Raw genomic sequence first — 70,680 nt, 5'->3', positions numbered from 1 at the left:
GTAAGGCTGCGAGGGAAACTTTATTTTCCTCATCGGGATTTACAGAGCTGCGGGCTCAGTTCTCCCCAAGAGACACAGTGGCTGCACAGCTTCTCTCCGTAACACAATTGCCAACGTGACGACGTGCGTTTCTAGGAAAGAAACTGGGAGGCTGCCGTTCCTTGGTAGGTGGTCATCCTTCAGTCTTCGTCGTCAGGGAATGGGCCCGCCACAGGGGGCCTCTAGCCTCAAGCTAACGTCCAGGTCTCCTCATGACAGAGTTAGGGAAGCAACGGATTGCACAGAGCCTTAGTCCCTGTGGTTCTTGAACTCTAGGAAACACATCAGCTCTCTTTTCGACTCGCGGGTCTGCACTAGGTTCCGAAACGTACTGCAAAAGGGGCTGCCTGTGTCTTCGGGGAGCCGTGAGCCATCCAGCGTCGGGAACAGCTAGACGCCGACCGATGGGCACTGAAAGGGCTTCGTTGTTTAGACACCAACTAGGTTTCAACAAGCTACTTGCGGTAGCTTGAAAGCAACCCAGTCATCACCGTTCCATGCCCTCCTTCGTGCCAAGGGTGTCTGCACTCTGGAGGAACCCTGAGCTGCACTGGAAAATACAGTTAGCCTACCACTGCTCCTGGGAACTACTCCGTGACGTCTGTGTACCTCAAGCGGCCACTACACTTTAAGTCCCGCTTCAAAACCTACAGGGTTTTCCTGAACTGGTGGAGCGTCTAGAGAAGTATTGTCACCTAGGCCTACCTAAGCCATCACCTTGATATCCTTACACCACAGTCAGGACTCCCAGCATGGCAATGGTTACTAGTGTCACGATCCACTGTGTCCACTGGATGTACAAGAGAGAGTCAGATACGACTTGGTAATATGCTGCTTTGTCCTGCTGGAAACGGAGGCTTCCTGGGAAAGGTGATTTTCCTCATTGGAAAGTGGAGATCGTCTGCGGCCCCAGGGTTACCTGGTAAACACTGTTGTTGCCCACCTTCTCTTTGCTGCACAAGCGTCTTTGGGAGGCCAAGTTACCTTCCACGAAAGAACACTTGGCTTTCAATTCCTGCCGCGTCCTCATCCCTCAAACATGGTTCGTGAGTACGCCCACAGCCCTGGACGACTGGCCTCAAGCCCACCTTCTACTTCTCTCGGCACAGACGTAGGCGGGCCGCAGGCTCACGGCAGCGTTTTTTCAAAGCGGTGCTTTAAACCTAGGAAGCGTTTCTGGCGTCTTAGGACGCGGGGGTCTGCACTAGGATCCAAGATGTAAACGACGGACTGCCCGTCCTTTCTGGGCCTTGTGGGCAACGCTCAGTTGAGGGCAACTATAGGCCGAAAGGAGGGCTGTGAAGGGCGTCCTTTGTCAAAGGGCTAGCATGCGGCAAGTTGAAACAAGTGTAGTAGCTCCGTCCTATGCGCGCCTTGGACGCGCAACGGAGAGACGGAAACAGCAGGGTAACGGCTCTGCGGTCCATTTGGAAACGGAGGCTTGAAGCGGAACTTGATTTTCCTCGTTGGGAGTTAGAGAGCTGCGGGCTCAGTTCTCCCTGGGAAACAGTGTTGTCGCACAGTTGCCGTTGGGATGACAAGTGAGTTTCCTGGAAGGGAGTTGGATGTTGCCGTTCCTCGGTGAGTGCTCATGCTGCGGTGGTCCTCGGGGAAGGGGAGAACCGCACGGGGCCTCTAGCCTTAAGCTAATGTTCAGGTTCTCTCATGAAAGAGGTAGGCATGCAACAGACTCCATGCAGCCTTGGTCCCTGGCTTTCTTGAACTCTAGGAAGCATATCAGGTCTCTCTTGAGTCGCGGGTCTGCACTAGGATCCGAAACGGACGGAAAGGGCCTCCTGTTGTCTTCAGGGAGTTGTGAGCAAGGCACCGCCGGGAGCAGCTAGATGCCGAGTCATGGGCAGTGAAGGGCTTCGTCGGAGAAACACCTAGGTTGGGATAGCTTGGAAACAGCCAGCTCTCAGCGTTCTGTTCATTCCTTCGTGCCAAACGTGTCTGCTTTTCTGCCAAACCCAGAGCGCACGAAACGTACGATGAGTCGACCCCGCCTTCAGGGAACTCGCACGTGACGGAATTTACCCCAGGCGGCCCCTGGATTTTAAGTAAGTGTAGCCTGAAAATTTTTCAGGGTCTCCCTTGAAAGCCAGGTATTCCAGAGATACATCGCACACCCAGGCCTCACTCACCCAGGACTTGCTAATCCTTTCACCACAATCACGACCACCCCCCCCCGCCCCGTATCACAGAGTTCTTTACTCACTAAACTGCAGCGTGAGACGCTGTGCCCTCGCCTTGGAAACTGAAGCGTGATGGGAAGTTTATTCGGCACCCTGGAATGTCGACACGCGGCCTCAAGGTTACCGGATGAACAGTGTAGCGTAGGCCTATCTTTTCTTCATTGCAGAACTGCCCTTGTGAGGACTAGCGATGTTTGGTTTTTTGTTTTTTTTTTTTTTTCTTTCCGTGAGGCAAACGTTGCCTTTCAGTCCCTGCTATGTGCTCATCCCTCAGCAATCGTCGGTGAGTAAGCCAAACATACAGGAGGACTGGCCCCAAGCTAAGGTACTGTTTTGTTCGTCACACAGATAGGCAGGCAGCAGGTTCCAGGCAGCGTTCGTCACAGCGGTGCTTTAAGTGTGGGAAGCATTTCTGGTGCCTTAGGGCAAAGAGGTCTGCACTGGGATCCAAGATGTACAGGGCGGACCGCCCGTCGCTTCTGGGACCTGAGAGCAGTGTTCGGCTGAGGACAACCGCATGCCGAAAGAAGGGCAGTAAAGGCCTTCTTTTGCTAAGCATCCAGCATGCGGCAAGTGAAACAACTCAAGTATCTCCCTTCTAACGCACCTTGGAAGTGCAAACTAGAGAAAGACACACAGCAGGGTGAATGCTCTGTGTGGTCCCTTTTGAAAGTAAGGCTGCGAGGGAAACTTTATTTTCCTCATCGGGATTTACAGAGCTGCGGGCTCAGTTCTCCCCAAGAGACACAGTGGCTGCACAGCTTCTCTCCGTAACACAATTGCCAACGTGACGACGTGCGTTTCTAGGAAAGAAACTGGGAGGCTGCCGTTCCTTGGTAGGTGGTCATCCTTCAGTCTTCGTCGTCAGGGAATGGGCCCGCCACAGGGGGCCTCTAGCCTCAAGCTAACGTCCAGGTCTCCTCATGACAGAGTTAGGGAAGCAACGGATTGCACAGAGCCTTAGTCCCTGTGGTTCTTGAACTCTAGGAAACACATCAGCTCTCTTTTCGACTCGCGGGTCTGCACTAGGTTCCGAAACGTACTGCAAAAGGGGCTGCCTGTGTCTTCGGGGAGCCGTGAGCCATCCAGCGTCGGGAACAGCTAGACGCCGACCGATGGGCACTGAAAGGGCTTCGTTGTTTAGACACCAACTAGGTTTCAACAAGCTACTTGCGGTAGCTTGAAAGCAACCCAGTCATCACCGTTCCATGCCCTCCTTCACGCCAAGGGTGTCTGCACTCTGGAGGAACCCTGAGCTGCACTGGAAAATACAGTTAGCCTACCACTGCTCCTGGGAACTACTCCGTGACGTCTGTGTACCTCAAGCGGCCACTACACTTTAAGTCCCGCTTCAAAACCTACAGGGTTTTCCTGAACTGGTGGAGCGTCTAGAGAAGTATTGTCACCTAGGCCTACCTAAGCCATCACCTTGATATCCTTACACCACAGTCAGGACTCCCAGCATGGCAATGGTTACTAGTGTCACGATCCACTGTGTCCACTGGATGTACAAGAGAGAGTCAGATACGACTTGGTAATATGCTGCTTTGTCCTGCTGGAAACGGAGGCTTCCTGGGAAAGGTGATTTTCCTCATTGGAAAGTGGAGATCGTCTGCGGCCCCAGGGTTACCTGGTAAACACTGTTGTTGCCCACATTCTCTTTGCTGCACAAGCGTCTTTGGGAGGCCAAGTTACCTTCCACGAAAGAACACTTGGCTTTCAATTCCTGCCGCGTCCTCATCCCTCAAACATGGTTCGTGAGTACGCCCACAGCCCTGGACGACTGGCCTCAAGCCCACCTTCTACTTCTCTCGGCACAGACGTAGGCGGGCCGCAGGCTCACGGCAGCGTTTTTTCAAAGCGGTGCTTTAAACCTAGGAAGCGTTTCTGGCGTCTTAGGACGCGGGGGTCTGCACTAGGATCCAAGATGTAAACGACGGACTGCCCGTCCTTTCTGGGCCTTGTGGGCAACGCTCAGTTGAGGGCAACTATAGGCCGAAAGGAGGGCTGTGAAGGGCGTCCTTTGTCAAAGGGCTAGCATGCGGCAAGTTGAAACAAGTGTAGTAGCTCCGTCCTATGCGCGCCTTGGACGCGCAACGGAGAGACGGAAACAGCAGGGTAACGGCTCTGCGGTCCATTTGGAAACGGAGGCTTGAAGCGGAACTTGATTTTCCTCGTTGGGAGTTAGAGAGCTGCGGGCTCAGTTCTCCCTGGGAAACAGTGTTGTCGCACAGTTGCCGTTGGGATGACAAGTGAGTTTCCTGGAAGGGAGTTGGATGTTGCCGTTCCTCGGTGAGTGCTCATGCTGCGGTGGTCCTCGGGGAAGGGGAGAACCGCACGGGGCCTCTAGCCTTAAGCTAATGTTCAGGTTCTCTCATGAAAGAGGTAGGCATGCAACAGACTCCATGCAGCCTTGGTCCCTGGCTTTCTTGAACTCTAGGAAGCATATCAGGTCTCTCTTGAGTCGCGGGTCTGCACTAGGATCCGAAACGGACGGAAAGGGCCTCCTGTTGTCTTCAGGGAGTTGTGAGCAAGGCACCGCCGGGAGCAGCTAGATGCCGAGTCATGGGCAGTGAAGGGCTTCGTCGGAGAAACACCTAGGTTGGGATAGCTTGGAAACAGCCAGCTCTCAGCGTTCTGTTCATTCCTTCGTGCCAAACGTGTCTGCTTTTCTGCCAAACCCAGAGCGCACGAAACGTACGATGAGTCGACCCCGCCTTCAGGGAACTCGCACGTGACGGAATTTACCCCAGGCGGCCCCTGGAATTTAAGTAAGTGTAGCCTGAAAAATTTTCAGGATCTCCCTTGAAAGCCAGGTATTCCGGAGATACATCGCACACCCAGGCCTCACTCACCCAGGACTTGCTAATCCTTTCACCACAATCACGACCCCCCCCCCCGTATCACAGAGTTGTTTACTCACTAAACTGCAGCGTGAGACGCTGTGCCCTCGCCTTGGAAACTGAAGCGTGATGGGAAGTTTATTCGGCACCCTGGAATGTCGACACGCGGCCTCAAGGTTACCGGATGAACAGTGTAGCGTAGGCCTATCTTTTCTTCATTGCAGAACTGCCCTTGTGAGGACTAGCGATGTTTGGTTTTTTGTTTTTTTCTTTCCGTGAGGCAAACGTTGCCTTTCAGTCCCTGCTATGTGCTCATCCCTCAGCAATCGTCGGTGAGTAAGCCAAACATACTGGAGGACTGGCCCCAAGCTAAGGTACTGTTTTGTTCGTCACACAGATAGGCAGGCAGCAGGTTCCAGGCAGCGTTCGTCACAGCGGTGCTTTAAGTGTGGGAAGCATTTCTGGTGCCTTAGGGCAAAGAGGTCTGCACTGGGATCCAAGAAGTACAGGGCGGACCGCCCGTCGCTTCTGGGACCTGAGAGCAGTGTTCGGCTGAGGACAACCGCATGCTGAAAGAAGGGCAGTAAAGGCCTTCTTTTGCTAAGCATCCAGCATGCGGCAAGTGAAACAACTCAAGTATCTCCCTTCTAACGCACCTTGGAAGTGCAAACTAGAGAAAGACACACAGCAGGGTGAATGCTCTGTGTGGTCCCTTTTGAAAATAAGGCTGCGAGGGAAACTTTATTTTCCTCATCGGGATTTACAGAGCTGCGGGCTCAGTTCTCCCCAAGAGACACAGTGGCTGCACAGCTTCTCTCCGTAACACAATTGCCAACGTGAAGACGTGCGTTTCTAGGAAAGAAACTGGGAGGCTGCCGTTCCTTGGTAGGTGGTCATCCTTCAGTCTTCGTCGTCAGGGAATGGGCCCGCCACAGGGGGCCTCTAGCCTCAAGCTAACGTCCAGGTCTCCTCATGACAGAGTTAGGGAAGCAACGGATTGCACAGAGCCTTAGTCCCTGTGGTTCTTGAACTCTAGGAAACACATCAGCTCTCTTTTCGACTCGCGGGTCTGCACTAGGTTCCGAAACGTACTGCAAAAGGGGCTGCCTGTGTCTTCGGGGAGCCGTGAGCCATCCAGCGTCGGGAACAGCTAGACGCCGACCGATGGGCACTGAAAGGGCTTCGTTGTTTAGACACCAACTAGGTTTCAACAAGCTACTTGCGGTAGCTTGAAAGCAACCCAGTCATCACCGTTCCATGCCCTCCTTCGTGCCAAGGGTGTCTGCACTCTGGAGGAACCCTGAGCTGCACTGGAAAATACAGTTAGCCTACCACTGCTCCTGGGAACTACTCCGTGACGTCTGTGTACCTCAAGCGGCCACTACACTTTAAGTCCCGCTTCAAAACCTACAGGGTTTTCCTGAACTGGTGGAGCGTCTAGAGAAGTATTGTCACCTAGGCCTACCTAAGCCATCACCTTGATATCCTTACACCACAGTCAGGACTCCCAGCATGGCAATGGTTACTAGTGTCACGATCCACTGTGTCCACTGGATGTACAAGAGAGAGTCAGATACGACTTGGTAATATGCTGCTTTGTCCTGCTGGAAACGGAGGCTTCCTGGGAAAGGTGATTTTCCTCATTGGAAAGTGGAGATCGTCTGCGGCCCCAGGGTTACCTGGTAAACACTGTTGTTGCCCACATTCTCTTTGCTGCACAAGCGTCTTTGGGAGGCCAAGTTACCTTCCACGAAAGAACACTTGGCTTTCAATTCCTGCCGCGTCCTCATCCCTCAAACATGGTTCGTGAGTACGCCCACAGCCCTGGACGACTGGCCTCAAGCCCACCTTCTACTTCTCTCGGCACAGACGTAGGCGGGCCGCAGGCTCACGGCAGCGTTTTTTCAAAGCGGTGCTTTAAACCTAGGAAGCGTTTCTGGCGTCTTAGGACGCGGGGGTCTGCACTAGGATCCAAGATGTAAACGACGGACTGCCCGTCCTTTCTGGGCCTTGTGGGCAACGCTCAGTTGAGGGCAACTATAGGCCGAAAGGAGGGCTGTGAAGGGCGTCCTTTGTCAAAGGGCTAGCATGCGGCAAGTTGAAACAAGTGTAGTAGCTCCGTCCTATGCGCGCCTTGGACGCGCAACGGAGAGACGGAAACAGCAGGGTAACGGCTCTGCGGTCCATTTGGAAACGGAGGCTTGAAGCGGAACTTGATTTTCCTCGTTGGGAGTTAGAGAGCTGCGGGCTCAGTTCTCCCTGGGAAACAGTGTTGTCGCACAGTTGCCGTTGGGATGACAAGTGAGTTTCCTGGAAGGGAGTTGGATGTTGCCGTTCCTCGGTGAGTGCTCATGCTGCGGTGGTCCTCGGGGAAGGGGAGAACCGCACGGGGCCTCTAGCCTTAAGCTAATGTTCAGGTTCTCTCATGAAAGAGGTAGGCATGCAACAGACTCCATGCAGCCTTGGTCCCTGGCTTTCTTGAACTCTAGGAAGCATATCAGGTCTCTCTTGAGTCGCGGGTCTGCACTAGGATCCGAAACGGACGGAAAGGGCCTCCTGTTGTCTTCAGGGAGTTGTGAGCAAGGCACCGCCGGGAGCAGCTAGATGCCGAGTCATGGGCAGTGAAGGGCTTCGTCGGAGAAACACCTAGGTTGGGATAGCTTGGAAACAGCCAGCTCTCAGCGTTCTGTTCATTCCTTCGTGCCAAACGTGTCTGCTTTTCTGCCAAACCCAGAGCGCACGAAACGTACGATGAGTCGACCCCGCCTTCAGGGAACTCGCACGTGACGGAATTTACCCCAGGCGGCCCCTGGATTTTAAGTAAGTGTAGCCTGAAAATTTTTCAGGGTCTCCCTTGAAAGCCAGGTATTCCAGAGATACATCGCACACCCAGGCCTCACTCACCCAGGACTTGCTAATCCTTTCACCACAATCACGACCACCCCCCCCCGCCCCGTATCACAGAGTTCTTTACTCACTAAACTGCAGCGTGAGACGCTGTGCCCTCGCCTTGGAAACTGAAGCGTGATGGGAAGTTTATTCGGCACCCTGGAATGTCGACACGCGGCCTCAAGGTTACCGGATGAACAGTGTAGCGTAGGCCTATCTTTTCTTCATTGCAGAACTGCCCTTGTGAGGACTAGCGATGTTTGGTTTTTTGTTTTTTTTTTTTTTTCTTTCCGTGAGGCAAACGTTGCCTTTCAGTCCCTGCTATGTGCTCATCCCTCAGCAATCGTCGGTGAGTAAGCCAAACATACAGGAGGACTGGCCCCAAGCTAAGGTACTGTTTTGTTCGTCACACAGATAGGCAGGCAGCAGGTTCCAGGCAGCGTTCGTCACAGCGGTGCTTTAAGTGTGGGAAGCATTTCTGGTGCCTTAGGGCAAAGAGGTCTGCACTGGGATCCAAGATGTACAGGGCGGACCGCCCGTCGCTTCTGGGACCTGAGAGCAGTGTTCGGCTGAGGACAACCGCATGCCGAAAGAAGGGCAGTAAAGGCCTTCTTTTGCTAAGCATCCAGCATGCGGCAAGTGAAACAACTCAAGTATCTCCCTTCTAACGCACCTTGGAAGTGCAAACTAGAGAAAGACACACAGCAGGGTGAATGCTCTGTGTGGTCCCTTTTGAAAGTAAGGCTGCGAGGGAAACTTTATTTTCCTCATCGGGATTTACAGAGCTGCGGGCTCAGTTCTCCCCAAGAGACACAGTGGCTGCACAGCTTCTCTCCGTAACACAATTGCCAACGTGACGACGTGCGTTTCTAGGAAAGAAACTGGGAGGCTGCCGTTCCTTGGTAGGTGGTCATCCTTCAGTCTTCGTCGTCAGGGAATGGGCCCGCCACAGGGGGCCTCTAGCCTCAAGCTAACGTCCAGGTCTCCTCATGACAGAGTTAGGGAAGCAACGGATTGCACAGAGCCTTAGTCCCTGTGGTTCTTGAACTCTAGGAAACACATCAGCTCTCTTTTCGACTCGCGGGTCTGCACTAGGTTCCGAAACGTACTGCAAAAGGGGCTGCCTGTGTCTTCGGGGAGCCGTGAGCCATCCAGCGTCGGGAACAGCTAGACGCCGACCGATGGGCACTGAAAGGGCTTCGTTGTTTAGACACCAACTAGGTTTCAACAAGCTACTTGCGGTAGCTTGAAAGCAACCCAGTCATCACCGTTCCATGCCCTCCTTCGCGCCAAGGGTGTCTGCACTCTGGAGGAACCCTGAGCTGCACTGGAAAATACAGTTAGCCTACCACTGCTCTTGGGAACTACTCCGTGACGTCTGTGTACCTCAAGCGGCCACTACACTTTAAGTCCCGCTTCAAAACCTACAGGGTTTTCCTGAACTGGTGGAGCGTCTAGAGAAGTATTGTCACCTAGGCCTACCTAAGCCATCACCTTGATATCCTTACACCACAGTCAGGACTCCCAGCATGGCAATGGTTACTAGTGTCACGATCCACTGTGTCCACTGGATGTACAAGAGAGAGTCAGATACGACTTGGTAATATGCTGCTTTGTCCTGCTGGAAACGGAGGCTTCCTGGGAAAGGTGATTTTCCTCATTGGAAAGTGGAGATCGTCTGCGGCCCCAGGGTTACCTGGTAAACACTGTTGTTGCCCACATTCTCTTTGCTGCACAAGCGTCTTTGGGAGGCCAAGTTACCTTCCACGAAAGAACACTTGGCTTTCAATTCCTGCCGCGTCCTCATCCCTCAAACATGGTTCGTGAGTACGCCCACAGCCCTGGACGACTGGCCTCAAGCCCACCTTCTACTTCTCTCGGCACAGACGTAGGCGGGCCGCAGGCTCACGGCAGCGTTTTTTCAAAGCGGTGCTTTAAACCTAGGAAGCGTTTCTGGCGTCTTAGGACGCGGGGGTCTGCACTAGGATCCAAGATGTAAACGACGGACTGCCCGTCCTTTCTGGGCCTTGTGGGCAACGCTCAGTTGAGGGCAACTATAGGCCGAAAGGAGGGCTGTGAAGGGCGTCCTTTGTCAAAGGGCTAGCATGCGGCAAGTTGAAACAAGTGTAGTAGCTCCGTCCTATGCGCGCCTTGGACGCGCAACGGAGAGACGGAAACAGCAGGGTAACGGCTCTGCGGTCCATTTGGAAACGGAGGCTTGAAGCGGAACTTGATTTTCCTCGTTGGGAGTTAGAGAGCTGCGGGCTCAGTTCTCCCTGGGAAACAGTGTTGTCGCACAGTTGCCGTTGGGATGACAAGTGAGTTTCCTGGAAGGGAGTTGGATGTTGCCGTTCCTCGGTGAGTGCTCATGCTGCGGTGGTCCTCGGGGAAGGGGAGAACCGCACGGGGCCTCTAGCCTTAAGCTAATGTTCAGGTTCTCTCATGAAAGAGGTAGGCATGCAACAGACTCCATGCAGCCTTGGTCCCTGGCTTTCTTGAACTCTAGGAAGCATATCAGGTCTCTCTTGAGTCGCGGGTCTGCACTAGGATCCGAAACGGACGGAAAGGGCCTCCTGTTGTCTTCAGGGAGTTGTGAGCAAGGCACCGCCGGGAGCAGCTAGATGCCGAGTCATGGGCAGTGAAGGGCTTCGTCGGAGAAACACCTAGGTTGGGATAGCTTGGAAACAGCCAGCTCTCAGCGTTCTGTTCATTCCTTCGTGCCAAACGTGTCTGCTTTTCTGCCAAACCCAGAGCGCACGAAACGTACGATGAGTCGACCCCGCCTTCAGGGAACTCGCACGTGACGGAATTTACCCCAGGCGGCCCCTGGAATTTAAGTAAGTGTAGCCTGAAAAATTTTCAGGATCTCCCTTGAAAGCCAGGTATTCCGGAGATACATCGCACACCCAGGCCTCACTCACCCAGGACTTGCTAATCCTTTCACCACAATCACGACCCCCCCCCCGTATCACAGAGTTGTTTACTCACTAAACTGCAGCGTGAGACGCTGTGCCCTCGCCTTGGAAACTGAAGCGTGATGGGAAGTTTATTCGGCACCCTGGAATGTCGACACGCGGCCTCAAGGTTACCGGATGAACAGTGTAGCGTAGGCCTATCTTTTCTTCATTGCAGAACTGCCCTTGTGAGGACTAGCGATGTTTGGTTTTTTGTTTTTTTCTTTCCGTGAGGCAAACGTTGCCTTTCAGTCCCTGCTATGTGCTCATCCCTCAGCAATCGTCGGTGAGTAAGCCAAACATACAGGAGGACTGGCCCCAAGCTAAGGTACTGTTTTGTTCGTCACACAGATAGGCAGGCAGCAGGTTCCAGGCAGCGTTCGTCACAGCGGTGCTTTAAGTGTGGGAAGCATTTCTGGTGCCTTAGGGCAAAGAGGTCTGCACTGGGATCCAAGATGTACAGGGCGGACCGCCCGTCGCTTCTGGGACCTGAGAGCAGTGTTCGGCTGAGGACAACCGCATGCCGAAAGAAGGGCAGTAAAGGCCTTCTTTTGCTAAGCATCCAGCATGCAGCAAGTGAAACAACTCAAGTATCTCCCTTCTAACGCACCTTGGAAGTGCAAACTAGAGAAAGACACACAGCAGGGTGAATGCTCTGTGTGGTCCCTTTTGAAAGTAAGGCTGCGAGGGAAACTTTATTTTCCTCATCGGGATTTACAGAGCTGCGGGCTCAGTTCTCCCCAAGAGACACAGTGGCTGCACAGCTTCTCTCCGTAACACAATTGCCAACGTGAAGACGTGCGTTTCTAGGAAAGAAACTGGGAGGCTGCCGTTCCTTGGTAGGTGGTCATCCTTCAGTCTTCGTCGTCAGGGAATGGGCCCGCCACAGGGGGCCTCTAGCCTCAAGCTAACGTCCAGGTCTCCTCATGACAGAGTTAGGGAAGCAACGGATTGCACAGAGCCTTAGTCCCTGTGGTTCTTGAACTCTAGGAAACACATCAGCTCTCTTTTCGACTCGCGGGTCTGCACTAGGTTCCGAAACGTACTGCAAAAGGGGCTGCCTGTGTCTTCGGGGAGCCGTGAGCCATCCAGCGTCGGGAACAGCTAGACGCCGACCGATGGGCACTGAAAGGGCTTCGTTGTTTAGACACCAACTAGGTTTCAACAAGCTACTTGCGGTAGCTTGAAAGCAACCCAGTCATCACCGTTCCATGCCCTCCTTCGCGCCAAGGGTGTCTGCACTCTGGAGGAACCCTGAGCTGCACTGGAAAATACAGTTAGCCTACCACTGCTCCTGGGAACTACTCCGTGACGTCTGTGTACCTCAAGCGGCCACTACACTTTAAGTCCCGCTTCAAAACCTACAGGGTTTTCCTGAACTGGGGGAGCGTCTAGAGAAGTATTGTCACCTAGGCCTACCTAAGCCATCACCTTGATATCCTTACACCACAGTCAGGACTCCCAGCATGGCAATGGTTACTAGTGTCACGATCCACTGTGTCCACTGGATGTACAAGAGAGAGTCAGATACGACTTGGTAATATGCTGCTTTGTCCTGCTGGAAACGGAGGCTTCCTGGGAAAGGTGATTTTCCTCATTGGAAAGTGGAGATCGTCTGCGGCCCCAGGGTTACCTGGTAAACACTGTTGTTGCCCACCTTCTCTTTGCTGCACAATCGTCTTTGGGAGGCCAAGTTACCTTCCACGAAAGAACACTTGGCTTTCAATTCCTGCCGCGTCCTCATCCCTCAAACATGGTTCGTGAGTACGCCCACAGCCCTGGACGACTGGCCTCAAGCCCACCTTCTACTTCTCTCGGCACAGACGTAGGTGGGCCCCAGGCTCACGGCAGCGTTTTTTCAAAGCGGTGCTTTAAACCTAGGAAGCGTTTCTGGCGTCTTAGGACGCGGGGGTCTGCACTAGGATCCAAGATGTAAACGACGGACTGCCCGTCCTTTCTGGGCCTTGTGGGCAACGCTCAGTTGAGGGCAACTATAGGCCGAAAGGAGGGCTGTGAAGGGCGTCCTTTGTCAAAGGGCTAGCATGCGGCAAGTTGAAACAAGTGTAGTAGCTCCGTCCTATGCGCGCCTTGGACGCGCAACGGAGAGGCGGAAACAGCAGGGTAACGGCTCTGGGGTCCATTTGGAAACGGAGGCTTGAAGCGGAACTTGATTTTCCTCGTTGGGAGTTAGAGAGCTGCGGGCTCAGTTCTCCCTGGGAAACAGTGTTGTTGCACAGTTGCCGTTGGGATGACAAGTGAGTTTCCTGGAAGGGGGTTGGATGTTGCCGTTCCTCGGTGAGTGCTCATGCTGCGGTGGTCCTCGGGGAAGGGGAGAACCGCACGGGGCCTCTAGCCTTAAGCTAATGTTCAGGTTCTCTCATGAAAGAGGTAGGCATGCAACAGACTCCATGCAGCCTTGGTCCCTGGCTTTCTTGAACTCTAGGAAGCATATCAGGTCTCTCTTGAGTCGCGGGTCTGCACTAGGATCCGAAACGGACGGAAAGGGCCTCCTGTTGTCTTCAGGGAGTTGTGAGCAAGGCACCGCCGGGAGCAGCTAGATGCCGAGTCATGGGCAGTGAAGGGCTTCGTCGGAGAAACACCTAGGTTGGGATAGCTTGGAAACAGCCAGCTCTCAGCGTTCTGTTCATTCCTTCGTGCCAAACGTGTCTGCTTTTCTGCCAAAGCCAGAGCGCACGAAACGTACGATGAGTCGACCCCGCCTTCAGGGAACTCGCACGTGACGGAATTTACCCCAGGCGGCCCCTGGAATTTAAGTAAGTGTAGCCTGAAAAATTTTCAGGGTCTCCCTTGAAAGCCAGGTATTCCGGAGATACATCGCACACCCAGGCCTCACTCACCCAGGACTTGCTAATCCTTTCACCACAATCACGCCCCCCCCCCGTATCACAGAGTTGTTTACTCACTAAACTGCAGCGTGAGACGCTGTGCCCTCGCCTTGGAAACTGAAGCGTGATGGGAAGTTTATTCGGCACCCTGGAATGTCGACACGCGGCCTCAAGGTTACCGGATGAACAGTGTAGCGTAGGCCTATCTTTTCTTCATTGCAGAACTGCCCTTGTGAGGACTAGCGATGTTTGGTTTTTTGTTTTTTTTTTTTTCTTTCCGTGAGGCAAACGTTGCCTTTCAGTCCCTGCTACGTGCTCATCCCTCAGCAATCGTCGGTGAGTAAGCCAAACATACAGGAGGACTGGCCCCAAGCTAAGGTACTGTTTTGTTCGTCACACAGATAGGCAGGCAGCAGGTTCCAGGCAGCGTTCGTCACAGCGGTGCTTTAAGTGTGGGAAGCATTTCTGGTGCCTTAGGGCAAAGAGGTCTGCACTGGGATCCAAGATGTACAGGGCGGACCGCCCGTCGCTTCTGGGACCTGAGAGCAGTGTTCGGCTGAGGACAACCGCATGCCGAAAGAAGGGCAGTAAAGGCCTTCTTTTGCTAAGCATCCAGCATGCGGCAAGTGAAACAACTCAAGTATCTCCCTTCTAACGCACCTTGGAAGTGCAAACTAGAGAAAGACACACAGCAGGGTGAATGCTCTGTGTGGTCCCTTTTGAAAGTAAGGCTGCGAGGGAAACTTTATTTTCCTCATCGGGATTTACAGAGCTGCGGGCTCAGTTCTCCCCAAGAGACACAGTGGCTGCACAGCTTCTCTCCGTAACACAATTGCCAACGTGACGACGTGCGTTTCTAGGAAAGAAACTGGGAGGCTGCCGTTCCTTGGTAGGTGGTCATCCTTCAGTCTTCGTCGTCAGGGAATGGGCCCGCCACAGGGGGCCTCTAGCCTCAAGCTAACGTCCAGGTCTCCTCATGACAGAGTTAGGGAAGCAACGGATTGCACAGAGCCTTAGTCCCTGTGGTTCTTGAACTCTAGGAAACACATCAGCTCTCTTTTCGACTCGCGGGTCTGCACTAGGTTCCGAAACGTACTGCAAAAGGGGCTGCCTGTGTCTTCGGGGAGCCGTGAGCCATCCAGCGTCGGGAACAGCTAGACGCCGACCGATGGGCACTGAAAGGGCTTCGTTGTTTAGACACCAACTAGGTTTCAACAAGCTACTTGCGGTAGCTTGAAAGCAACCCAGTCATCACCGTTCCATGCCCTCCTTCGTGCCAAGGGTGTCTGCACTCTGGAGGAACCCTGAGCTGCACTGGAAAATACAGTTAGCCTACCACTGCTCCTGGGAACTACTCCGTGACGTCTGTGTACCTCAAGCGGCCACTACACTTTAAGTCCCGCTTCAAAACCTACAGGGTTTTCCTGAACTGGTGGAGCGTCTAGAGAAGTATTGTCACCTAGGCCTACCTAAGCCATCACCTTGATATCCTTACACCACAGTCAGGACTCCCAGCATGGCAATGGTTACTAGTGTCACGATCCACTGTGTCCACTGGATGTACAAGAGAGAGTCAGATACGACTTGGTAATATGCTGCTTTGTCCTGCTGGAAACGGAGGCTTCCTGGGAAAGGTGATTTTCCTCATTGGAAAGTGGAGATCGTCTGCGGCCCCAGGGTTACCTGGTAAACACTGTTGTTGCCCACCTTCTCTTTGCTGCACAAGCGTCTTTGGGAGGCCAAGTTACCTTCCACGAAAGAACACTTGGCTTTCAATTCCTGCCGCGTCCTCATCCCTCAAACATGGTTCGTGAGTACGCCCACAGCCCTGGACGACTGGCCTCAAGCCCACCTTCTACTTCTCTCGGCACAGACGTAGGTGGGCCCCAGGCTCACGGCAGCGTTTTTTCAAAGCGGTGCTTTAAACCTAGGAAGCGTTTCTGGCGTCTTAGGACGCGGGGGTCTGCACTAGGATCCAAGATGTAAACGACGGACTGCCCGTCCTTTCTGGGCCTTGTGGGCAACGCTCAGTTGAGGGCAACTATAGGCCGAAAGGAGGGCTGTGAAGGGCGTCCTTTGTCAAAGGGCTAGCATGCGGCAAGTTGAAACAAGTGTAGTAGCTCCGTCCTATGCGCGCCTTGGACGCGCAACGGAGAGACGGAAACAGCAGGGTAACGGCTCTGCGGTCCATTTGGAAACGGAGGCTTGAAGCGGAACTTGATTTTCCTCGTTGGGAGTTAGAGAGCTGCGGGCTCAGTTCTCCCTGGGAAACAGTGTTGTCGCACAGTTGCCGTTGGGATGACAAGTGAGTTTCCTGGAAGGGAGTTGGATGTTGCCGTTCCTCGGTGAGTGCTCATGCTGCGGTGGTCCTCGGGGAAGGGGAGAACCGCACGGGGCCTCTAGCCTTAAGCTAATGTTCAGGTTCTCTCATGAAAGAGGTAGGCATGCAACAGACTCCATGCAGCCTTGGTCCCTGGCTTTCTTGAACTCTAGGAAGCATATCAGGTCTCTCTTGAGTCGCGGGTCTGCACTAGGATCCGAAACGGACGGAAAGGGCCTCCTGTTGTCTTCAGGGAGTTGTGAGCAAGGCACCGCCGGGAGCAGCTAGATGCCGAGTCATGGGCAGTGAAGGGCTTCGTCGGAGAAACACCTAGGTTGGGATAGCTTGGAAACAGCCAGCTCTCAGCGTTCTGTTCATTCCTTCGTGCCAAACGTGTCTGCTTTTCTGCCAAACCCAGAGCGCACGAAACGTACGATGAGTCGACCCCGCCTTCAGGGAACTCGCACGTGACGGAATTTACCCCAGGCGGCCCCTGGAATTTAAGTAAGTGTAGCCTGAAAAATTTTCAGGATCTCCCTTGAAAGCCAGGTATTCCGGAGATACATCGCACACCCAGGCCTCACTCACCCAGGACTTGCTAATCCTTTCACCACAATCACGACCCCCCCCCCGTATCACAGAGTTGTTTACTCACTAAACTGCAGCGTGAGACGCTGTGCCCTCGCCTTGGAAACTGAAGCGTGATGGGAAGTTTATTCGGCACCCTGGAATGTCGACACGCGGCCTCAAGGTTACCGGATGAACAGTGTAGCGTAGGCCTATCTTTTCTTCATTGCAGAACTGCCCTTGTGAGGACTAGCGATGTTTGGTTTTTTGTTTTTTTCTTTCCGTGAGGCAAACGTTGCCTTTCAGTCCCTGCTATGTGCTCATCCCTCAGCAATCGTCGGTGAGTAAGCCAAACATACAGGAGGACTGGCCCCAAGCTAAGGTACTGTTTTGTTCGTCACACAGATAGGCAGGCAGCAGGTTCCAGGCAGCGTTCGTCACAGCGGTGCTTTAAGTGTGGGAAGCATTTCTGGTGCCTTAGGGCAAAGAGGTCTGCACTGGGATCCAAGATGTACAGGGCGGACCGCCCGTCGCTTCTGGGACCTGAGAGCAGTGTTCGGCTGAGGACAACCGCATGCCGAAAGAAGGGCAGTAAAGGCCTTCTTTTGCTAAGCATCCAGCATGCAGCAAGTGAAACAACTCAAGTATCTCCCTTCTAACGCACCTTGGAAGTGCAAACTAGAGAAAGACACACAGCAGGGTGAATGCTCTGTGTGGTCCCTTTTGAAAGTAAGGCTGCGAGGGAAACTTTATTTTCCTCATCGGGATTTACAGAGCTGCGGGCTCAGTTCTCCCCAAGAGACACAGTGGCTGCACAGCTTCTCTCCGTAACACAATTGCCAACGTGAAGACGTGCGTTTCTAGGAAAGAAACTGGGAGGCTGCCGTTCCTTGGTAGGTGGTCATCCTTCAGTCTTCGTCGTCAGGGAATGGGCCCGCCACAGGGGGCCTCTAGCCTCAAGCTAACGTCCAGGTCTCCTCATGACAGAGTTAGGGAAGCAACGGATTGCACAGAGCCTTAGTCCCTGTGGTTCTTGAACTCTAGGAAACACATCAGCTCTCTTTTCGACTCGCGGGTCTGCACTAGGTTCCGAAACGTACTGCAAAAGGGGCTGCCTGTGTCTTCGGGGAGCCGTGAGCCATCCAGCGTCGGGAACAGCTAGACGCCGACCGATGGGCACTGAAAGGGCTTCGTTGTTTAGACACCAACTAGGTTTCAACAAGCTACTTGCGGTAGCTTGAAAGCAACCCAGTCATCACCGTTCCATGCCCTCCTTCGCGCCAAGGGTGTCTGCACTCTGGAGGAACCCTGAGCTGCACTGGAAAATACAGTTAGCCTACCACTGCTCCTGGGAACTACTCCGTGACGTCTGTGTACCTCAAGCGGCCACTACACTTTAAGTCCCGCTTCAAAACCTACAGGGTTTTCCTGAACTGGGGGAGCGTCTAGAGAAGTATTGTCACCTAGGCCTACCTAAGCCATCACCTTGATATCCTTACACCACAGTCAGGACTCCCAGCATGGCAATGGTTACTAGTGTCACGATCCACTGTGTCCACTGGATGTACAAGAGAGAGTCAGATACGACTTGGTAATATGCTGCTTTGTCCTGCTGGAAACGGAGGCTTCCTGGGAAAGGTGATTTTCCTCATTGGAAAGTGGAGATCGTCTGCGGCCCCAGGGTTACCTGGTAAACACTGTTGTTGCCCACCTTCTCTTTGCTGCACAATCGTCTTTGGGAGGCCAAGTTACCTTCCACGAAAGAACACTTGGCTTTCAATTCCTGCCGCGTCCTCATCCCTCAAACATGGTTCGTGAGTACGCCCACAGCCCTGGACGACTGGCCTCAAGCCCACCTTCTACTTCTCTCGGCACAGACGTAGGTGGGCCCCAGGCTCACGGCAGCGTTTTTTCAAAGCGGTGCTTTAAACCTAGGAAGCGTTTCTGGCGTCTTAGGACGCGGGGGTCTGCACTAGGATCCAAGATGTAAACGACGGACTGCCCGTCCTTTCTGGGCCTTGTGGGCAACGCTCAGTTGAGGGCAACTATAGGCCGAAAGGAGGGCTGTGAAGGGCGTCCTTTGTCAAAGGGCTAGCATGCGGCAAGTTGAAACAAGTGTAGTAGCTCCGTCCTATGCGCGCCTTGGACGCGCAACGGAGAGGCGGAAACAGCAGGGTAACGGCTCTGGGGTCCATTTGGAAACGGAGGCTTGAAGCGGAACTTGATTTTCCTCGTTGGGAGTTAGAGAGCTGCGGGCTCAGTTCTCCCTGGGAAACAGTGTTGTTGCACAGTTGCCGTTGGGATGACAAGTGAGTTTCCTGGAAGGGGGTTGGATGTTGCCGTTCCTCGGTGAGTGCTCATGCTGCGGTGGTCCTCGGGGAAGGGGAGAACCGCACGGGGCCTCTAGCCTTAAGCTAATGTTCAGGTTCTCTCATGAAAGAGGTAGGCATGCAACAGACTCCATGCAGCCTTGGTCCCTGGCTTTCTTGAACTCTAGGAAGCATATCAGGTCTCTCTTGAGTCGCGGGTCTGCACTAGGATCCGAAACGGACGGAAAGGGCCTCCTGTTGTCTTCAGGGAGTTGTGAGCAAGGCACCGCCGGGAGCAGCTAGATGCCGAGTCATGGGCAGTGAAGGGCTTCGTCGGAGAAACACCTAGGTTGGGATAGCTTGGAAACAGCCAGCTCTCAGCGTTCTGTTCATTCCTTCGTGCCAAACGTGTCTGCTTTTCTGCCAAAGCCAGAGCGCACGAAACGTACGATGAGTCGACCCCGCCTTCAGGGAACTCGCACGTGACGGAATTTACCCCAGGCGGCCCCTGGAATTTAAGTAAGTGTAGCCTGAAAAATTTTCAGGGTCTCCCTTGAAAGCCAGGTATTCCGGAGATACATCGCACACCCAGGCCTCACTCACCCAGGACTTGCTAATCCTTTCACCACAATCACGCCCCCCCCCCGTATCACAGAGTTGTTTACTCACTAAACTGCAGCGTGAGACGCTGTGCCCTCGCCTTGGAAACTGAAGCGTGATGGGAAGTTTATTCGGCACCCTGGAATGTCGACACGCGGCCTCAAGGTTACCGGATGAACAGTGTAGCGTAGGCCTATCTTTTCTTCATTGCAGAACTGCCCTTGTGAGGACTAGCGATGTTTGGTTTTTTGTTTTTTTTTTTTCTTTCCGTGAGGCAAACGTTGCCTTTCAGTCCCTGCTACGTGCTCATCCCTCAGCAATCGTCGGTGAGTAAGCCAAACATACAGGAGGACTGGCCCCAAGCTAAGGTACTGTTTTGTTCGTCACACAGATAGGCAGGCAGCAGGTTCCAGGCAGCGTTCGTCACAGCGGTGCTTTAAGTGTGGGAAGCATTTCTGGTGCCTTAGGGCAAAGAGGTCTGCACTGGGATCCAAGATGTACAGGGCGGACCGCCCGTCGCTTCTGGGACCTGAGAGCAGTGTTCGGCTGAGGACAACCGCATGCCGAAAGAAGGGCAGTAAAGGCCTTCTTTTGCTAAGCATCCAGCATGCGGCAAGTGAAACAACTCAAGTATCTCCCTTCTAACGCACCTTGGAAGTGCAAACTAGAGAAAGACACACAGCAGGGTGAATGCTCTGTGTGGTCCCTTTTGAAAGTAAGGCTGCGAGGGAAACTTTATTTTCCTCATCGGGATTTACAGAGCTGCGGGCTCAGTTCTCCCCAAGAGACACAGTGGCTGCACAGCTTCTCTCCGTAACACAATTGCCAACGTGACGACGTGCGTTTCTAGGAAAGAAACTGGGAGGCTGCCGTTCCTTGGTAGGTGGTCATCCTTCAGTCTTCGTCGTCAGGGAATGGGCCCGCCACAGGGGGCCTCTAGCCTCAAGCTAACGTCCAGGTCTCCTCATGACAGAGTTAGGGAAGCAACGGATTGCACAGAGCCTTAGTCCCTGTGGTTCTTGAACTCTAGGAAACACATCAGCTCTCTTTTCGACTCGCGGGTCTGCACTAGGTTCCGAAACGTACTGCAAAAGGGGCTGCCTGTGTCTTCGGGGAGCCGTGAGCCATCCAGCGTCGGGAACAGCTAGACGCCGACCGATGGGCACTGAAAGGGCTTCGTTGTTTAGACACCAACTAGGTTTCAACAAGCTACTTGCGGTAGCTTGAAAGCAACCCAGTCATCACCGTTCCATGCCCTCCTTCGTGCCAAGGGTGTCTGCACTCTGGAGGAACCCTGAGCTGCACTGGAAAATACAGTTAGCCTACCACTGCTCCTGGGAACTACTCCGTGACGTCTGTGTACCTCAAGCGGCCACTACACTTTAAGTCCCGCTTCAAAACCTACAGGGTTTTCCTGAACTGGTGGAGCGTCTAGAGAAGTATTGTCACCTAGGCCTACCTAAGCCATCACCTTGATATCCTTACACCACAGTCAGGACTCCCAGCATGGCAATGGTTACTAGTGTCACGATCCACTGTGTCCACTGGATGTACAAGAGAGAGTCAGATACGACTTGGTAATATGCTGCTTTGTCCTGCTGGAAACGGAGGCTTCCTGGGAAAGGTGATTTTCCTCATTGGAAAGTGGAGATCGTCTGCGGCCCCAGGGTTACCTGGTAAACACTGTTGTTGCCCACCTTCTCTTTGCTGCACAAGCGTCTTTGGGAGGCCAAGTTACCTTCCACGAAAGAACACTTGGCTTTCAATTCCTGCCGCGTCCTCATCCCTCAAACATGGTTCGTGAGTACGCCCACAGCCCTGGACGACTGGCCTCAAGCCCACCTTCTACTTCTCGGCACAGACGTAGGCGGGCCGCAGGCTCACGGCAGCGTTTTTTCAAAGCGGTGCTTTAAACCTAGGAAGCGTTTCTGGCGTCTTAGGACGCGGGGGTCTGCACTAGGATCCAAGATGTAAACGACGGACTGCCCGTCCTTTCTGGGCCTTGTGGGCAACGCTCAGTTGAGGGCAACTATAGGCCGAAAGGAGGGCTGTGAAGGGCGTCCTTTGTCAAAGGGCTAGCATGCGGCAAGTTGAAACAAGTGTAGTAGCTCCGTCCTATGCGCGCCTTGGACGCGCAACGGAGAGACGGAAACAGCAGGGTAACGGCTCTGCGGTCCATTTGGAAACGGAGGCTTGAAGCGGAACTTGATTTTCCTCGTTGGGAGTTAGAGAGCTGCGGGCTCAGTTCTCCCTGGGAAACAGTGTTGTCGCACAGTTGCTGTTGGGATGACAAGTGAGTTTCCTGGAAGGGAGTTGGATGTTGCCGTTCCTCGGTGAGTGCTCATGCTGCGGTGGTCCTCGGGGAAGGGGAGAACCGCACGGGGCCTCTAGCCTTAAGCTAATGTTCAGGTTCTCTCATGAAAGAGGTAGGCATGCAACAGACTCCATGCAGCCTTGGTCCCTGGCTTTCTTGAACTCTAGGAAGCATATCAGGTCTCTCTTGAGTCGCGGGTCTGCACTAGGATCCGAAACGGACGGAAAGGGCCTCCTGTTGTCTTCAGGGAGTTGTGAGCAAGGCACCGCCGGGAGCAGCTAGATGCCGAGTCATGGGCAGTGAAGGGCTTCGTCGGAGAAACACCTAGGTTGGGATAGCTTGGAAACAGCCAGCTCTCAGCGTTCTGTTCATTCCTTCGTGCCAAACGTGTCTGCTTTTCTGCCAAACCCAGAGCGCACGAAACGTACGATGAGTCGACCCCGCCTTCAGGGAACTCGCACGTGACGGAATTTACCCCAGGCGGCCCCTGGATTTTAAGTAAGTGTAGCCTGAAAATTTTTCAGGGTCTCCCTTGAAAGCCAGGTATTCCAGAGATACATCGCACACCCAGGCCTCACTCACCCAGGACTTGCTAATCCTTTCACCACAATCACGACCACCCCCCCCCGCCCCGTATCACAGAGTTCTTTACTCACTAAACTGCAGCGTGAGACGCTGTGCCCTCGCCTTGGAAACTGAAGCGTGATGGGAAGTTTATTCGGCACCCTGGAATGTCGACACGCGGCCTCAAGGTTACCGGATGAACAGTGTAGCGTAGGCCTATCTTTTCTTCATTGCAGAACTGCCCTTGTGAGGACTAGCGATGTTTGGTTTTTTGTTTTTTTTTTTTTTTCTTTCCGTGAGGCAAACGTTGCCTTTCAGTCCCTGCTATGTGCTCATCCCTCAGCAATCGTCGGTGAGTAAGCCAAACATACAGGAGGACTGGCCCCAAGCTAAGGTACTGTTTTGTTCGTCACACAGATAGGCAGGCAGCAGGTTCCAGGCAGCGTTCGTCACAGCGGTGCTTTAAGTGTGGGAAGCATTTCTGGTGCCTTAGGGCAAAGAGGTCTGCACTGGGATCCAAGATGTACAGGGCGGACCGCCCGTCGCTTCTGGGACCTGAGAGCAGTGTTCGGCTGAGGACAACCGCATGCCGAAAGAAGGGCAGTAAAGGCCTTCTTTTGCTAAGCATCCAGCATGCGGCAAGTGAAACAACTCAAGTATCTCCCTTCTAACGCACCTTGGAAGTGCAAACTAGAGAAAGACACACAGCAGGGTGAATGCTCTGTGTGGTCCCTTTTGAAAGTAAGGCTGCGAGGGAAACTTTATTTTCCTCATCGGGATTTACAGAGCTGCGGGCTCAGTTCTCCCCAAGAGACACAGTGGCTGCACAGCTTCTCTCCGTAACACAATTGCCAACGTGACGACGTGCGTTTCTAGGAAAGAAACTGGGAGGCTGCCGTTCCTTGGTAGGTGGTCATCCTTCAGTCTTCGTCGTCAGGGAATGGGCCCGCCACAGGGGGCCTCTAGCCTCAAGCTAACGTCCAGGTCTCCTCATGACAGAGTTAGGGAAGCAACGGATTGCACAGAGCCTTAGTCCCTGTGGTTCTTGAACTCTAGGAAACACATCAGCTCTCTTTTCGACTCGCGGGTCTGCACTAGGTTCCGAAACGTACTGCAAAAGGGGCTGCCTGTGTCTTCGGGGAGCCGTGAGCCATCCAGCGTCGGGAACAGCTAGACGCCGACCGATGGGCACTGAAAGGGCTTCGTTGTTTAGACACCAACTAGGTTTCAACAAGCTACTTGCGGTAGCTTGAAAGCAACCCAGTCATCACCGTTCCATGCCCTCCTTCGCGCCAAGGGTGTCTGCACTCTGGAGGAACCCTGAGCTGCACTGGAAAATACAGTTAGCCTACCACTGCTCCTGGGAACTACTCCGTGACGTCTGTGTACCTCAAGCGGCCACTACACTTTAAGTCCCGCTTCAAAACCTACAGGGTTTTCCTGAACTGGTGGAGCGTCTAGAGAAGTATTGTCACCTAGGCCTACCTAAGCCATCACCTTGATATCCTTACACCACAGTCAGGACTCCCAGCATGGCAATGGTTACTAGTGTCACGATCCACTGTGTCCACTGGATGTACAAGAGAGAGTCAGATACGACTTGGTAATATGCTGCTTTGTCCTGCTGGAAACGGAGGCTTCCTGGGAAAGGTGATTTTCCTCATTGGAAAGTGGAGATCGTCTGCGGCCCCAGGGTTACCTGGTAAACACTGTTGTTGCCCACCTTCTCTTTGCTGCACAAGCGTCTTTGGGAGGCCAAGTTACCTTCCACGAAAGAACACTTGGCTTTCAATTCCTGCCGCGTCCTCATCCCTCAAACATGGTTCGTGAGTACGCCCACAGCCCTGGACGACTGGCCTCAAGCCCACCTTCTACTTCTCGGCACAGACGTAGGCGGGCCGCAGGCTCACGGCAGCGTTTTTTCAAAGCGGTGCTTTAAACCTAGGAAGCGTTTCTGGCGTCTTAGGACGCGGGGGTCTGCACTAGGATCCAAGATGTAAACGACGGACTGCCCGTCCTTTCTGGGCCTTGTGGGCAACGCTCAGTTGAGGGCAACTATAGGCCGAAAGGAGGGCTGTGAAGGGCGTCCTTTGTCAAAGGGCTAGCATGCGGCAAGTTGAAACAAGTGTAGTAGCTCCGTCCTATGCGCGCCTTGGACGCGCAACGGAGAGACGGAAACAGCAGGGTAACGGCTCTGCGGTCCATTTGGAAACGGAGGCTTGAAGCGGAACTTGATTTTCCTCGTTGGGAGTTAGAGAGCTGCGGGCTCAGTTCTCCCTGGGAAACAGTGTTGTCGCACAGTTGCTGTTGGGATGACAAGTGAGTTTCCTGGAAGGGAGTTGGATGTTGCCGTTCCTCGGTGAGTGCTCATGCTGCGGTGGTCCTCGGGGAAGGGGAGAACCGCACGGGGCCTCTAGCCTTAAGCTAATGTTCAGGTTCTCTCATGAAAGAGGTAGGCATGCAACAGACTCCATGCAGCCTTGGTCCCTGGCTTTCTTGAACTCTAGGAAGCATATCAGGTCTCTCTTGAGTCGCGGGTCTGCACTAGGATCCGAAACGGACGGAAAGGGCCTCCTGTTGTCTTCAGGGAGTTGTGAGCAAGGCACCGCCGGGAGCAGCTAGATGCCGAGTCATGGGCAGTGAAGGGCTTCGTCGGAGAAACACCTAGGTTGGGATAGCTTGGAAACAGCCAGCTCTCAGCGTTCTGTTCATTCCTTCGTGCCAAACGTGTCTGCTTTTCTGCCAAACCCAGAGCGCACGAAACGTACGATGAGTCGACCCCGCCTTCAGGGAACTCGCACGTGACGGAATTTACCCCAGGCGGCCCCTGGATTTTAAGTAAGTGTAGCCTGAAAATTTTTCAGGGTCTCCCTTGAAAGCCAGGTATTCCAGAGATACATCGCACACCCAGGCCTCACTCACCCAGGACTTGCTAATCCTTTCACCACAATCACGACCACCCCCCCCCCGCCCCGTATCACAGAGTTCTTTACTCACTAAACTGCAGCGTGAGACGCTGTGCCCTCGCCTTGGAAACTGAAGCGTGATGGGAAGTTTATTCGGCACCCTGGAATGTCGACACGCGGCCTCAAGGTTACCGGATGAACAGTGTAGCGTAGGCCTATCTTTTCTTCATTGCAGAACTGCCCTTGTGAGGACTAGCGATGTTTGGTTTTTTGTTTTTTTTTTTTTTTCTTTCCGTGAGGCAAACGTTGCCTTTCAGTCCCTGCTATGTGCTCATCCCTCAGCAATCGTCGGTGAGTAAGCCAAACATACAGGAGGACTGGCCCCAAGCTAAGGTACTGTTTTGTTCGTCACACAGATAGGCAGGCAGCAGGTTCCAGGCAGCGTTCGTCACAGCGGTGCTTTAAGTGTGGGAAGCATTTCTGGTGCCTTAGGGCAAAGAGGTCTGCACTGGGATCCAAGATGTACAGGGCGGACCGCCCGTCGCTTCTGGGACCTGAGAGCAGTGTTCGGCTGAGGACAACCGCATGCCGAAAGAAGGGCAGTAAAGGCCTTCTTTTGCTAAGCATCCAGCATGCGGCAAGTGAAACAACTCAAGTATCTCCCTTCTAACGCACCTTGGAAGTGCAAACTAGAGAAAGACACACAGCAGGGTGAATGCTCTGTGTGGTCCCTTTTGAAAGTAAGGCTGCGAGGGAAACTTTATTTTCCTCATCGGGATTTACAGAGCTGCGGGCTCAGTTCTCCCCAAGAGACACAGTGGCTGCACAGCTTCTCTCCGTAACACAATTGCCAACGTGACGACGTGCGTTTCTAGGAAAGAAACTGGGAGGCTGCCGTTCCTTGGTAGGTGGTCATCCTTCAGTCTTCGTCGTCAGGGAATGGGCCCGCCACAGGGGGCCTCTAGCCTCAAGCTAACGTCCAGGTCTCCTCATGACAGAGTTAGGGAAGCAACGGATTGCACAGAGCCTTAGTCCCTGTGGTTCTTGAACTCTAGGAAACACATCAGCTCTCTTTTCGACTCGCGGGTCTGCACTAGGTTCCGAAACGTACTGCAAAAGGGGCTGCCTGTGTCTTCGGGGAGCCGTGAGCCATCCAGCGTCGGGAACAGCTAGACGCCGACCGATGGGCACTGAAAGGGCTTCGTTGTTTAGACACCAACTAGGTTTCAACAAGCTACTTGCGGTAGCTTGAAAGCAACCCAGTCATCACCGTTCCATGCCCTCCTTCGCGCCAAGGGTGTCTGCACTCTGGAGGAACCCTGAGCTGCACTGGAAAATACAGTTAGCCTACCACTGCTCTTGGGAACTACTCCGTGACGTCTGTGTACCTCAAGCGGCCACTACACTTTAAGTCCCGCTTCAAAACCTACAGGGTTTTCCTGAACTGGTGGAGCGTCTAGAGAAGTATTGTCACCTAGGCCTACCTAAGCCATCACCTTGATATCCTTACACCACAGTCAGGACTCCCAGCATGGCAATGGTTACTAGTGTCACGATCCACTGTGTCCACTGGATGTACAAGAGAGAGTCAGATACGACTTGGTAATATGCTGCTTTGTCCTGCTGGAAACGGAGGCTTCCTGGGAAAGGTGATTTTCCTCATTGGAAAGTGGAGATCGTCTGCGGCCCCAGGGTTACCTGGTAAACACTGTTGTTGCCCACCTTCTCTTTGCTGCACAAGCGTCTTTGGGAGGCCAAGTTACCTTCCACGAAAGAACACTTGGCTTTCAATTCCTGCCGCGTCCTCATCCCTCAAACATGGTTCGTGAGTACGCCCACAGCCCTGGACGACTGGCCTCAAGCCCACCTTCTACTTCTCTCGGCACAGACGTAGGCGGGCCGCAGGCTCACGGCAGCGTTTTTTCAAAGCGGTGCTTTAAACCTAGGAAGCGTTTCTGGCGTCTTAGGACGCGGGGGTCTGCACTAGGATCCAAGATGTAAACGACGGACTGCCCGTCCTTTCTGGGCCTTGTGGGCAACGCTCAGTTGAGGGCAACTATAGGCCGAAAGGAGGGCTGTGAAGGGCGTCCTTTGTCAAAGGGCTAGCATGCGGCAAGTTGAAACAAGTGTAGTAGCTCCGTCCTATGCGCGCCTTGGACGCGCAACGGAGAGACGGAAACAGCAGGGTAACGGCTCTGCGGTCCATTTGGAAACGGAGGCTTGAAGCGGAACTTGATTTTCCTCGTTGGGAGTTAGAGAGCTGCGGGCTCAGTTCTCCCTGGGAAACAGTGTTGTCGCACAGTTGCCGTTGGGATGACAAGTGAGTTTCCTGGAAGGGAGTTGGATGTTGCCGTTCCTCGGTGAGTGCTCATGCTGCGGTGGTCCTCGGGGAAGGGGAGAACCGCACGGGGCCTCTAGCCTTAAGCTAATGTTCAGGTTCTCTCATGAAAGAGGTAGGCATGCAACAGACTCCATGCAGCCTTGGTCCCTGGCTTTCTTGAACTCTAGGAAGCATATCAGGTCTCTCTTGAGTCGCGGGTCTGCACTAGGATCCGAAACGGACGGAAAGGGCCTCCTGTTGTCTTCAGGGAGTTGTGAGCAAGGCACCGCCGGGAGCAGCTAGATGCCGAGTCATGGGCAGTGAAGGGCTTCGTCGGAGAAACACCTAGGTTGGGATAGCTTGGAAACAGCCAGCTCTCAGCGTTCTGTTCATTCCTTCGTGCCAAACGTGTCTGCTTTTCTGCCAAACCCAGAGCGCACGAAACGTACGATGAGTCGACCCCGCCTTCAGGGAACTCGCACGTGACGGAATTTACCCCAGGCGGCCCCTGGAATTTAAGTAAGTGTAGCCTGAAAAATTTTCAGGATCTCCCTTGAAAGCCAGGTATTCCGGAGATACATCGCACACCCAGGCCTCACTCACCCAGGACTTGCTAATCCTTTCACCACAATCACGACCCCCCCCCCGTATCACAGAGTTGTTTACTCACTAAACTGCAGCGTGAGACGCTGTGCCCTCGCCTTGGAAACTGAAGCGTGATGGGAAGTTTATTCGGCACCCTGGAATGTCGACACGCGGCCTCAAGGTTACCGGATGAACAGTGTAGCGTAGGCCTATCTTTTCTTCATTGCAGAACTGCCCTTGTGAGGACTAGCGATGTTTGGTTTTTTTTTTTTTTCTTTCCGTGAGGCAAACGTTGCCTTTCAGTCCCTGCTATGTGCTCATCCCTCAGCAATCGTCGGTGAGTAAGCCAAACATACAGGAGGACTGGCCCCAAGATAAGGTACTGTTTTGTTCGTCACACAGATAGGCAGGCAGCAGGTTCCAGGCAGCGATCGTCACAGCGGTGCTTTAAGTGTGGGAAGCATTTCTGGTGCCTTAGGGCAAAGAGGTCTGCACTGGGATCCAAGATGTACAGGGCGGACCGCCCGTCGCTTCTGGGACCTGAGAGCAGTGTTCGGCTGAGGACAACCGCATGCCGAAAGAAGGGCAGTAAAGGCCTTCTTTTGCTAAGCATCCAGCATGCGGCAAGTGAAACAACTCAAGTATCTCCCTTCTAACGCACCTTGGAAGTGCAAACTAGAGAAAGACACACAGCAGGGTGAATGCTCTGTGTGGTCCCTTTTGAAAGTAAGGCTGCGAGGGAAACTTTATTTTCCTCATTGGGATTTACAGAGCTGCGGGCTCAGTTCTCCCCAAGAGACACAGTGGCTGCACAGCTTCTCTCCGTAACACAATTGCCAACGTGACGACGTGCGTTTCTAGGAAAGAAACTGGGAGGCTGCCGTTCCTTGGTAGGTGGTCATCCTTCAGTCTTCGTCGTCAGGGAATGGGCCCGCCACAGGGGGCCTCTAGCCTCAAGCTAACGTCCAGGTCTCCTCATGACAGAGTTAGGGAAGCAACGGATTGCACAGAGCCTTAGTCCCTGTGGTTCTTGAACTCTAGGAAACACATCAGCTCTCTTTTCGACTCGCGGGTCTGCACTAGGTTCCGAAACGTACTGCAAAAGGGGCTGCCTGTGTCTTCGGGGAGCCGTGAGCCATCCAGCGTCGGGAACAGCTAGACGCCGACCGATGGGCACTGAAAGGGCTTCGTTGTTTAGACACCAACTAGGTTTCAACAAGCTACTTGCGGTAGCTTGAAAGCAACCCAGTCATCACCGTTCCATGCCCTCCTTCGCGCCAAGGGTGTCTGCACTCTGGAGGAACCCTGAGCTGCACTGGAAAATACAGTTAGCCTACCACTGCTCCTGGGAACTACTCCGTGACGTCTGTGTACCTCAAGCGGCCACTACACTTTAAGTCCCGCTTCAAAACCTACAGGGTTTTCCTGAACTGGGGGAGCGTCTAGAGAAGTATTGTCACCTAGGCCTACCTAAGCCATCACCTTGATATCCTTACACCACAGTCAGGACTCCCAGCATGGCAATGGTTACTAGTGTCACGATCCACTGTGTCCACTGGATGTACAAGAGAGAGTCAGATACGACTTGGTAATATGCTGCTTTGTCCTGCTGGAAACGGAGGCTTCCTGGGAAAGGTGATTTTCCTCATTGGAAAGTGGAGATCGTCTGCGGCCCCAGGGTTACCTGGTAAACACTGTTGTTGCCCACCTTCTCTTTGCTGCACAATCGTCTTTGGGAGGCCAAGTTACCTTCCACGAAAGAACACTTGGCTTTCAATTCCTGCCGCGTCCTCATCCCTCAAACATGGTTCGTGAGTACGCCCACAGCCCTGGACGACTGGCCTCAAGCCCACCTTCTACTTCTCTCGGCACAGACGTAGGTGGGCCCCAGGCTCACGGCAGCGTTTTTTCAAAGCGGTGCTTTAAACCTAGGAAGCGTTTCTGGCGTCTTAGGACGCGGGGGTCTGCACTAGGATCCAAGATGTAAACGACGGACTGCCCGTCCTTTCTGGGCCTTGTGGGCAACGCTCAGTTGAGGGCAACTCTAGGCCGAAAGGAGGGCTGTGAAGGGCGTCCTTTGTCAAAGGGCTAACATGCGGCAAGTTGAAACAAGTGTAGTAGCTCCGTCCTATGCGCGCCTTGGACGCGCAACGGAGAGGCGGAAACAGCAGGGTAACGGCTCTGGGGTCCATTTGGAAACGGAGGCTTGAAGCGGAACTTGATTTTCCTCGTTGGGAGTTAGAGAGCTGCGGGCTCAGTTCTCCCTGGGAAACAGTGTTGTTGCACAGTTGCCGTTGGGATGACAAGTGAGTTTCCTGGAAGGGGGTTGGATGTTGCCGTTCCTCGGTGAGTGCTCATGCTGCGGTGGTCCTCGGGGAAGGGGAGAACCGCACGGGGCCTCTAGCCTTAAGCTAATGTTCAGGTTCTCTCATGAAAGAGGTAGGCATGCAACAGACTCCATGCAGCCTTGGTCCCTGGCTTTCTTGAACTCTAGGAAGCATATCAGGTCTCTCTTGAGTCGCGGGTCTGCACTAGGATCCGAAACGGACGGAAAGGGCCTCCTGTTGTCTTCAGGGAGTTGTGAGCAAGGCACCGCCGGGAGCAGCTAGATGCCGAGTCATGGGCAGTGAAGGGCTTCGTCGGAGAAACACCTAGGTTGGGATAGCTTGGAAACAGCCAGCTCTCAGCGTTCTGTTCATTCCTTCGTGCCAAACGTGTCTGCTTTTCTGCCAAACCCAGAGCGCACGAAACGTACGATGAGTCGACCCCGCCTTCAGGGAACTCGCACGTGACGGAATTTACCCCAGGCGGCCCCTGGAATTTAAGTAAGTGTAGCCTGAAAAATTTTCAGGGTCTCCCTTGAAAGCCAGGTATTCCGGAGATACATCGCACACCCAGGCCTCACTCACCCAGGACTTGCTAATCCTTTCACCACAATCACGCCCCCCCCCCGTATCACAGAGTTGTTTACTCACTAAACTGCAGCGTGAGACGCTGTGCCCTCGCCTTGGAAACTGAAGCGTGATGGGAAGTTTATTCGGCACCCTGGAATGTCGACACGCGGCCTCAAGGTTACCGGATGAACAGTGTAGCGTAGGCCTATCTTTTCTTCATTGCAGAACTGCCCTTGTGAGGACTAGCGATGTTTGGTTTTTTGTTTTTTTTTTTTTCTTTCCGTGAGGCAAACGTTGCCTTTCAGTCCCTGCTACGTGCTCATCCCTCAGCAATCGTCGGTGAGTAAGCCAAACATACAGGAGGACTGGCCCCAAGCTAAGGTACTGTTTTGTTCGTCACACAGATAGGCAGGCAGCAGGTTCCAGGCAGCGTTCGTCACAGCGGTGCTTTAAGTGTGGGAAGCATTTCTGGTGCCTTAGGGCAAAGAGGTCTGCACTGGGATCCAAGATGTACAGGGCGGACCGCCCGTCGCTTCTGGGACCTGAGAGCAGTGTTCGGCTGAGGACAACCGCATGCCGAAAGAAGGGCAGTAAAGGCCTTCTTTTGCTAAGCATCCAGCATGCGGCAAGTGAAACAACTCAAGTATCTCCCTTCTAACGCACCTTGGAAGTGCAAACTAGAGAAAGACACACAGCAGGGTGAATGCTCTGTGTGGTCCCTTTTGAAAGTAAGGCTGCGAGGGAAACTTTATTTTCCTCATCGGGATTTACAGAGCTGCGGGCTCAGTTCTCCCCAAGAGACACAGTGGCTGCACAGCTTCTCTCCGTAACACAATTGCCAACGTGACGACGTGCGTTTCTAGGAAAGAAACTGGGAGGCTGCCGTTCCTTGGTAGGTGGTCATCCTTCAGTCTTCGTCGTCAGGGAATGGGCCCGCCACAGGGGGCCTCTAGCCTCAAGCTAACGTCCAGGTCTCCTCATGACAGAGTTAGGGAAGCAACGGATTGCACAGAGCCTTAGTCCCTGTGGTTCTTGAACTCTAGGAAACACATCAGCTCTCTTTTCGACTCGCGGGTCTGCACTAGGTTCCGAAACGTACTGCAAAAGGGGCTGCCTGTGTCTTCGGGGAGCCGTGAGCCATCCAGCGTCGGGAACAGCTAGACGCCGACCGATGGGCACTGAAAGGGCTTCGTTGTTTAGACACCAACTAGGTTTCAACAAGCTACTTGCGGTAGCTTGAAAGCAACCCAGTCATCACCGTTCCATGCCCTCCTTCGCGCCAAGGGTGTCTGCACTCTGGAGGAACCCTGAGCTGCACTGGAAAATACAGTTAGCCTACCACTGCTCCTGGGAACTACTCCGTGACGTCCGTGTACCTCAAGCGGCCACTACACTTTAAGTCCCGCTTCAAAACCTACAGGGTTTTCCTGAACTGGGGGAGCGTCTAGAGAAGTATTGTCACCTAGGCCTACCTAAGCCATCACCTTGATATCCTTACACCACAGTCAGGACTCCCAGCATGGCAATGGTTACTAGTGTCACGATCCACTGTGTCCACTGGATGTACAAGAGAGAGTCAGATACGACTTGGTAATATGCTGCTTTGTCCTGCTGGAAACGGAGGCTTCCTGGGAAAGGTGATTTTCCTCATTGGAAAGTGGAGATCGTCTGCGGCCCCAGGGTTACCTGGTAAACACTGTTGTTGCCCACCTTCTCTTTGCTGCACAAGCGTCTTTGGGAGGCCAAGTTACCTTCCACGAAAGAACACTTGGCTTTCAATTCCTGCCGCGTCCTCATCCCTCAAACATGGTTCGTGAGTACGCCCACAGCCCTGGACGACTGGCCTCAAGCCCACCTTCTACTTCTCTCGGCACAGACGTAGGCGGGCCGCAGGCTCACGGCAGCGTTTTTTCAAAGCGGTGCTTTAAACCTAGGAAGCGTTTCTGGCGTCTTAGGACGCGGGGGTCTGCACTAGGATCCAAGATGTAAACGACGGACTGCCCGTCCTTTCTGGGCCTTGTGGGCAACGCTCAGTTGAGGGCAACTATAGGCCGAAAGGAGGGCTGTGAAGGGCGTCCTTTGTCAAAGGGCTAGCATGCGGCAAGTTGAAACAAGTGTAGTAGCTCCGTCCTATGCGCGCCTTGGACGCGCAACGGAGAGACGGAAACAGCAGAGTAACGGCTCTGCGGTCCATTTGGAAACGGAGGCTTGAAGCGGAACTTGATTTTCCTCGTTGGGAGTTAGAGAGCTGCGGGCTCAGTTCTCCCTGGGAAACAGTGTTGTTGCACAGTTGCCGTTGGGATGACAAGTGAGTTTCCTGGAAGGGGGTTGGATGTTGCCGTTCCTCGGTGAGTGCTCATGCTGCGGTGGTCCTCGGGGAAGGGGAGAACCGCACGGGGCCTCTAGCCTTAAGCTAATGTTCAGGTTCTCTCATGAAAGAGGTAGGCATGCAACAGACTCCATGCAGCCTTGGTCCCTGGCTTTCTTGAACTCTAGGAAGCATATCAGGTCTCTCTTGAGTCGCGGGTCTGCACTAGGATCCGAAACGGACGGAAAGGGCCTCCTGTTGTCTTCAGGGAGTTGTGAGCAAGGCACCGCCGGGAGCAGCTAGATGCCGAGTCATGGGCAGTGAAGGGCTTCGTCGGAGAAACACCTAGGTTGGGATAGCTTGGAAACAGCCAGCTCTCAGCGTTCTGTTCATTCCTTCGTGCCAAACGTGTCTGCTTTTCTGCCAAACACAGAGCGCACGAAACGTACGATGAGTCGACCCCGCCTTCAGGGAACTCGCACGTGACGGAATTTACCCCAGGCGGCCCCTGGAATTTAAGTAAGTGTAGCCTGAAAATTTTTCAGGGTCTCCATTGAAAGGCAGGTATTCCGGAGATACATCGCACACCCAGGCCTCACTCACCCAGGACTTGCTAATCCTTTCACCACAATCAGGCCCCGCCCCCCCCGTATCACAGAGTTGTTTACTCACTAAACTGCAGCGTGAGATGCTGTGCCCTCGCCTTGGAAACTGAAGCGTGATGGGAAGTTTATTAGGCACCCTGGAATGTCGACACGCGGCCTCAAGGTTACCGGATGAACAGTGTAGCGTAGGCCTATCTTTTCTTCATTGCAGAACTGCCCTTGTGAGGACTAGCGATGTTTGGTTTTTTGTTTTTTTTTTTTTCTTTCCGTGAGGCAAACGTTGCCTTTCAGTCCCTGCTACGTGCTCATCCCTCAGCAATCGTCGGTGAGTAAGCCAAACATACAGGAGGACTGGCCCCAAGCTAAGGTACTGTTTTGTTCGTCACACAGATAGGCAGGCAGCAGGTTCCAGGCAGCGTTCGTCACAGCGGTGCTTTAAGTGTGGGAAGCATTTCTGGTGCCTTAGGGCAAAGAGGTCTGCACTGGGATCCAAGATGTACAGGGCGGACCGCCCGTCGCTTCTGGGACCTGAGAGCAGTGTTCGGCTGAGGACAACCGCATGCCGAAAGAAGGGCAGTAAAGGCCTTCTTTTGCTAAGCATCCAGCATGCGGCAAGTGAAACAACTCAAGTATCTCCCTTCTAACGCACCTTGGAAGTGCAAACTAGAGAAAGACACACAGCAGGGTGAATGCTCTGTGTGGTCCCTTTTGAAAGTAAGGCTGCGAGGGAAACTTTATTTTCCTCATCGGGATTTACAGAGCTGCGGGCTCAGTTCTCCCCAAGAGACACAGTGGCTGCACAGCTTCTCTCCGTAACACAATTGCCAACGTGACGACGTGCGTTTCTAGGAAAGAAACTGGGAGGCTGCCGTTCCTTGGTAGGTGGTCATCCTTCAGTCTTCGTCGTCAGGGAATGGGCCCGCCACAGGGGGCCTCTAGCCTCAAGCTAACGTCCAGGTCTCCTCATGACAGAGTTAGGGAAGCAACGGATTGCACAGAGCCTTAGTCCCTGTGGTTCTTGAACTCTAGGAAACACATCAGCTCTCTTTTCGACTCGCGGGTCTGCACTAGGTTCCGAAACGTACTGCAAAAGGGGCTGCCTGTGTCTTCGGGGAGCCGTGAGCCATCCAGCGTCGGGAACAGCTAGACGCCGACCGATGGGCACTGAAAGGGCTTCGTTGTTTAGACACCAACTAGGTTTCAACAAGCTACTTGCGGTAGCTTGAAAGCAACCCAGTCATCACCGTTCCATGCCCTCCTTCGCGCCAAGGGTGTCTGCACTCTGGAGGAACCCTGAGCTGCACTGGAAAATACAGTTAGCCTACCACTGCTCCTGGGAACTACTCCGTGACGTCTGTGTACCTCAAGCGGCCACTACACTTTAAGTCCCGCTTCAAAACCTACAGGGTTTTCCTGAACTGGGGGAGCGTCTAGAGAAGTATTGTCACCTAGGCCTACCTAAGCCATCACCTTGATATCCTTACACCACAGTCAGGACTCCCAGCATGGCAATGGTTACTAGTGTCACGATCCACTGTGTCCACTGGATGTACAAGAGAGAGTCAGATACGACTTGGTAATATGCTGCTTTGTCCTGCTGGAAACGGAGGCTTCCTGGGAAAGGTGATTTTCCTCATTGGAAAGTGGAGATCGTCTGCGGCCCCAGGGTTACCTGGTAAACACTGTTGTTGCCCACCTTCTCTTTGCTGCACAATCGTCTTTGGGAGGCCAAGTTACCTTCCACGAAAGAACACTTGGCTTTCAATTCCTGCCGCGTCCTCATCCCTCAAACATGGTTCGTGAGTACGCCCACAGCCCTGGACGACTGGCCTCAAGCCCACCTTCTACTTCTCTCGGCACAGACGTAGGCGGGCCGTAGGCTCACGGCAGCGTTTTTTCAAAGCGGTGCTTTAAACCTAGGAAGCGTTTCTGGCGTCTTAGGACGCGGGGGTCTGCACTAGGATCCAAGATGTAAACGACGGACTGCCCGTCCTTTCTGGGCCTTGTGGGCAACGCTCAGTTGAGGGCAACTATAGGCCGAAAGGAGGGCTGTGAAGGGCGTCCTTTGTCAAAGGGCTAGCATGCGGCAAGTTGAAACAAGTGTAGTAGCTCCGTCCTATGCGCGCCTTGGACGCGCAACGGAGAGACGGAAACAGCAGGGTAACGTCCCTGCGGTCCATTTGGAAACGGAGGCTTGAAGCGGAACTTGATTTTCCTCGTTGGGTGTTAGAGAGCTGCGGGCTCAGTTCTCCCTGGGAAACAGTGTTGTCGCACAGTTGCCGTTGGGATGACAAGTGAGTTTCCTGGAAGGGGGTTGGATGTTGCCGTTCCTCGGTGAGTGCTCATGCTGCGGTGGTCCTCGGGGAAGGGGAGAACCGCACGGGGCCTCTAGCCTTAAGCTAATGTTCAGGTTCTCTCATGAAAGAGGTAGGCATGCAACAGACTCCATGAAGCCTTGGTCCCTGGCTTTCTTGAACTCTAGGAAGCATATCAGGTCTCTCTTGAGTCGCGGGTCTGCACTAGGATCCAAAACGGACGGAAAGGGCCTCCTGTTGTCTTCAGGGAGTTGTGAGCAAGGCACCGCCGGGAGCAGCTAGATGCCGAGTCATGGGCAGTGAAGGGCTTCGTCGGAGAAACACCTAGGTTGGGATAGCTTGGAAACAGCCAGCTCTCAGCGTTCTGTTCATTCCTTCGTGCCAAACGTGTCTGCTTTTCTGCCAAACCCAGAGCGCACGAAACGTACGATGAGTCGACCCCGCCTTCAGGGAACTCGCACGTGACGGAATTTACCCCAGGCGGCCCCTGGAATTTAAGTAAGTGTAGCCTGAAAAATTTTCAGGGTCTCCCTTGAAAGCCAGGTATTCCGGAGATACATCGCACACCCAGGCCTCACTCACCCAGGACTTGCTAATCCTTTCACCACAATCACGACCCCCCCCCCGTATCACAGAGTTGTTTACTCACTAAACTGCAGCGTGAGACGCTGTGCCCTCGCCTTGGAAACTGAAGCGTGATGGGAAGTTTATTCGGCACCCTGGAATGTCGACACGCGGCCTCAAGGTTACCGGATGAACACTGTAGCGTAGGCCTATCTTTTCTTCATTGCAGAACTGCCCTTGTGAGGACTAGCGATGTTTGGTTTTTTGTTTTTTTTTTTTTTTTCTTTCCGTGAGGCAAACGTTGCCTTTCAGTCCCTGCTATGTGCTCATCCCTCAGCAATCGTCGGTGAGTAAGCCAAACATACTGGAGGACTGGCCCCAAGCTAAGGTACTGTTTTGTTCGTCACACAGATAGGCAGGCAGCAGGTTCCAGGCAGCGTTCGTCACAGCGGTGCTTTAAGTGTGGGAAGCATTTCTGGTGCCTTAGGGCAAAGAGGTCTGCACTGGGATCCAAGAAGTACAGGGCGGACCGCCCGTCGCTTCTGGGACCTGAGAGCAGTGTTCGGCTGAGGACAACCGCATGCTGAAAGAAGGGCAGTAAAGGCCTTCTTTTGCTAAGCATCCAGCATGCGGCAAGTGAAACAACTCAAGTATCTCCCTTCTAACGCACCTTGGAAGTGCAAACTAGAGAAAGACACACAGCAGGGTGAATGCTCTGTGTGGTCCCTTTTGAAAGTAAGGCTGCGAGGGAAACTTTATTTTCCTCATCGGGATTTACAGAGCTGCGGGCTCAGTTCTCCCCAAGAGACACAGTGGCTGCACAGCTTCTCTCCGTAACACAATTGCCAACGTGATGACGTGCGTTTCTAGGAAAGAAACTGGGAGGCTGCCGTTCCTTGGTAGGTGGTCATCCTTCAGTCTTCGTCGTCAGGGAATGGGCCCGCCACAGGGGGCCTCTAGCCTCAAGCTAACGTCCAGGTCTCCTCATGACAGAGTTAGGGAAGCAACGGATTGCACAGAGCCTTAGTCCCTGTGGTTCTTGAACTCTAGGAAACACATCAGCTCTCTTTTCGACTCGCGGGTCTGCACTAGGTTCCGAAACGTACTGCAAAAGGGGCTGCCTGTGTCTTCGGGGAGCCGTGAGCCATCCAGCGTCGGGAACAGCTAGACGCCGACCGATGGGCACTGAAAGGGCTTCGTTGTTTAGACACCAACTAGGTTTCAACAAGCTACTTGCGGTAGCTTGAAAGCAACCCAGTCATCACCGTTCCATGCCCTCCTTCGCGCCAAGGGTGTCTGCACTCTGGAGGAACCCTGAGCTGCACTGGAAAATACAGTTAGCCTACCACTGCTCCTGGGAACTACTCCGTGACGTCTGTGTACCTCAAGCGGCCACTACACTTTAAGTCCCGCTTCAAAACCTACAGGGTTTTCCTGAACTGGTGGAGCGTCTAGAGAAGTATTGTCACCTAGGCCTACCTAAGCCATCACCTTGATATCCTTACACCACAGTCAGGACTCCCAGCATGGCAATGGTTACTAGTGTCACGATCCACTGTGTCCACTGGATGTACAAGAGAGAGTCAGATACGACTTGGTAATATGCTGCTTTGTCCTGCTGGAAACGGAGGCTTCCTGGGAAAGGTGATTTTCCTCATTGGAAAGTGGAGATCGTCTGCGGCCCCAGGGTTACCTGGTAAACACTGTTGTTGCCCACCTTCTCTTTGCTGCACAAGCGTCTTTGGGAGGCCAAGTTACCTTCCACGAAAGAACACTTGGCTTTCAATTCCTGCCGCGTCCTCATCCCTCAAACATGGTTCGTGAGTACGCCCACAGCCCTGGACGACTGGCCTCAAGCCCACCTTCTACTTCTCTCGGCACAGACGTAGGCGGGCCGCAGGCTCACGGCAGCGTTTTTTCAAAGCGGTGCTTTAAACCTAGGAAGCGTTTCTGGCGTCTTAGGACGCGGGGGTCTGCACTAGGATCCAAGATGTAAACGACGGACTGCCCGTCCTTTCTGGGCCTTGTGGGCAACGCTCAGTTGAGGGCAACTATAGGCCGAAAGGAGGGCTGTGAAGGGCGTCCTTTGTCAAAGGGCTAGCATGCGGCAAGTTGAAACAAGTGTAGTAGCTCCGTCCTATGCGCGCCTTGGACGCGCAACGGAGAGACGGAAACAGCAGGGTAACGGCTCTGCGGTCCATTTGGAAACGGAGGCTTGAAGCGGAACTTGATTTTCCTCGTTGGGAGTTAGAGAGCTGCGGGCTCAGTTCTCCCTGGGAAACAGTGTTGTCGCACAGTTGCCGTTGGGATGACAAGTGAGTTTCCTGGAAGGGAGTTGGATGTTGCCGTTCCTCGGTGAGTGCTCATGCTGCGGTGGTCCTCGGGGAAGGGGAGAACCGCACGGGGCCTCTAGCCTTAAGCTAATGTTCAGGTTCTCTCATGAAAGAGGTAGGCATGCAACAGACTCCATGCAGCCTTGGTCCCTGGCTTTCTTGAACTCTAGGAAGCATATCAGGTCTCTCTTGAGTCGCGGGTCTGCACTAGGATCCGAAACGGACGGAAAGGGCCTCCTGTTGTCTTCAGGGAGTTGTGAGCAAGGCACCGCCGGGAGCAGCTAGATGCCGAGTCATGGGCAGTGAAGGGCTTCGTCGGAGAAACACCTAGGTTGGGATAGCTTGGAAACAGCCAGCTCTCAGCGTTCTGCTCATTCCTTCGTGCCAAACGTGTCTGCTTTTCTGCCAAACCCAGAGCGCACGAAACGTACGATGAGTCGACCCCGCCTTCAGGGAACTCGCACGTGACGGAATTTACCCCAGGCGGCCCCTGGAATTTAAGTAAGTGTAGCCTGAAAAATTTTCAGGGTCTCCCTTGAAAGCCAGGTATTCCGGAGATACATCGCACACCCAGGCCTCACTCACCCAGGACTTGCTAATCCTTTCACCACAATCACGACCCCCCCCCCGTATCACAGAGTTGTTTACTCACTAAACTGCAGCGTGAGACGCTGTGCCCTCGCCTTGGAAACTGAAGCGTGATGGGAAGTTTATTCGGCACCCTGGAATGTCGACACGCGGCCTCAAGGTTACCGGATGAACACTGTAGCGTAGGCCTATCTTTTCTTCATTGCAGAACTGCCCTTGTGAGGACTAGCGATGTTTGGTTTTTTGTTTTTTTTTTTTTTTTCTTTCCGTGAGGCAAACGTTGCCTTTCAGTCCCTGCTATGTGCTCATCCCTCAGCAATCGTCGGTGAGTAAGCCAAACATACTGGAGGACTGGCCCCAAGCTAAGGTACTGTTTTGTTCGTCACACAGATAGGCAGGCAGCAGGTTCCAGGCAGCGTTCGTCACAGCGGTGCTTTAAGTGTGGGAAGCATTTCTGGTGCCTTAGGGCAAAGAGGTCTGCACTGGGATCCAAGAAGTACAGGGCGGACCGCCCGTCGCTTCTGGGACCTGAGAGCAGTGTTCGGCTGAGGACAACCGCATGCTGAAAGAAGGGCAGTAAAGGCCTTCTTTTGCTAAGCATCCAGCATGCGGCAAGTGAAACAACTCAAGTATCTCCCTTCTAACGCACCTTGGAAGTGCAAACTAGAGAAAGACACACAGCAGGGTGAATGCTCTGTGTGGTCCCTTTTGAAAGTAAGGCTGCGAGGGAAACTTTATTTTCCTCATCGGGATTTACAGAGCTGCGGGCTCAGTTCTCCCCAAGAGACACAGTGGCTGCACAGCTTCTCTCCGTAACACAATTGCCAACGTGATGACGTGCGTTTCTAGGAAAGAAACTGGGAGGCTGCCGTTCCTTGGTAGGTGGTCATCCTTCAGTCTTCGTCGTCAGGGAATGGGCCCGCCACAGGGGGCCTCTAGCCTCAAGCTAACGTCCAGGTCTCCTCATGACAGAGTTAGGGAAGCAACGGATTGCACAGAGCCTTAGTCCCTGTGGTTCTTGAACTCTAGGAAACACATCAGCTCTCTTTTCGACTCGCGGGTCTGCACTAGGTTCCGAAACGTACTGCAAAAGGGGCTGCCTGTGTCTTCGGGGAGCCGTGAGCCATCCAGCGTCGGGAACAGCTAGACGCCGACCGATGGGCACTGAAAGGGCTTCGTTGTTTAGACACCAACTAGGTTTCAACAAGCTACTTGCGGTAGCTTGAAAGCAACCCAGTCATCACCGTTCCATGCCCTCCTTCGCGCCAAGGGTGTCTGCACTCTGGAGGAACCCTGAGCTGCACTGGAAAATACAGTTAGCCTACCACTGCTCCTGGGAACTACTCCGTGACGTCTGTGTACCTCAAGCGGCCACTACACTTTAAGTCCCGCTTCAAAACCTACAGGGTTTTCCTGAACTGGTGGAGCGTCTAGAGAAGTATTGTCACCTAGGCCTACCTAAGCCATCACCTTGATATCCTTACACCACAGTCAGGACTCCCAGCATGGCAATGGTTACTAGTGTCACGATCCACTGTGTCCACTGGATGTACAAGAGAGAGTCAGATACGACTTGGTAATATGCTGCTTTGTCCTGCAGGAAACGGAGGCTTCCTGGGAAAGGTGATTTTCCTCATTGGAAAGTGGAGATCGTCTGCGGCCCCAGGGTTACCTGGTAAACACTGTTGTTGCCCACCTTCTCTTTGCTGCACAATCGTCTTTGGGAGGCCAAGTTACCTTCCACGAAAGAACACTTGGCTTTCAATTCCTGCCGCGTCCTCATCCCTCAAACATGGTTCGTGAGTACGCCCACAGCCCTGGACGACTGGCCTCAAGCCCACCTTCTACTTCTCTCGGCACAGACGTAGGCGGGCCGCAGGCTCACGGCAGCGTTTTTTCAAATCGGTGCTTTAAACCTAGGAAGCGTTTCTGGCGTCTTAGGACGCGGGGGTCTGCACTAGGATCCAAGATGTAAACGACGGACTGCCCGTCCTTTCTGGGCCTTGTGGGCAACGCTCAGTTGAGGGCAACTATAGGCCGAAAGGAGGGCTGTGAAGGGCGTCCTTTGTCAAAGGGCTAGCATGCGGCAAGTTGAAACAAGTGTAGTAGCTCCGTCCTATGCGCGCCTTGGACGCGCAACGGAGAGACGGAAACAGCAGAGTAACGGCTCTGCGGTCCATTTGGAAACGGAGGCTTGAAGCGGAACTTGATTTTCCTCGTTGGGAGTTAGAGAGCTGCGGGCTCAGTTCTCCCTGGGAAACAGTGTTGTTGCACAGTTGCCGTTGGGATGACAAGTGAGTTTACTGGAAGGGAGTTGGATGTTGCCGTTCCTCGGTGAGTGCTCATGCTGCGGTGGTCCTCGGGGAAGGGGAGAACCGCACGGGGCCTCTAGCCTTAAGCTAATGTTCAGGTTCTCTCATGAAAGAGGTAGGCATGCAACAGACTCCATGCAGCCTTGGTCCCTGGCTTTCTTGAACTCTAGGAAGCATATCAGGTCTCTCTTGAGTCGCGGGTCTGCACTAGGATCCGAAACGGACGGAAAGGGCCTCCTGTTGTCTTCAGGGAGTTGTGAGCAAGGCACCGCCGGGAGCAGCTAGATGCCGAGTCATGGGCAGTGAAGGGCTTCGTCGGAGAAACACCTAGGTTGGGATAGCTTGGAAACAGCCAGCTCTCAGCGTTCTGTTCATTCCTTCGTGCCAAACGTGTCTGCTTTTCTGCCAAACCCAGAGCGCACGATACGTACGATGAGTCGACCCCGCCTTCAGGGAACTCGCACGTGACGGAATTTACCCCAGGCGGCCCCTGGAATTTAAGTAAGTGTAGCCTGAAAAATTTTCTGGGTCTCCCTTGAAAGCCAGGTATTCCGGAGATACATCGCACACCCAGGCCTCACTCACCCAGGACTTGCTAATCCTTTCACCACAATCACGACCCCCCCCCCCGTATCACAGAGTTGTTTACTCACTAAACTGCAGCGTGAGACGCTGTGCCCTCGCCTTGGAAACTGAAGCGTGATGGGAAGTTTATTCGGCACCCTGGAATGTCGACACGCGGCCTCAAGGTTACCGGATGAACACTGTAGCGTAGGCCTATCTTTTCTTCATTGCAGAACTGCCCTTGTGAGGACTAGCGATATTTGGTTTTTTGTTTTTTTTTTTTTTTTCTTTCCGTGAGGCAAACGTTGCCTTTTAGTCCCTGCTATGTGCTCATCCCTCAGCAATCGTCGGTGAGTAAGCCAAACATACTGGAGGACTGGCCCCAAGCTAAGGTACTGTTTTGTTCGTCACACAGATAGGCAGGCAGCAGGTTCCAGGCAGCGTTCGTCACAGCGGTGCTTTAAGTGTGGGAAGCATTTCTGGTGCCTTAGGGCAAAGAGGTCTGCACTGGGATCCAAGAAGTACAGGGCGGACCGCCCGTCGCTTCTGGGACCTGAGAGCAGTGTTCGGCTGAGGACAACCGCATGCTGAAAGAAGGGCAGTAAAGGCCTTCTTTTGCTAAGCATCCAGCATGCGGCAAGTGAAACAACTCAAGTATCTCCCTTCTAACGCACCTTGGAAGTGCAAACTAGAGAAAGACACACAGCAGGGTGAATGCTCTGTGTGGTCCCTTTTGAAAGTAAGGCTGCGAGGGAAACTTTATTTTCCTCATCGGGATTTACAGAGCTGCGGGCTCAGTTCTCCCCAAGAGACACAGTGGCTGCACAGCTTCTCTCCGTAACACAATTGCCAACGTGAAGACATGCGTTTCTAGGAAAGAAACTGGGAGGCTGCCGTTCCTTGGTAGGTGGTCATCCTTCAGTCTTCGTCGTCAGGGAATGGGCCCGCCACAGGGGGCCTCTAGCCTCAAGCTAACGTCCAGGTCTCCTCATGACAGAGTTAGGGAAGCAACGGATTGCACAGAGCCTTAGTCCCTGTGGTTCTTGAACTCTAGGAAACACATCAGCTCTCTTTTCGACTCGCGGGTCTGCACTAGGTTCCGAAACGTACTGCAAAAGGGGCTGCCTGTGTCTTCGGGGAGCCGTGAGCCATCCAGCGTCGGGAACAGCTAGACGCCGACCGATGGGCACTGAAAGGGCTTCGTTGTTTAGACACCAACTAGGTTTCAACAAGCTACTTGCGGTAGCTTGAAAGCAACCCAGTCATCACCGTTCCATGCCCTCCTTCGTGCCAAGGGTGTCTGCACTCTGGAGGAACCCTGAGCTGCACTGGAAAATACAGTTAGCCTACCACTGCTCCTGGGAACTACTCGGTGACGTCTGTGTACCTCAAGCGGCCACTACACTTTAAGTCCCGCTTCAAAACCTACAGGGTTTTCCTGAACTGGGGGAGCGTCTAGAGAAGTATTGTCACCTAGGCCTACCTAAGCCATCACCTTGATATCCTTACACCACAGTCAGGACTCCCAGCATGGCAATGGTTACTAGTGTCACGATCCACTGTGTCCACTGGATGTACAAGAGAGAGTCAGATACGACTTGGTAATATGCTGCTTTGTCCTGCTGGAAACGGAGGCTTCCTGGGAAAGGTGATTTTCCTCATTGGAAAGTGGAGATCGTCTGCGGCCCCAGGGTTACCTGGTAAACACTGTTGTTGCCCACCTTCTCTTTGCTGCACAAGCGTCTTTGGGAGGCCAAGTTACCTTCCACGAAAGAACACTTGGCTTTCAATTCCTGCCGCGTCCTCATCCCTCAAACATGGTTCGTGAGTACGCCCACAGCCCTGGACGACTGGCCTCAAGCCCACCTTCTACTTCTCTCGGCACAGACGTAGGCGGGCCGCAGGCTCACGGCAGCGTTTTTTCAAAGCGGTGCTTTAAACCTAGGAAGCGTTTCTGGCGTCTTAGGACGCGGGGGTCTGCACTAGGATCCAAGATGTAAACGACGGACTGCCCGTCCTTTCTGGGCCTTGTGGGCAACGCTCAGTTGAGGGCAACTATAGGCCGAAAGGAGGGCTGTGAAGGGCGTCCTTTGTCAAAGGGCTAGCATGCGGCAAGTTGAAACAAGTGTAGTAGCTCCGTCCTATGCGCGCCTTGGACGCGCAACGGAGAGACGGAAACAGCAGGGTAACGGCTCTGCGGTCCATTTGGAAACGGAGGCTTGAAGCGGAACTTGATTTTCCTCGTTGGGAGTTAGAGAGCTGCGGGCTCAGTTCTCCCTGGGAAACAGTGTTGTCGCACAGTTGCCGTTGGGATGACAAGTGAGTTTCCTGGAAGGGAGTTGGATGTTGCCGTTCCTCGGTGAGTGCTCATGCTGCGGTGGTCCTCGGGGAAGGGGAGAACCACACGGGGCCTCTAGCCTTAAGCTAATGTTCAGGTTCTCTCATGAAAGAGGTAGGCATGCAACAGACTCCATGCAGCCTTGGTCCCTGGCTTTCTTGAACTCTAGGAAGCATATCAGGTCTCTCTTGAGTCGCGGGTCTGCACTAGGATCCGAAACGGACGGAAAGGGCCTCCTGTTGTCTTCAGGGAGTTGTGAGCAAGGCACCGCCGGGAGCAGCTAGATGCCGAGTCATGGGCAGTGAAGGGCTTCGTCGGAGAAACACCTAGGTTGGGATAGCTTGGAAACAGCCAGCTCTCAGCGTTCTGCTCATTCCTTCGTGCCAAACGTGTCTGCTTTTCTGCCAAACCCAGAGCGCACGAAACGTACGATGAGTCGACCCCGCCTTCAGGGAACTCGCACGTGACGGAATTTACCCCAGGCGGCCCCTGGATTTTAAGTAAGTGTAGCCTGAAAATTTTTCAGGGTCTCCCTTGAAAGCCAGGTATTCCGGAGATACATCGCACACCCAGGCCTCACTCACCCAGGACTTGCTAATCCTTTCACCACAATCACGACCACCCCCCCCCGCCCCGTATCACAGAATTCTTTACTCACTAAACTGCAGCGTGAGACGCTGTGCCCTCGCCTTGGAAACTGAAGCGTGATGGGAAGTTTATTCGGCACCCTGGAATGTCGACACGCGGCCTCAAGGTTACCGGATGAACAGTGTAGCGTAGGCCTATCTTTTCTTCATTGCAGAACTGCCCTTGTGAGGACTAGCGATGTTTGGTTTTTTGTTTTTTTTTTTTTCTTTCCGTGAGGCAAACGTTGCCTTTCAGTCCCTGCTATGTGCTCATCCCTCAGCAATCGTCGGTGAGTAAGCCAAACATACAGGAGGACTGGCCCCAAGCTAAGGTACTGTTTTGTTCGTCACACAGATAGGCAGGCAGCAGGTTCCAGGCAGCGTTCGTCACAGCGGTGCTTTAAGTGTGGGAAGCATTTCTGGTGCCTTAGGGCAAAGAGGTCTGCACTGGGATCCAAGATGTACAGGGCGGACCGCCCGTCGCTTCTGGGACCTGAGAACAGTGTTCGGCTGAGGACAACCGCATGCCGAAAGAAGGGCAGTAAAGGCCTTCTTTTGCTAAGCATCCAGCATGCGGCAAGTGAAACAACTCAAGTATCTCCCTTCTAACGCACCTTGGAAGTGCAAACTAGAGAAAGACACACAGCAGGGTGAATGCTCTGTGTGGTCCCTTTTGAAAGTAAGGCTGCGAGGGAAACTTTATTTTCCTCATCGGGATTTACAGAGCTGCAGGCTCAGTTCTCCCCAAGAGACACAGTGGCTGCACAGCTTCTCTCCGTAACACAATTGCCAACGTGAAGACATGCGTTTCTAGGAAAGCAACTGGGAGGCTGCCGTTCCTTGGTAGGTGGTCATCCTTCAGTCTTCGTCGTCAGGGAATGGGCCCGCCACAGGGGGCCTCTAGCCTCAAGCTAACGTCCAGGTCTCCTCATGACAGAGTTAGGGAAGCAACGGATTGCACAGAGCCTTAGTCCCTGTGGTTCTTGAACTCTAGGAAACACATCAGCTCTCTTTTCGACTCGCGGGTCTGCACTAGGTTCCGAAACGTACTGCAAAAGGGGCTGCCTGTGTCTTCGGGGAGCCGTGAGCCATCCAGCGTCGGGAACAGCTAGACGCCGACCGATGGGCACTGAAAGGGCTTCGTTGTTTAGACACCAACTAGGTTTCAAGAAGCTACTTGCGGTAGCTTGAAAGCAACCCAGTCATCACCGTTCCATGCCCTCCTTCGCGCCAAGGGTGTCTGCACTCTGGAGGAACCCTGAGCTGCACTGGAAAATACAGTTAGCCTACCACTGCTCCTGGGAACTACTCCGTGACGTCTGTGTACCTCAAGCGGCCACTACACTTTAAGTCCCGCTTCAAAACCTACAGGGTTTTCCTGAACTGGTGGAGCGTCTAGAGAAGTATTGTCACCTAGGCCTACCTAAGCCATCACCTTGATATCCTTACACCACAGTCAGGACTCCCAGCATGGCAATGGTTACTAGTGTCACGATCCACTGTGTCCACTGGATGTAGAAGAGAGAGTCAGATACGACTTGGTAATATGCTGCTTTGTCCTGCTGGAAACGGAGGCTTCCTGGGAAAGGTGATTTTCCTCATTGGAAAGTGGAGATCGTCTGCGGCCCCAGGGTTACCTGGTAAACACTGTTGTTGCCCACATTCTCTTTGCTGCACAAGCGTCTTTGGGAGGCCAAGTTACCTTCCACGAAAGAACACTTGGCTTTCAATTCCTGCCGCGTCCTCATCCCTCAAACATGGTTCGTGAGTACGCCCACAGCCCTGGACGACTGGCCTCAAGCCCACCTTCTACTTCTCTCGGCACAGACGTAGGCGGGCCGCAGGCTCACGGCAGCGTTTTTTCAAAGCGGTGCTTTAAACCTAGGAAGCGTTTCTGGCGTCTTAGGACGCGGGGGTCTGCACTAGGATCCAAGATGTAAACGACGGACTGCCCGTCCTTTCTGGGCCTTGTGGGCAACGCTCAGTTGAGGGCAACTATAGGCCGAAAGGAGGGCTGTGAAGGGCGTCCTTTGTCAAAGTGCTAGCATGCGGCAAGTTGAAACAAGTGTAGTAGCTCCGTCCTATGCGCGCCTTGGACGCGCAACGGAGAGACGGAAACAGCAGGGTAACGGCTCTGCGGTCCATTTGGAAACGGAGGCTTGAAGCGGAACTTGATTTTCCTCGTTGGGAGTTAGAGAGCTGCGGGCTCAGTTCTCCCTGGGAAACAGTGTTGTCGCACAGTTGCCGTTGGGATGACAAGTGAGTTTCCTGGAAGGGAGTTGGATGTTGCCGTTCCTCGGTGAGTGCTCATGCTGCGGTGGTCCTCGGGGAAGGGGAGAACCGCACGGGGCCTCTAGCCTTAAGCTAATGTTCAGGTTCTCTCATGAAAGAGGTAGGCATGCAACAGACTCCATGCAGCCTTGGTCCCTGGCTTTCTTGAACTCTAGGAAGCATATCAGGTCTCTCTTGAGTCGCGGGTCTGCACTAGGATCCGAAACGGACGGAAAGGGCCTCCTGTTGTCTTCAGGGAGTTGTGAGCAAGGCACCGCCGGGAGCAGCTAGATGCCGAGTCATGGGCAGTGAAGGGCTTCGTCGGAGAAACACCTAGGTTGGGATAGCTTGGAAACAGCCAGCTCTCAGCGTTCTGTTCATTCCTTCGTGCCAAACGTGTCTGCTGTTCTGCCAAACCCAGAGCGCACGAAACGTACGATGAGTCGACCCCGCCTTCAGGGAACTCGCACGTGACGGAATTTACCCCAGGCGGCCCCTGGAATTTAAGTAAGTGTAGCCTGAAAAATTTTCAGGGTCTCCCTTGAAAGCCAGGTATTCCGGAGATACATCGCACACCCAGGCCTCACTCACCCAGGACTTGCTAATCCTTTCACCACAATCACGACCCCCCCCCGTATCACAGAGTTGTTTACTCACTAAACTGCAGCGTGAGACGCTGTGCCCTCGCCTTGGAAACTGAAGCGTGATGGGAAGTTTATTCGGCACCCTGGAATGTCGACACGCGGCCTCAAGGTTACCGGATGAACAGTGTAGCGTAGGCCTATCTTTTCTTCATTGCAGAACTGCCCTTGTGAGGACTAGCGATGTTTGGTTTTTTGTTTTTTTTTTTTTTCTTTCCGTGAGGCAAACGTTGCCTTTCAGTCCCTGCTATGTGCTCATCCCTCAGCAATCGTCGGTGAGTAAGCCAAACATACAGGAGGACTGGCCCCAAGCTAAGGTACTGTTTTGTTCGTCACACAGATAGGCAGGCAGCAGGTTCCAGGCAGCATTCGTCACAGCGGTGCTTTAAGTGTGGGAAGCATTTCTGGTGCCTTAGGGCAAAGAGGTCTGCACTGGGATCCAAGATGTACAGGGCGGACCGCCCGTCGCTTCTGGGACCTGAGAGCAGTGTTCGGCTGAGGACAACCGCATGCCGAAAGAAGGGCAGTAAAGGCCTTCTTTTGCTAAGCATCCAGCATGCAGCAAGTGAAACAACTCAAGTATCTCCCTTCTAACGCACCTTGGAAGTGCAAACTAGAGAAAGACACACAGCAGGGTGAATGCTCTGTGTGGTCCCTTTTGAAAGTAAGGCTGCGAGGGAAACTTTATTTTCCTCATCGGGATTTACAGAGCTGCGGGCTCAATTCTCCCCAAGAGACACAGTGGCTGCACAGCTTCTCTCCGTGACACAATTGCCAACGTGAAGACGTGCGTTTCTAGGAAAGAAACTGGGAGGCTGCCGTTCCTTGGTAGGTGGTCATCCTTCAGTCTTCGTCGTCAGGGAATGGGCCCGCCACAGGGGGCCTCTAGCCTCAAGCTAACGTCCAGGTCTCCTCATGACAGAGTTAGGGAAGCAACGGATTGCACAGAGCCTTAGTCCCTGTGGTTCTTGAACTCTAGGAAACACATCAGCTCTCTTTTCGACTCGCGGGTCTGCACTAGGTTCCGAAACGTACTGCAAAAGGGGCTGCCTGTGTCTTCGGGGAGCCGTGAGCCATCCAGCGTCGGGAACAGCTAGACGCCGACCGATGGGCACTGAAAGGGCTTCGTTGTTTAGACACCAACTAGGTTTCAACAAGCTACTTGCGGTAGCTTGAAAGCAACCCAGTCATCACCGTTCCATGCCCTCCTTCGCGCCAAGGGTGTCTGCACTCTGGAGGAACCCTGAGCTGCACTGGAAAATACAGTTAGCCTACCACTGCTCCTGGGAACTACTCCGTGATGTCTGTGTACCTCAAGCGGCCACTACACTTTAAGTCCCGCTTCAAAACCTACAGGGTTTTCCTGAACTGGGGGAGCGTCTAGAGAAGTATTGTCACCTAGGCCTACCTAAGCCATCACCTTGATATCCTTACACCACAGTCAGGACTCCCAGCATGGCAATGGTTACTAGTGTCACGATCCACTGTGTCCACTGGATGTACAAGAGAGAGTCAGATACGACTTGGTAATATGCTGCTTTGTCCTGCTGGAAACGGAGGCTTCCTGGGAAAGGTGATTTTCCTCATTGGAAAGTGGAGATCGTCTGCGGCCCCAGGGTTACCTGGTAAACACTGTTGTTGCCCACCTTCTCTTTGCTGCACAATCGGCTTTGGGAGGCCAAGTTACCTTCCACGAAAGAACACTTGGCTTTCAATTCCTGCCGCGTCCTCATCCCTCAAACATGGTTCGTGAGTATGCCCACAGCCCTGGACGACTGGCCTCAAGCCCACCTTCTACTTCTCTCGGCACAGACGTAGGCGGGCCGCAGGCTCACGGCAGCGTTTTTTCAAAGCGGTGCTTTAAACCTAGGAAGCGTTTCTGGCGTCTTAGGACGCGGGGGTCTGCACTAGGATCCAAGATGTAAACGACGGACTGCCCGTCCTTTCTGGGCCTTGTGGGCAACGCTCAGTTGAGGGCAACTATAGGCCGAAAGGAGGGCTGTGAAGGGCGTCCTTTGTCAAAGGGCTAGCATGCGGCAAGTTGAAACAAGTGTAGTAGCTCCGTCCTATGCGCGCCTTGGACGCGCAACGGAGAGACGGAAACAGCAGAGTAACGGCTCTGCGGTCCATTTGGAAACGGAGGCTTGAAGCGGAACTTGATTTTCCTCGTTGGGAGTTAGAGAGCTGCGGGCTCAGTTCTCCCTGGGAAACAGTGTTGTTGCACAGTTGCCGTTGGGATGACAAGTGAGTTTCCTGGAAGGGAGTTGGATGTTGCCGTTCCTCGGTGAGTGCTCATGCTGCGGTGGTCCTCGGGGAAGGGGAGAACCACACGGGGCCTCTAGCCTTAAGCTAATGTTCAGGTTCTCTCATGAAAGAGGTAGGCATGCAACAGACTCCATGCAGCCTTGGTCCCTGGCTTTCTTGAACTCTAGGAAGCATATCAGGTCTCTCTTGAGTCGCGGGTCTGCACTAGGATCCGAAACGGACGGAAAGGCCCTCCTGTTGTCTTCAGGGAGTTGTGAGCAAGGCACCGCCGGGAGCAGCTAGATGCCGAGTCATGGGCAGTGAAGGGCTTCGTCGGAGAAACACCTAGGTTGGGATAGCTTGGAAACAGCCAGCTCTCAGCGTTCTGTTCATTCCTTCGTGCCAAACGTGTCTGCTTTTCTGCCAAACCCAGAGCGCACGAAACGTACGATGAGTCGACCCCGCCTTCAGGGAACTCGCACGTGACGGAATTTACCCCAGGCGGCCCCTGGAATTTAAGTAAGTGTAGCCTGAAAAATTTTCAGGGTCTCCCTTGAAAGCCAGGTATTCCGGAGATACATCGCACACCCAGGCCTCACTCACCCAGGACTTGCTAATCCTTTCACCACAATCACGACCCCCCCCCGCCCCGTATCACAGAGTTGTTTACTCACTAAACTGCAGCGTGAGACGCTGTGCCCTCGCCTTGGAAACTGAAGCGTGATGGGAAGTTTATTCGGCACCCTGGAATGTCGACACGCGGCCTCAAGGTTACCGGATGAACAGTGTAGCGTAGGCCTATCTTTTCTTCATTGCAGAACTGCCCTTGTGAGGACTAGCGATGTTTGGTTTTTTGTTTTTTTTTTTTTTTCTTTCCGTGAGGCAAACGTTGCCTTTCAGTCCCTGCTATGTGCTCATCCCTCAGCAATCGTCGGTGAGTAAGCCAAACATACAGGAGGACTGGCCCCAAGCTAAGGTACTGTTTTGTGCGTCACACAGATAGGCAGGCAGCAGGTTCCAGGCAGCGTTCGTCACAGCGGTGCTTTAAGTGTGGGAAGCATTTCTGGTGCCTTAGGGCAAAGAGGTCTGCACTGGGATCCAAGATGTACAGGGCGGACCGCCCGTCGCTTCTGGGACCTGAGAGCAGTGTTCGGCTGAGGACAACCGCATGCCGAAAGAAGGGCAGTAAAGGCCTTCTTTTCCTAAGCATCCAGCATGCGGCAAGTGAAACAACTCAAGTATCTCCCTTCTAACGCACCTTGGAAGTGCAAACTAGAGAAAGACACACAGCAGGGTGAATGCTCTGTGTGGTCCCTTTTGAAAGTAAGGCTGCGAGGGAAACTTTATTTTCCTCATCGGGATTTACAGAGCTGCGGGCTCAGTTCTCCCCAAGAGACACAGTGGCTGCACAGCTTCTCTCCGTAACACAATTGCCAACGTGACGACGTGCGTTTCTAGGAAAGAAACTGGGAGGCTGCCATTCCTTGGTAGGTGGTCATCCTTCAGTCTTCGTCGTCAGGGAATGGGCCCGCCACAGGGGGCCTCTAGCCTCAAGCTAACGTCCAGGTCTCCTCATGACAGAGTTAGGGAAGCAACGGATTGCACAGAGCCTTAGTCCCTGTGGTTCTTGAACTCTAGGAAACACATCAGCTCTCTTTTCGACTCGCGGGTCTGCACTAGGTTCCGAAACGTACTGCAAAAGGGGCTGCCTGTGTCTTCGGGGAGCCGTGAGCCATCCAGCGTCGGGAACAGCTAGACGCCGACCGATGGGCACTGAAAGGGCTTCGTTGTTTAGACACCAACTAGGTTTCAACAAGCTACTTGCGGTAGCTTGAAAGCAACCCAGTCATCACCGTTCCATGCCCTCCTTTGCGCCAAGGGTGTCTGCACTCTGGAGGAACCCTGAGCTGCACTGGAAAATACAGTTAGCCTACCACTGCTCCTGGGAACTACTCCGTGACGTCTGTGTACCTCAAGCGGCCACTACACTTTAAGTCCCGCTTCAAAACCTACAGTGTTTTCCTGAACTGGTGGAGCGTCTAGAGAAGTATTGTCACCTAGGCCTACCTAAGCCATCACCTTGATATCCTTACACCACAGTCAGGACTCCCAGCATGGCAATGGTTACTAGTGTCACGATCCACTGTGTCCACTGGATGTACAAGAGAGAGTCAGATACGACTTGGTAATATGCTGCTTTGTCCTGCTGGAAACGGAGGCTTCCTGGGAAAGGTGATTTTCCTCATTGGAAAGTGGAGATCGTCTGTGGCCCCAGGGTTACCTGGTAAACACTGTTGTTGCCCACCTTCTCTTTGCTGCACAATCGTCTTTGGGAGGCCTAGTTACCTTCCACGAAAGAACACTTGGCTTTCAATTCCTGCCGCGTCCTCATCCCTCAAACATGGTTCGTGAGTACGCCCACAGCCCTGGACGACTGGCCTCAAGCCCACCTTCTACTTCTCTCGACACAGACGTAGGCGGGCCGCAGGCTCACGGCAGCGTTTTTTCAAAGCGGTGCTTTAAACCTAGGAAGCGTTTCTGGCGTCTTAGGACGCGGGGGTCTGCACTAGGATCCAAGATGTAAACGACGGACTGCCCGTCCTTTCTGGGCCTTGTGGGCAACGCTCAGTTGAGGGCAACTATAGGCCGAAAGGAGGGCTGTGAAGGGCGTCCTTTGTCAAAGGGCTAGCATGCGGCAAGTTGAAACAAGTGTAGTAGCTCCGTCCTATGCGCGCCTTGGACGCGCAACGGAGAGACGGAAACAGCAGGGTAACGGCTCTGCGGTCCATTTGGAAACGGAGGCTTGAAGCGGAACTTGATTTTCCTCGTTGGGAGTTAGAGAGCTGCGGGCTCAGTTCTCCCTGGGAAACAGTGTTGTCGCACAGTTGCCGTTGGGATGACAAGTGAGTTTCCTGGAAGGGAGTTGGATGTTGCCGTTCCTCGGTGAGTGCTCATGCTGCGGTGGTCCTCGGGGAAGGGGAGAGCCGCACGGGGCCTCTAGCCTTAAGCTAATGTTCAGGTTCTCTCATGAAAGAGGTAGGCATGCAACAGACTCCATGCAGCCTTGGTCCCTGGCTTTCTTGAACTCTAGGAAGCATATCAGGTCTCTCTTGAGTCGCGGGTCTGCACTAGGATCCGAAACGGACGGAAAGGCCCTCCTGTTGCCTTCAGGGAGTTGTGAGCAAGGCACCGCCGGGAGCAGCTAGATGCCGAGTCATGGGCAGTGAAGGGCTTCGTCGGAGAAACACCTAGGTTGGGATAGCTTGGAAACAGCCAGCTCTCAGCGTTCTGTTCATTCCTTCGTGCCAAACGTGTCTGCTTTTCTGCCAAACCCAGAGCGCACGAAACGTACGATGAGTCGACCCCGCCTCCAGGGAACTCGCACGTGACGGAATTTACCCCAGGCGGCCCCTGGAATTTAAGTAAGTGTAGCCTGAAAAATTTTCAGGGTCTCCCTTGAAAGCCAGGTATTCCGGAGATACATCGCAGACCCAGGCCTCACTCACCCAGGACTTGCTAATCCTTTCACCACAATCACGACCCCCCCCGCCCCGTATCACAGAGTTGTTTACTCACTAAACTGCAGCGTGAGACGCTGTGCCCTCGCCTTGGAAACTGAAGCGTGATGGGAAGTTTATTCGGCACCCTGGAATGTCGACACGCGGCCTCAAGGTTACCGGATGAACAGTGTAGCGTAGGCCTATCTTTTCTTCATTGCAGAACTGCCCTTGTGAGGACTAGCGATGTTTGGATTTTTGTTTTTTGTTTTTTTCTTTCCGTGAGGCAAACGTTGCCTTTCAGTCCCTGCTATGTGCTCATCCCTCAGCAATCGTCGGTGAGTAAGCCAAACATACAGGAGGACTGGCCCCAAGCTAAGGTACTGTTTTGTTCGTCACACAGATAGGCAGGCAGCAGGTTCCAGGCAGCGTTCGTCACAGCGGTGCTTTAAGTGTGGGAAGCATTTCTGGTGCCTTAGGGCAAAGAGGTCTGCACTGGGATCCAAGATGTACAGGGCGGACCGCCCGTCGCTTCTGGGACCTGAGAGCAGTGTTCGGCTGAGGACAACCGCATGCCGAAAGAAGGGCAGTAAAGGCCTTCTTTTGCTAAGCATCCAGCATGCGGCAAGTGAAACAACTCAAGTATCTCCCTTCTAACGCACCTTGGAAGTGCAAACTAGAGAAAGACACACAGCAGGGTGAATGCTCTGTGTGGTCCCTTTTGAAAGTAAGGCTGCGAGGGAAACTTTATTTTCCTCATCGGGATTTACAGAGCTGCGGGCTCAGTTCTCCCCAAGAGACACAGTGGCTGCACAGCTTCTCTCCGTAACACAATTGCCAACGTGACGACGTGCGTTTCTAGGAAAGAAACTGGGAGGCTGCCGTTCCTTGGTAGGTGGTCATCCTTCAGTCTTCGTCGTCAGGGAATGGGCCCGCCACAGGGGGCCTCTAGCCTCAAGCTAACGTCCAGGTCTCCTCATGACAGAGTTAGGGAAGCAACGGATTGCACAGAGCCTTAGTCCCTGTGGTTCTTGAACTCTAGGAAACACATCAGCTCTCTTTTCGACTCGCGGGTCTGCACTAGGTTCCGAAACGTACTGCAAAAGGGGCTGCCTGTGTCTTCGGGGAGCCGTGAGCCATCCAGCGTCAGGAACAGCTAGACGCCGACCGATGGGCACTGAAAGGGCTTCGTTGTTTAGACACCAACTAGGTTTCAACAAGCTACTTGCGGTAGCTTGAAAGCAACCCAGTCATCACCGTTCCATGCCCTCCTTCGCGCCAAGGGTGTCTGCACTCTGGAGGAACCCTGAGCTGCACTGGAAAATACAGTTAGCCTACCACTGCTCCTGGGAACTACTCCGTGACGTCTGTGTACCTCAAGAGGCCACTACACTTTAAGTCCCGCTTCAAAACCTACAGGGTTTTCCTGAACTGGGGGAGCGTCTAGAGAAGTATTGTCACCTAGGCCTACCTAAGCCATCACCTTGATATCCTTACACCACAGTCAGGACTCCCAGCATGGCAATGGTTACTAGTGTCACGATCCACTGTGTCCACTGGATGTACAAGAGAGAGTCAGATACGACTTGGTAATATGCTGCTTTGTCCTGCTGGAAACGGAGGCTTCCTGGGAAAGGTGATTTTCCTCATTGGAAAGTGGAGATCGTCTGCGGCCCCAGGGTTACCTGGTAAACACTGTTGTTGCCCACCTTCTCTTTGCTGCACAAGCGTCTTTGGGAGGCCAAGTTACCTTCCACGAAAGAACACTTGGCTTTCAATTCCTGCCGCGTCCTCATCCCTCAAACATGGTTCGTGAGTATGCCCACAGCCCTGGACGACTGGCCTCAAGCCCACCTTCTACTTCTCTCGGCACAGACGTAGGCGGGCCGCAGGCTCACGGCAGCGTTTTTACAAAGCGGTGCTTTAAACCTAGGAAGCGTTTCTGGCGTCTTAGGACGCGGGGGTCTGCACTAGGATCCAAGATGTAAACGACGGACTGCCCGTCCTTTCTGGGCCTTGTGGGCAACGCTCAGTTGAGGGCAACTATAGGCCGAAAGGAGGGCTGTGAAGGGCGTCCTTTGTCAAAGGGCTAGCATGCGGCAAGTTGAAACAAGTGTAGTAGTTCCGTCCTATGCGCGCCTTGGACGCGCAACGGAGAGACGGAAACAGCAGGGTAACGGCTCTGCGGTCCATTTGGAAACGGAGGCTTGAAGCGGAACTTGATTTTCCTCGTTGGGAGTTAGAGAGCTGCGGGCTCAGTTCTCCCTGGGAAACAGTGTTGTCGCACAGTTGCCGTTGGGATGACAAGTGAGTTTCCTGGAAGGGAGTTGGATGTTGCTGTTCCTCGGTGAGTGCTCATGCTGCGGTGGTCCTCGGGGAAGGGGAGAACCACACGGGGCCTCTAGCCTTAAGCTAATGTTCAGGTTCTCTCATGAAAGAGGTAGGCATGCAACAGACTCCATGCAGCCTTGGTCCCTGGCTTTCTTGAACTCTAGAAAGCATATCAGGTCTCTCTTGAGTCGCGGGTCTGCACTAGGATCCGAAACGGACGGAAAGGCCCTCCTGTTGTCTTCAGGGATTTGTGAGCAAGGCACCGCCGGGAGCAGCTAGATGCTGAGTCATGGGCAGTGAAGGGCTTCGTCGGAGAAACACCTAGGTTGGGATAGCTTGGAAACAGCCAGCTCTCAGCGTTCTGTTCATTCCTTCGTGCCAAACGTGTCTGCTTTTCTGCCAAACCCAGAGCGCACGAAACGTACGATGAGTCGACCCCGCCTTCAGGGAACTCGCACGTGACGGAATTTACCCCAGGCGGCCCCTGGGATTTAAGTATGTGTAGCCTGAAAAATTTTCAGGGTCTCCCTTGAAAGCCAGGTATTCCGGAGATACATCGCACACCCAGGCCTCACTCACCCAGGACTTGCTAATCCTTTCACCACAATCACTACCCCCCACCCCCGTATCACAGAGTTGTTTACTCACTAAACTGCAGCGTGAGACGCTGTGCCCTCGCCTTGGAAACTGAAGCGTGATGGGAAGTTTATTCGGCACCCTGGAATGTCGACACGCGGCCTCAAGGTTACCGGATGAACAGTGTAGCGTAGGCCTATCTTTTCTTCATTGCAGAACTGCCCTTGTGAGGACTAGCGATGTTTCGTTTTTTGTTTTTTTTTTTTCTTTCCGTGAGGCAAACGTTGCCTTTCAGTCCCTGCTACGTGCTCATCCCTCAGCAATCGTCGGTGAGTAAACCAAACATACAGGAGGACTGGCCCCAAGCTAAGGTACTGTTTTGTTCGTCACACAGATAGGCAGGCAGCAGGTTCCAGGCAGCGTTCGTCACAGCGGTGCTTTAAGTGTGGGAAGCATTTCTGGTGCCTTAGGGCAAAGAGGTCTGCACTGGGATCCAAGATGTACACGGCGGACCGCCAGTCGCTTCTGGGACCTGAGAGCAGTGTTCGGCTGAGGACAACCGCATGCCGAAAGAAGGGCAGTAAAGGCCTTCTTTTGCTAAGCATCCAGCATGCGGCAAGTGAAACAACTCAAGTATCTCCCTTCTAACGCACCTTGGAAGTGCAAACTAGAGAAAGACACACAGCAGGGTGAGTGCTCTGTGTGGTCCCTTTTGAAAGTAAGGCTGCGAGGGAAACTTTATTTTCCTCATCGGGATTTACAGAGCTGCGGGCTCAGTTCTCCCCAAGAGACACAGTGGCTGCACAGCTACTCTCCGTAACACAATTGCCAACGTGATGACGTGCGTTTCTAGGAAAGAAACTGGGAGGCTGCCGTTCCTTGGTAGGTGGTCATCCTTCAGTCTTCGTCGTCAGGGAATGAGCCCGCCACAGGGGGCCTCTAGCCTCAAGCTAACGTCCAGGTCTCCTCATGACAGAGTTAGGGAAGCAACGGATTGCACAGAGCCTTAGTCCTTGTGGTTCTTGAACTCTAGGAAACACATCAGCTCTCTTTTCGACTCGCGGGTCTGCACTAGGTTCCGAAACGTACTGCAAAAGGGGCTGCCTGTGTCTTCGGGGAGCCGTGAGCCATCCAGCGTCGGGAACAGCTAGACGCCGACCGATGGGCACTGAAAGGGCTTCGTTGTTTAGACACCAACTAGGTTTCAAGAAGCTACTTGCGGTAGCTTGAAAGCAACCCAGTCATCACCGTTCCATGCCCTCCTTCGCGCCAAGGGTGTCTGCACTCTGGAGGAACCCTGAGCTGCACTGGAAAATACAGTTAGCCTACCACTGCTCCTGGGAACTACTCCGTGACGTCTGTGTACCTCAAGCGGCCACTACACTTTAAGTCCCGCTTCAAAACCTACAGGGTTTTCCTGAACTGGTGGAGCGTCTAGAGAAGTATTGTCACCTAGGCCTACCTAAGCCATCACCTTGATATCCTTACACCACAGTCAGGACTCCCAGCATGGCAATGGTTACTAGTGTCACGATCCACTGTGTCCACTGGATGTACAAGAGAGAGTCAGATACGACTTGGTAATATGCTGCTTTGTCCTGCTGGAAACGGAGGCTTCCTGGGAAAGGTGATTTTCCTCATTGGAAAGTGGAGATCGTCTGCGGCCCCAGGGTTACCTGGTAAACACTGTTGTTGCCCACCTTCTCTTTGCTGCACAATCGGCTTTGGGAGGCCAAGTTACCTTCCACGAAAGAACACTTGGCTTTCAATTCCTGCCGCGTCCTCATCCCTCAAACATGGTTCGTGAGTACGCCCACAGCCCTGGACGACTGGCCTCAAGCCCACCTTCTACTTCTCTCGGCACAGACGTAGGCGGGCCGCAGGCTCATGGCAGCGTTTTTTCAAAGCGGTGCTTTAAACCTAGGAAGCGTTTCTGGCGTCTTAGGACGCGGGGGTCTGCACTAGGATCCAAGATGTAAACGACGGACTGCCCGTCCTTTCTGGGCCTTGTGGGCAACGCTCAGTTGAGGGCAACTATAGGCCGAAAGGAGGGCTGTGAAGGGCGTCCTTTGTCAAAGGGCTAGCATGCGGCAAGTTGAAACAAGTGTAGTAGCTCCGTCCTATGTGCGCCTTGGACGCGCAACGGAGAGACGGAAACAGCAGGGTAACGGCTCTGCGGTCCATTTGGAAACGGAGGCTTGAAGCGGAACTTGATTTTCCTCGTTGGGAGTTAGAGAGCTGCGGGCTCAGTTCTCCCTGGGAAACAGTGTTGTCGCACAGTTGCCGTTGGGATGACAAGTGAGTTTCCTGGAAGGGAGTTGGATGTTGCCGTTCCTCGGTGAGTGCTCATGCTGCGGTGGTCCTCGGGGAAGGGGAGAACCGCACGGGGCCTCTAGCCTTAAGCTAATGTTCAGGTTCTCTCATGAAAGAGGTAGGCATGCAACAGACTCCATGCAGCCTTGGTCCCTGGCTTTCTTGAACTCTAGGAAGCATATCAGGTCTCTCTTGAGTCGCGGGTCTGCACTAGGATCCGAAACGGACGGAAAGGGCCTCCTGTTGTCTTCAGGGAGTTGTGAGCAAGGCACCGCCGGGAGCAGCTAGATGCCGAGTCATGGGCAGTGAAGGGCTTCGTCGGAGAAACACCTAGGTTGGGATAGCTTGGAAACAGCCAGCTCTCAGCGTTCTGTTCATTCCTTCGTGCCAAACGTGTCTGCTTTTCTGCCAAACCCAGAGCGCACGAAACGTACGATGAGTCGACCCCGCCTTCAGGGAACTCGCACGTGACGGAATTTACCCCAGGCGGCCCCTGGAATTTAAGTAAGTGTAGCCTGAAAAATTTTCAGGATCTCCCTTGAAAGCCAGGTATTCCGGAGATACATCGCACACCCAGGCCTCACTCACCCAGGACTTGCTAATCCTTTCACCACAATCACGACCCCCCCCCCCGTATCACAGAGTTGTTTACTCACTAAACTGCAGCGTGAGACGCTGTGCCCTCGCCTTGGAAACTGAAGCGTGATGGGAAGTTTATTCGGCACCCTGGAATGTCGACACGCGGCCTCAAGGTTACCGGATGAACAGTGTAGCGTAGGCCTATCTTTTCTTCATTGCAGAACTGCCCTTGTGAGGACTAGCGATGTTTGGTTTTTTGTTTTTTTCTTTCCGTGAGGCAAACGTTGCCTTTCAGTCCCTGCTATGTGCTCATCCCTCAGCAATCGTCGGTGAGTAAGCCAAACATACTGGAGGACTGGCCCCAAGCTAAGGTACTGTTTTGTTCGTCACACAGATAGGCAGGCAGCAGGTTCCAGGCAGCGTTCGTCACAGCGGTGCTTTAAGTGTGGGAAGCATTTCTGGTGCCTTAGGGCAAAGAGGTCTGCACTGGGATCCAAGAAGTACAGGGCGGACCGCCCGTCGCTTCTGGGACCTGAGAGCAGTGTTCGGCTGAGGACAACCGCATGCTGAAAGAAGGGCAGTAAAGGCCTTCTTTTGCTAAGCATCCAGCATGCGGCAAGTGAAACAACTCAAGTATCTCCCTTCTAACGCACCTTGGAAGTGCAAACTAGAGAAAGACACACAGCAGGGTGAATGCTCTGTGTGGTCCCTTTTGAAAGTAAGGCTGCGAGGGAAACTTTATTTTCCTCATCGGGATTTACAGAGCTGCGGGCTCAGTTCTCCCCAAGAGACACAGTGGCTGCACAGCTTCTCTCCGTAACACAATTGCCAACGTGAAGACGTGCGTTTCTAGGAAAGAAACTGGGAGGCTGCCGTTCCTTGGTAGGTGGTCATCCTTCAGTCTTCGTCGTCAGGGAATGGGCCCGCCACAGGGGGCCTCTAGCCTCAAGCTAACGTCCAGGTCTCCTCATGACAGAGTTAGGGAAGCAACGGATTGCACAGAGCCTTAGTCCCTGTGGTTCTTGAACTCTAGGAAACACATCAGCTCTCTTTTCGACTCGCGGGTCTGCACTAGGTTCCGAAACGTACTGCAAAAGGGGCTGCCTGTGTCTTCGGGGAGCCGTGAGCCATCCAGCGTCGGGAACAGCTAGACGCCGACCGATGGGCACTGAAAGGGCTTCGTTGTTTAGACACCAACTAGGTTTCAACAAGCTACTTGCGGTAGCTTGAAAGCAACCCAGTCATCACCGTTCCATGCCCTCCTTCGTGCCAAGGGTGTCTGCACTCTGGAGGAACCCTGAGCTGCACTGGAAAATACAGTTAGCCTACCACTGCTCCTGGGAACTACTCCGTGACGTCTGTGTACCTCAAGCGGCCACTACACTTTAAGTCCCGCTTCAAAACCTACAGGGTTTTCCTGAACTGGTGGAGCGTCTAGAGAAGTATTGTCACCTAGGCCTACCTAAGCCATCACCTTGATATCCTTACACCACAGTCAGGACTCCCAGCATGGCAATGGTTACTAGTGTCACGATCCACTGTGTCCACTGGATGTACAAGAGAGAGTCAGATACGACTTGGTAATATGCTGCTTTGTCCTGCTGGAAACGGAGGCTTCCTGGGAAAGGTGATTTTCCTCATTGGAAAGTGGAGATCGTCTGCGGCCCCAGGGTTACCTGGTAAACACTGTTGTTGCCCACCTTCTCTTTGCTGCACAAGCGTCTTTGGGAGGCCAAGTTACCTTCCACGAAAGAACACTTGGCTTTCAATTCCTGCCGCGTCCTCATCCCTCAAACATGGTTCGTGAGTACGCCCACAGCCCTGGACGACTGGCCTCAAGCCCACCTTCTACTTCTCTCGGCACAGACGTAGGCGGGCCGCAGGCTCACGGCAGCGTTTTTTCAAAGCGGTGCTTTAAACCTAGGAAGCGTTTCTGGCGTCTTAGGACGCGGGGGTCTGCACTAGGATCCAAGATGTAAACGACGGACTGCCCGTCCTTTCTGGGCCTTGTGGGCAACGCTCAGTTGAGGGCAACTATAGGCCGAAAGGAGGGCTGTGAAGGGCGTCCTTTGTCAAAGGGCTAGCATGCGGCAAGTTGAAACAAGTGTAGTAGCTCCGTCCTATGCGCGCCTTGGACGCGCAACGGAGAGACGGAAACAGCAGGGTAACGGCTCTGCGGTCCATTTGGAAACGGAGGCTTGAAGCGGAACTTGATTTTCCTCGTTGGGAGTTAGAGAGCTGCGGGCTCAGTTCTCCCTGGGAAACAGTGTTGTCGCACAGTTGCCGTTGGGATGACAAGTGAGTTTCCTGGAAGGGAGTTGGATGTTGCCGTTCCTCGGTGAGTGCTCATGCTGCGGTGGTCCTCGGGGAAGGGGAGAACCGCACGGGGCCTCTAGCCTTAAGCTAATGTTCAGGTTCTCTCATGAAAGAGGTAGGCATGCAACAGACTCCATGCAGCCTTGGTCCCTGGCTTTCTTGAACTCTAGGAAGCATATCAGGTCTCTCTTGAGTCGCGGGTCTGCACTAGGATCCGAAACGGACGGAAAGGGCCTCCTGTTGTCTTCAGGGAGTTGTGAGCAAGGCACCGCCGGGAGCAGCTAGATGCCGAGTCATGGGCAGTGAAGGGCTTCGTCGGAGAAACACCTAGGTTGGGATAGCTTGGAAACAGCCAGCTCTCAGCGTTCTGTTCATTCCTTCGTGCCAAACGTGTCTGCTTTTCTGCCAAACCCAGAGCGCACGAAACGTACGATGAGTCGACCCCGCCTTCAGGGAACTCGCACGTGACGGAATTTACCCCAGGCGGCCCCTGGGATTTAAGTATGTGTAGCCTGAAAAATTTTCAGGGTCTCCCTTGAAAGCCAGGTATTCCGGAGATACATCGCACACCCAGGCCTCACTCACCCAGGACTTGCTAATCCTTTCACCACAATCACTACCCCCCACCCCCGTATCACAGAGTTGTTTACTCACTAAACTGCAGCGTGAGACGCTGTGCCCTCGCCTTGGAAACTGAAGCGTGATGGGAAGTTTATTCGGCACCCTGGAATGTCGACACGCGGCCTCAAGGTTACCGGATGAACAGTGTAGCGTAGGCCTATCTTTTCTTCATTGCAGAACTGCCCTTGTGAGGACTAGCGATGTTTCGTTTTTTGTTTTTTTTTTTTCTTTCCGTGAGGCAAACGTTGCCTTTCAGTCCCTGCTACGTGCTCATCCCTCAGCAATCGTCGGTGAGTAAACCAAACATACAGGAGGACTGGCCCCAAGCTAAGGTACTGTTTTGTTCGTCACACAGATAGGCAGGCAGCAGGTTCCAGGCAGCGTTCGTCACAGCGGTGCTTTAAGTGTGGGAAGCATTTCTGGTGCCTTAGGGCAAAGAGGTCTGCACTGGGATCCAAGAAGTACAGGGCGGACCGCCCGTCGCTTCTGGGACCTGAGAGCAGTGTTCGGCTGAGGACAACCGCATGCTGAAAGAAGGGCAGTAAAGGCCTTCTTTTGCTAAGCATCCAGCATGCGGCAAGTGAAACAACTCAAGTATCTCCCTTCTAACGCACCTTGGAAGTGCAAACTAGAGAAAGACACACAGCAGGGTGAATGCTCTGTGTGGTCCCTTTTGAAAGTAAGGCTGCGAGGGAAACTTTATTTTCCTCATCGGGATTTACAGAGCTGCGGGCTCAGTTCTCCCCAAGAGACACAGTGGCTGCACAGCTTCTCTCCGTAACACAATTGCCAACGTGAAGACGTGCGTTTCTAGGAAAGAAACTGGGAGGCTGCCGTTCCTTGGTAGGTGGTCATCCTTCAGTCTTCGTCGTCAGGGAATGGGCCCGCCACAGGGGGCCTCTAGCCTCAAGCTAACGTCCAGGTCTCCTCATGACAGAGTTAGGGAAGCAACGGATTGCACAGAGCCTTAGTCCCTGTGGTTCTTGAACTCTAGGAAACACATCAGCTCTCTTTTCGACTCGCGGGTCTGCACTAGGTTCCGAAACGTACTGCAAAAGGGGCTGCCTGTGTCTTCGGGGAGCCGTGAGCCATCCAGCGTCGGGAACAGCTAGACGCCGACCGATGGGCACTGAAAGGGCTTCGTTGTTTAGACACCAACTAGGTTTCAACAAGCTACTTGCGGTAGCTTGAAAGCAACCCAGTCATCACCGTTCCATGCCCTCCTTCGTGCCAAGGGTGTCTGCACTCTGGAGGAACCCTGAGCTGCACTGGAAAATACAGTTAGCCTACCACTGCTCCTGGGAACTACTCCGTGACGTCTGTGTACCTCAAGCGGCCACTACACTTTAAGTCCCGCTTCAAAACCTACAGGGTTTTCCTGAACTGGTGGAGCGTCTAGAGAAGTATTGTCACCTAGGCCTACCTAAGCCATCACCTTGATATCCTTACACCACAGTCAGGACTCCCAGCATGGCAATGGTTACTAGTGTCACGATCCACTGTGTCCACTGGATGTACAAGAGAGAGTCAGATACGACTTGGTAATATGCTGCTTTGTCCTGCTGGAAACGGAGGCTTCCTGGGAAAGGTGATTTTCCTCATTGGAAAGTGGAGATCGTCTGCGGCCCCAGGGTTACCTGGTAAACACTGTTGTTGCCCACCTTCTCTTTGCTGCACAAGCGTCTTTGGGAGGCCAAGTTACCTTCCACGAAAGAACACTTGGCTTTCAATTCCTGCCGCGTCCTCATCCCTCAAACATGGTTCGTGAGTACGCCCACAGCCCTGGACGACTGGCCTCAAGCCCACCTTCTACTTCTCTCGGCACAGACGTAGGCGGGCCGCAGGCTCACGGCAGCGTTTTTTCAAAGCGGTGCTTTAAACCTAGGAAGCGTTTCTGGCGTCTTAGGACGCGGGGGTCTGCACTAGGATCCAAGATGTAAACGACGGACTGCCCGTCCTTTCTGGGCCTTGTGGGCAACGCTCAGTTGAGGGCAACTATAGGCCGAAAGGAGGGCTGTGAAGGGCGTCCTTTGTCAAAGGGCTAGCATGCGGCAAGTTGAAACAAGTGTAGTAGCTCCGTCCTATGCGCGCCTTGGACGCGCAACGGAGAGACGGAAACAGCAGGGTAACGGCTCTGCGGTCCATTTGGAAACGGAGGCTTGAAGCGGAACTTGATTTTCCTCGTTGGGAGTTAGAGAGCTGCGGGCTCAGTTCTCCCTGGGAAACAGTGTTGTCGCACAGTTGCCGTTGGGATGACAAGTGAGTTTCCTGGAAGGGAGTTGGATGTTGCCGTTCCTCGGTGAGTGCTCATGCTGCGGTGGTCCTCGGGGAAGGGGAGAACCGCACGGGGCCTCTAGCCTTAAGCTAATGTTCAGGTTCTCTCATGAAAGAGGTAGGCATGCAACAGACTCCATGCAGCCTTGGTCCCTGGCTTTCTTGAACTCTAGGAAGCATATCAGGTCTCTCTTGAGTCGCGGGTCTGCACTAGGATCCGAAACGGACGGAAAGGGCCTCCTGTTGTCTTCAGGGAGTTGTGAGCAAGGCACCGCCGGGAGCAGCTAGATGCCGAGTCATGGGCAGTGAAGGGCTTCGTCGGAGAAACACCTAGGTTGGGATAGCTTGGAAACAGCCAGCTCTCAGCGTTCTGTTCATTCCTTCGTGCCAAACGTGTCTGCTTTTCTGCCAAACCCAGAGCGCACGAAACGTACGATGAGTCGACCCCGCCTTCAGGGAACTCGCACGTGACGGAATTTACCCCAGGCGGCCCCTGGATTTTAAGTAAGTGTAGCCTGAAAATTTTTCAGGGTCTCCCTTGAAAGCCAGGTATTCCAGAGATACATCGCACACCCAGGCCTCACTCACCCAGGACTTGCTAATCCTTTCACCACAATCACGACCACCCCCCCCCGCCCCGTATCACAGAGTTCTTTACTCACTAAACTGCAGCGTGAGACGCTGTGCCCTCGCCTTGGAAACTGAAGCGTGATGGGAAGTTTATTCGGCACCCTGGAATGTCGACACGCGGCCTCAAGGTTACCGGATGAACAGTGTAGCGTAGGCCTATCTTTTCTTCATTGCAGAACTGCCCTTGTGAGGACTAGCGATGTTTGGTTTTTTGTTTTTTTTTTTTTTTCTTTCCGTGAGGCAAACGTTGCCTTTCAGTCCCTGCTATGTGCTCATCCCTCAGCAATCGTCGGTGAGTAAGCCAAACATACAGGAGGACTGGCCCCAAGCTAAGGTACTGTTTTGTTCGTCACACAGATAGGCAGGCAGCAGGTTCCAGGCAGCGTTCGTCACAGCGGTGCTTTAAGTGTGGGAAGCATTTCTGGTGCCTTAGGGCAAAGAGGTCTGCACTGGGATCCAAGATGTACAGGGCGGACCGCCCGTCGCTTCTGGGACCTGAGAGCAGTGTTCGGCTGAGGACAACCGCATGCCGAAAGAAGGGCAGTAAAGGCCTTCTTTTGCTAAGCATCCAGCATGCGGCAAGTGAAACAACTCAAGTATCTCCCTTCTAACGCACCTTGGAAGTGCAAACTAGAGAAAGACACACAGCAGGGTGAATGCTCTGTGTGGTCCCTTTTGAAAGTAAGGCTGCGAGGGAAACTTTATTTTCCTCATCGGGATTTACAGAGCTGCGGGCTCAGTTCTCCCCAAGAGACACAGTGGCTGCACAGCTTCTCTCCGTAACACAATTGCCAACGTGACGACGTGCGTTTCTAGGAAAGAAACTGGGAGGCTGCCGTTCCTTGGTAGGTGGTCATCCTTCAGTCTTCGTCGTCAGGGAATGGGCCCGCCACAGGGGGCCTCTAGCCTCAAGCTAACGTCCAGGTCTCCTCATGACAGAGTTAGGGAAGCAACGGATTGCACAGAGCCTTAGTCCCTGTGGTTCTTGAACTCTAGGAAACACATCAGCTCTCTTTTCGACTCTCGGGTCTGCACTAGGTTCCGAAACGTACTGCAAAAGGGGCTGCCTGTGTCTTCGGGGAGCCGTGAGCCATCCAGCGTCGGGAACAGCTAGACGCCGACCGATGGGCACTGAAAGGGCTTCGTTGTTTAGACACCAACTGGGTTTCAACAAGCTACTTGCGGTAGCTTGAAAGCAACCCAGTCATCACCGTTCCATGCCCTCCTTCGCGCCAAGGGTGTCTGCACTCTGGAGGAACCCTGAGCTGCACTGGAAAATACAGTTAGCCTACCACTGCTCCTGGGAACTACTCCGTGACGTCTGTGTACCTCAAGCGGCCACTACACTTTAAGTCCCGCTTCAAAACCTACAGGGTTTTCCTGAACTGGTGGAGCGTCTAGAGAAGTATTGTCACCTAGGCCTACCTAAGCCATCACCTTGATATCCTTACACCACAGTCAGGACTCCCAGCATGGCAATGGTTACTAGTGTCACGATCCACTGTGTCCACTGGATGTACAAGAGAGAGTCAGATACGACTTGGTAATATGCTGCTTTGTCCTGCTGGAAACGGAGGCTTCCTGGGAAAGGTGATTTTCCTCATTGGAAAGTGGAGATCGTCTGCGGCCCCAGGGTTACCTGGTAAACACTGTTGTTGCCCACATTCTCTTTGCTGCACAAGCGTCTTTGGGAGGCCAAGTTACCTTCCACGAAAGAACACTTGGCTTTCAATTCCTGCCGCGTCCTCATCCCTCAAACATGGTTCGTGAGTACGCCCACAGCCCTGGACGACTGGCCTCAAGCCCACCTTCTACTTCTCTCGGCACAGACGTAGGCGGGCCGCAGGCTCACGGCAGCGTTTTTTCAAAGCGGTGCTTTAAACCTAGGAAGCGTTTCTGGCGTCTTAGGACGCGGGGGTCTGCACTAGGATCCAAGATGTAAACGACGGACTGCCCGTCCTTTCTGGGCCTTGTGGGCAACGCTCAGTTGAGGGCAACTATAGGCCGAAAGGAGGGCTGTGAAGGGCGTCCTTTGTCAAAGGGCTAGCATGCGGCAAGTTGAAACAAGTGTAGTAGCTCCGTCCTATGCGCGCCTTGGACGCGCAACGGAGAGACGGAAACAGCAGGGTAACGGCTCTGCGGTCCATTTGGAAACGGAGGCTTGAAGCGGAACTTGATTTTCCTCGTTGGGAGTTAGAGAGCTGCGGGCTCAGTTCTCCCTGGGAAACAGTGTTGTCGCACAGTTGCCGTTGGGATGACAAGTGAGTTTCCTGGAAGGGAGTTGGATGTTGCCGTTCCTCGGTGAGTGCTCATGCTGCGGTGGTCCTCGGGGAAGGGGAGAACCGCACGGGGCCTCTAGCCTTAAGCTAATGTTCAGGTTCTCTCATGAAAGAGGTAGGCATGCAACAGACTCCATGCAGCCTTGGTCCCTGGCTTTCTTGAACTCTAGGAAGCATATCAGGTCTCTCTTGAGTCGCGGGTCTGCACTAGGATCCGAAACGGACGGAAAGGGCCTCCTGTTGTCTTCAGGGAGTTGTGAGCAAGGCACCGCCGGGAGCAGCTAGATGCCGAGTCATGGGCAGTGAAGGGCTTCGTCGGAGAAACACCTAGGTTGGGATAGCTTGGAAACAGCCAGCTCTCAGCGTTCTGTTCATTCCTTCGTGCCAAACGTGTCTGCTTTGCTGCCAAACCCAGAGCGCACGAAACGTACGATGAGTCGACCCCGCCTTCAGGGAACTCGCACGTGACGGAATTTACCCCAGGCGGCCCCTGGAATTTAAGTAAGTGTAGCCTGAAAAATTTTCAGGATCTCCCTTGAAAGCCAGGTATTCCGGAGATACATCGCACACCCAGGCCTCACTCACCCAGGACTTGCTAATCCTTTCACCACAATCACGACCCCCCCCCCCGTATCACAGAGTTGTTTACTCACTAAACTGCAGCGTGAGACGCTGTGCCCTCGCCTTGGAAACTGAAGCGTGATGGGAAGTTTATTCGGCACCCTGGAATGTCGACACGCGGCCTCAAGGTTACCGGATGAACAGTGTAGCGTAGGCCTATCTTTTCTTCATTGCAGAACTGCCCTTGTGAGGACTAGCGATGTTTGGTTTTTTGTTTTTTTCTTTCCGTGAGGCAAACGTTGCCTTTCAGTCCCTGCTATGTGCTCATCCCTCAGCAATCGTCGGTGAGTAAGCCAAACATACAGGAGGACTGGCCCCAAGCTAAGGTACTGTTTTGTTCGTCACACAGATAGGCAGGCAGCAGGTTCCAGGCAGCGTTCGTCAAAGCGGTGCTTTAAGTGTGGGAAGCATTTCTGGTGCCTTAGGGCAAAGAGGTCTGCACTGGGATCCAAGAAGTACAGGGCGGACCGCCCGTCGCTTCTGGGACCTGAGAGCAGTGTTCGGCTGAGGACAACCGCATGCTGAAAGAAGGGCAGTAAAGGCCTTCTTTTGCTAAGCATCCAGCATGCGGCAAGTGAAACAACTCAAGTATCTCCCTTCTAACGCACCTTGGAAGTGCAAACTAGAGAAAGACACACAGCAGGGTGAATGCTCTGTGTGGTCCCTTTTGAAAGTAAGGCTGCGAGGGAAACTTTATTTTCCTCATCGGGATTTACAGAGCTGCGGGCTCAGTTCTCCCCAAGAGACACAGTGGCTGCACAGCTTCTCTCCGTAACACAATTGCCAACGTGACGACGTGCGTTTCTAGGAAAGAAACTGGGAGGCTGCCGTTCCTTGGTAGGTGGTCATCCTTCAGTCTTCGTCGTCAGGGAATGGGCCCGCCACAGGGGGCCTCTAGCCTCAAGCTAACGTCCAGGTCTCCTCATGACAGAGTTAGGGAAGCAACGGATTGCACAGAGCCTTAGTCCCTGTGGTTCTTGAACTCTAGGAAACACATCAGCTCTCTTTTCGACTCGCGGGTCTGCACTAGGTTCCGAAACGTACTGCAAAAGGGGCTGCCTGTGTCTTCGGGGAGCCGTGAGCCATCCAGCGTCGGGAACAGCTAGACGCCGACCGATGGGCACTGAAAGGGCTTCGTTGTTTAGACACCAACTAGGTTTCAACAAGCTACTTGCGGTAGCTTGAAAGCAACCCAGTCATCACCGTTCCATGCCCTCCTTCGTGCCAAGGGTGTCTGCACTCTGGAGGAACCCTGAGCTGCACTGGAAAATACAGTTAGCCTACCACTGCTCCTGGGAACTACTCCGTGACGTCTGTGTACCTCAAGCGGCCACTACACTTTAAGTCCCGCTTCAAAACCTACAGGGTTTTCCTGAACTGGGGGAGCGTCTAGAGAAGTATTGTCACCTAGGCCTACCTAAGCCATCACCTTGATATCCTTACACCACAGTCAGGACTCCCAGCATGGCAATGGTTACTAGTGTCACGATCCACTGTGTCCACTGGATGTACAAGAGAGAGTCAGATACGACTTGGTAATATGCTGCTTTGTCCTGCTGGAAACGGAGGCTTCCTGGGAAAGGTGATTTTCCTCATTGGAAAGTGGAGATCGTCTGCGGCCCCAGGGTTACCTGGTAAACACTGTTGTTGCCCACCTTCTCTTTGCTGCACAAGCGTCTTTGGGAGGCCAAGTTACCTTCCACGAAAGAACACTTGGCTTTCAATTCCTGCCGCGTCCTCATCCCTCAAACATGGTTCGTGAGTACGCCCACAGCCCTGGACGACTGGC

This window comes from Phocoena phocoena, chromosome 10 (genome assembly GCF_963924675.1).
Source record: "Phocoena phocoena chromosome 10, mPhoPho1.1, whole genome shotgun sequence".
Lineage (NCBI taxonomy): Eukaryota > Metazoa > Chordata > Mammalia > Artiodactyla > Phocoenidae > Phocoena > Phocoena phocoena.
This window is presented reverse-complemented; position numbering follows the sequence as displayed.